The sequence below is a fragment of the Petromyzon marinus genome, chromosome 72 (genome assembly GCF_048934315.1).
Source record: "Petromyzon marinus isolate PM22_M1 ecotype Great Lakes invasive population chromosome 72, UKy_Petmar_22M1.pri1.0, whole genome shotgun sequence".
In the NCBI taxonomy this organism is placed as follows: Eukaryota; Metazoa; Chordata; class Hyperoartia; order Petromyzontiformes; family Petromyzontidae; genus Petromyzon; species Petromyzon marinus.
The window spans coordinates 7,455,475-7,527,563 of NC_133738.1; the positions used below are offsets into that span (position 1 = coordinate 7,455,475).

At 48.4% G+C, this 72,089-nt stretch overlaps 1 protein-coding gene across 1 annotated transcript; it reads left to right on the forward strand.

Annotated features, from left to right (window-relative positions):
• Positions 1–18,302: 18,302 nt before the first annotated feature.
• Positions 18,303–60,559, forward strand: LOC116957319 (uncharacterized). The gene is made up of 5 exons (XM_032979398.2): positions 18,303–19,593; positions 23,364–24,488; positions 40,411–40,491; positions 42,986–43,126; positions 47,181–60,559. The coding sequence occupies exons 2-5, from the start codon at positions 23,369–23,371 to the stop codon at positions 47,837–47,839; spliced, it is 2,001 nt and encodes a 666-aa protein (XP_032835289.2). The 5' UTR covers positions 18,303–19,593; positions 23,364–23,368; the 3' UTR covers positions 47,840–60,559.
• Positions 60,560–72,089: the final 11,530 nt, after the last annotated feature.

Genomic DNA, 72,089 nt, shown 5'->3' on the forward strand with positions numbered 1-72,089 from the left:
TATCATCTATTGTTGCATCAACAACTCCAGCTCCTCGGTTGCCTCAGCCATTGCCCTCCCGTTGTGCAGTAGCCATAACATGCACTCACCTGTACTCTCACCTGTACACTCACTCAGAGAGGTCCTATCTGTACTCTCACTCACTCACCTGTACTCTCACATATACACTCACTCAGATAGGCCCTACCCTGGCGGGTGTGTGTTTGTCTTTCTATGACTGGATTGTCTGGAGCCGGGTGGAGCAGACCGCTGCCATAACATTCACTCACCTACAGTGAGGGAAAAAAAGTATTTGATCCCCTGCTGATTTTGTACGTTTGTCCAATGACAAAGAAATGATCAGTCTATAATTTTAATGGTAGGTTTATTTGAACAGTGAGAGACAGAATAACAACAACAAAATCCAAAAAAACGCATGTCAAACATGTTATAAGTTGATTTGCATTTTGATGAGGGAAATAAGTATTTGACCCCTCTGCAAAACATGACTTAGTACTTGGTGCCAAAGCCCTTGTTGGCAATCACAGAGGTCAGACGTTTCTTGTAGTTGGCCACCAGGTTTGCACACATCTCAGGAGGGCCACTCCAGGACCTTAATGTGCTTCTTCTTGAGCCACTCCTTTGTTGCCTTGGCCGTGTGTTTTGGGTCATTGTCATGCTGGAATACCCATCCACGACTCATTTTAAATGCCCTGGCTGAGGGAAGGAGGTTCTCACCCAAGATTTGACGGTACATGGCCCCGTCCATCGTCCCTTTGATGCGGTGAAGTTGTCCTGTCCCCTTAGCAGAAAAACACCCCCAACGCATAATGTTTCCACCTCCATGTTTGACGGTAGGGATGGTGTTCTTGGGGTCATAGGCAGCATTCCTCCTCCTCCAAATACGGCGAGTTGAGTTGATGCCAAAGAGCTCAATTTTGGTCTCATCTGACCACAACACTTTTACCCAGTTGTCCTCTGAATCATTCAGATGTTCACTGGCAAACTTCAGACGGGCATGTATATGTGCTTTCTTGAGCAGGGGGACCTTGCGGGCGCTGCAGGATTTCAGTCCTTCACGGCGTAGTGTGTTACCAATTGTTTTCTTGGTGTCTATGATCCCAGCTGCCTGGAGATCATTGACAAGATCCTCCCGTGTAGTTCTGGGCTGATTCCTCACCGTTCTCATGATCATTGCAACTCCACGAGGTGAGATCTTGCATGGAGCCCCAGGCCGAGGGAGATTGACAGTTATTTTATGTTTCTTCCATTTGCGAATAATCGCACCAACTGTTGTCACCTTCTCACCAAGCTGCTTGGCAATGGTCTTGTAGCCCATTCCAGCCTTTTGTAGGTCTACACTCTTGTCCCTGACATCCTTCGAGAGCTCTTTGGTCTTGGCCATGGTGGAGAGTTTGGAATCTGATTGATTGCTTTTATGGACAGGTGTCTTTTATACAAGTAACAAGCTGAGGTTAGTAGCACTCCCTTTAAGAGTATGCTCCTAATCTCTTCTCATTACCTGTATAAAAGACACCTGGGAGCCAGAAATCTTTCTGATTGAGAGGGGGTCAAATAATTATTTCCCTCAATAAAATGCAAATCAATTTATAACATTTTTGACATGCTTTTTTCTGGATTTGTTGTTGTTATTCTGTCTCTCTCTGTTTAAATAAACCTACCATTAAAATTATAGACTGATCATTTCTTTGTCAGTGGGCAAACGTACAAAATCAGCAGGGGATCAAATACTTTTTTCCCTCACTGTATACTCTCATTCACTCAGATGTACACTCACCTGTACACTCACTCAGAGCTGTCCTCCCTGGCTGGTGTGTGTGTTTGCTACGACTGGGTTTTTTGGAGATGCCTGGATCGGACCTCTGCCATAACATTCACTCACCTGATTGTGTTCACGCTTACGGTGACTTTCAGACCGCTTTCCATTGTTATTCTATCTCCCCCCTCCTCCGTTCCGAACATTGATGGACTCGTCCGTCTATGCTGTCCGTGATGCTAACGTTAAGAAAAAAACGTCACTTTTTTCAAATTTTCTTGCTGTGGTTTTCACACCTGATGATTGCTTGTGTTGCAATCGAAACGTCGTGATAATTAATTGTTTGATTTATATTATTTTGTTATTTCCCTTCTACGTGACTTTACAGAAAGAGCCAACATTATTCACTCACCTGTACACTCATTCAAAGAGGTCCTCACCTGCCTGGTGTGTGTGCTTATACTACTGTGAATTGTATGGAGTGGACCACTGCCATAACAATCACTTACCTGTATCTCTTACTCACCTGTACTCTCACTCACCTGTACACTCACCTGTACACTCACTCAAAGAGGTGCTACTGTGGCTGGTGTGTATGTCTGTTTATGCTTCTACTACTAGATTGTTTGGAGCTTGGTCGAGCAGACCACTGCTATGCCATTCATTCACCTGCACTCTCATTCTCTCACCTGTACACTAACCTGTACACTCACTCACCTGTACACTCACTCACCTGTACTCTCATTCACTCACCTGTACACTAACCTGTACACTCACTCACCTGTACACTCATTCAGAGAGGACTGCCCTGGCTGGTGTGTGTGTGCTACTAATACTGGGTTGTCTGGAGCTGGGTGGAGTGGATCGCTGCTCGTCTCCCACCCAATAATTCTCAGTTTTCAACGGTTCTTAATTGTTTCTTTTTAAGATTTTCATTTTTTAACTTTTCAATTCTTAGTTTTTAACGGTTATTGTATGATTTAAGATTCCCAGCCTTTTAGCTTTTTATATTTTCAGTTTTTAACAGTTCATAGATATTCTTAAGATTCTCAGTTTTAACTTTTTTATTCTAAGTTTTTAACGGTTCTTGTATGTTTTTAAAATTCCCAGCCTTTTAGCTTTTTATATTCTCAGTTTTTAATGATTCATAGATATTCTTAAGATTCTCAGCCTTTTTGCTTTTTTTATTCTCAATTTTTAATGGTCCATAGATATTCTTAAGATTCTCAGTTTTCTACTTTGTATTATGTTATTAACGGTTCTTGTATTTTTTTGTAAGATTCTCAGTTTTTATTTATTTATTTTCAGTTGGAACGAAATATCTTTAAATGATCAGTTTTTAGCTAATATTGTATGTTTTTCAGATTGTAATGTTTTACTCCCCCCAGTTTTTAACGGTCTATATATATACACATTTTAAAATGATCAGTTTTTAATCATTCTTGTATGTTTTTTAAGATTCTTAAATTCTTTACCTTTTAATTAGATTTTTGTGGTTCTTTGTGTAATGGCCTCCCACCCACTAACTCTGTTGTATTGTTTTTAACAGACCCGCTGTCACCTAATCCATCACACACACAACACACACACCACCTATACTTTCTCAAACAATGGCACCTACCCATATTCCGTTCATTTTTTTTCCCTCCGATCAACAATATTCCACGATTTTGACGATGGTGTTCGTTTCATAAGTTCTCCAAAGCTCATCCGTAGCTAAACGCCTATGTCAGAAAACGCCGTTTGGGACAGCACTCCGTAACAAAATACATTTTAAAACTTTTAATAGTGTTCTTTAGGTCAGGAATTGAAACCAACCCTCGAGCCATTACTGCAACATCTTCTTTATCGCTCACCTTTAACTCAATATATGTCAGAAATTCACAGGGTCTTGGTATTGTTCATGTGTAGTGGGTTCACGGGACACGGAGACGGTGGAGTAGAGGCAGCACTGTTTATTCAACTTAGCAAAAGTTACATTGGAAGGGGTAACGGCTCCTTCACCCGTATACACGCTGGGACACCCCCTAGGCTATCAAGCCTAATTCCTGTGCTCCCAGTTTCTCCAACTACAGGCACTAGAGGAGGCTATCTGATCTGGCCCTGGTCAAGCACAGATCACGGCAACCCACCAACCAGACCGACCCTTAAAAGGGCTCCGGCTCTGAGGCTCTGGGGCCGCACCACTGGCTTACCCTGCCGGCCCTTAAAAGGACTGTGGTCAGGGAAGTCCCAGGATCTATCTAGCCGGCCTTCCTTCTTCACTGGTTCTTCATTCTTGGCCCCAACACACTGCCCCGAGCTCTCTGGCTCCCCGCCCTTTATACCCATACACCACTGAGGGCAGGGCTATAGTGGACGTGGTTGTAGCCATCAAGGTGTGGCTGTGTGTTACCTTCCCACACTGTGTGTCACCTTCCCACAACACCCCTACATCACCCCCTCCTGTACAGCCTGCAGCCGTCCCGGCTGCAACAATATTGAACAATAACAACGCAACAAAACTGCGAACCGTGTGTGCCTCATAACAACCAAACACCACAATAAATAACCCAACCCACCTCTACAAAGATACACTATATACAGCATATACATTCCCCCCCCCCCGCATTGCACCCGAGCCACCCATCAGCGCAGCAAAAGGAGACGTAACAGGTGAGTAGAACAGTGTCAACAGAACAAGTGCAACCAGAAGTCAACATTACAAAAACCGGCGCATTTTGGCGTGAGTCCGTTTTGCGGGGCCATCGTAGGGGGGGAACCGGTCGGGCCGGCGGTGGGCGCTGTCCGTTCGGGTGCACAACCCTCTGGCATCCCAGGAGGACAAACCCCGTCCCCGCCGGGTGGCGCAGGTGGCTGGGAGGCCGTCATTCTCAAGGCACCTGAAGATGGGACAGTTAGTGACATATCAGGGGAAGGTGGCGAAGTCGCCATCCGGGAGTCAGTGGACACATCACATGCTCGGCCTGTGTAATCTGGTGGAGGAATACGCGGTGCCACAAACGGCTTCAGGTGCGAGGGGTGTACATACCAGCGACGTTTCCCCCACTGAATACGAATACACTGTGGCCGCATGACCTGCACAATTTCCATAGGACCCCTCCATGGCCGCAACAATTTCACCGAGGTTGCCAACGGTACTTGAGGGCAGTGCAGCCAGGCTGTGTCACCCGGTCTCCATGCATGTGTGCGTGACTGGCGCGATCGCAACCTCTCGTTAGCCTTCTGTCGGGAATTAGAGTTTTGGGCGGCTGCCTCTCACGCCTCGGTCAACCTCGGGATATTAAATTTGACATGGTCGGCCAATTTCGATTTTTTTGTTTGGTTTGGAGACCCGCAGCTGAGTCTCAATAGGTGGATCAACATCACGACCGTACATTAGAAGAACGGCGAGAATCCGGTCGCCGCGTGAGGAGCCATTCTGTAGGCTGCCAAAACCCCGGGATATGAAGTTCCCAATCAGTCTGGGAGTCACACACTTGGTGACACAACATGGACGTGAGGGTCCTATGAAGGCGTTCCACCATTCCATCCGTTTGCGGGTGATAGGGGGAAGTACGGATTTTTTTTTGTACCAAGGAGTGCACACACCTCGTGCAGAAGGACGCCAGAGAAGTTTTTCCCTTGGTAAGTCAGCAACCGTTCGGGAGCACCTTTGTCGAGGACATAGCCCTGGACAAAGACCTCGGCGATGACTGCTGCTGACTGGTTGGCGAGGGGCCATGCCATAGGCCATCGAGTAAAGTATTCCACGCCAACCAGCAGGTACTTGTTACCCCTAGGGGTCGCAGGGAAGGGCTCCAAAATATCGAGTGCGACGAGTTCGTTAACTCGAGAGACCATAATAGAATGTATTGGCGGACAGGCGCCCCTCGCTGGTGGCTTCCGTTGGGTGCACTGAGTACATGCACCCAGGAGGTCATCCACATCCCTTTCCATGCCCGGTCAGAAGAAATCCAGCTTGAGCATGGCAAGGGTCTTGTGGGTCCCTAGGTGCAACAGTCGCTCGTGAGCAGCCCACACGGCCTTACCCCGCAGAGCAGAAGGCACCACTAGCCTGCGACGGCAGGCCTTCCCATCCCAATGCATAAGGAGCCGCTGGTGCAGCCCAAATGAATCAACCCCCGTCACCCCCCTCATGGAACCCCCTGCGCGACGATGCAACGCGAGAAGGGACGCGTCCTCCATCTTGAGGCGCCCCCATTCCGTAACAGACAATCCCAGCAAGGAGTCTCCTCCCCCCTGCTTGATAGGACCCGCAGACACAGGGTCCTCGGTGGCGGCAGCAAGAATCAGGGCTGTCATTCGGCGGCTTACAACGCCCCGATCCCATGAGACAAGCGCAATCTGAGGCGGGTGGCAGGCGAGACAGCGCGTCCGCATTAGTGTGTCGAACACCCTTCCGATATGTGGTTGTGAAATCATAGTCCTGAAGGACCTCGAGCCATCAAGACAATTGCCCCGAAGGCTGTTCCACCCGCAAGGCATATTGCAATGCCACATGGTCTGTACAGACGGTAAAGTGCCGGCCGTACAGATATGGCCGATATTGTTGTATAAAAAATACAATGGCTAACAGCTTTCGACGAGTGACTCAGTATCTCTGCTCTGCCGGAGACAAGACCCTACTGCCGTAAGCCACAATGCGCTCCACACCACCGACAATCTGCGAGAGCACACCCCGAATACCCGTATTGCTGGCATCTGTATCGAGCAGGAAGGGTTCGGAAAAAGCGGGGTAGCTCAATGGTGGGGCCCCCACGAGAGCGTCGCGAAGGGAATGGAAAGCGATCTCCCTGACCTGGCCCCAGTGAAATTTCACTCCCTTTGCCTTCAGGGCATGTAAAGGTTTAGCAATGGTTGCGAAGTCCGCAATGAACCGCCGGTAATAAGATGCAAACCCAATGAAACTCCTGACCTCAGCCACCGAGGTGGGGGTCGGCCAGGAGCTGACACACTGCGTTTTTGCGGGATCGGTGGATATGTCCGATCGGCTGACGATGTGCCCTAAATGGCGCACGGATTCTTGGAGCAAGTGGCACTTCTGTGGTTTGAATTTTAAATTTGCAGCGCGCATTTTGAGGAACACGGCGTGCAATCTCAAAAGGTGTTCGTCAAACGTTTTGCTAAATACAATTACATCGTCCAGATAGATCAGACAAACGTCCCATTGTAAGCCAGCCAAAACCAGTTCCATAAGATGCTGAAATGTCGCCGGAGCGGAGTGTAATCGCATAGGCAACCAGTTAAATTGAAAAAGGCCGTGTGGTGTACGGAATGCAGTCTTTGGTCTGGACTCGTCATCCAATGGAAGTTGCCAGAAACCCGACAAGTCAAATGTAGAGAAATATCGTGCCCCTGCTAGAGCATCTAGAGATTCGTCCATTCGGGGGAGTGGATATGCATCAGCCACCGAGATTTTATTTAGGCGACAAAAATCCACACAAAAATCTCAAAAGCACTATGGGTGCCCACCATGGACTGGTGGAAGGAGATATAATTTCCGCAGCCAACATGTTGTCCACTGCCATTTTAACATGATCCTTTTCGGCAGGACTCAACCGAAAAGGATTCTGACGTACCAGGGCATTTGCACCCGTGTCGATGTGGTGTCGCAGCAAATTCGTGCACCCAATATCATATTTGTGCTTGCTAAGGACGTCAGCGAATTCAATTAAAAGGTTCCATAATCCGGCATGCTGGGAGTCGGATAGATCGTTCGTCCCTGAACACAGTGCATCCATCCAACTATCGTCCTCAATGGAACGTGGCCGAGTTGGAGGGTCAGTCCCCACATGTCCCGTAACCGTTTCTTCTACAGGTACCGGCTTCGCGTGTGCAAGCACGGTCCCCTGGGGAACCATAGCCGTCTGCACCCCGACATTAAGGACCATAATGAACGGGTCATCACTCCCCTTCACAATCGTTTGAGCAGCCACCAAATCCAGCCGGTTTTCCCCAGCCTTGGAGGGCCCTAACAGAACGCCGTAGTCCGAAACACCCGTCGCGAAAGGTGGACGTAACCGAATAGGTACGAGCATTTGCGCACCCAGTGGCACACGCACAGTACGAGTGACGAATGCCTGTATCATCGCGCAGGCCGTCCTTGAGGTGATGGGGGAGGTAAGGAACGTTATACTTCGGCCCGAAGGGAGCTCAATGCATCCTTGGTCAATCAATATTTTATTCGGAATTTTAGCCAAAAAGTCTGTCCCCAACAAGCACAGAACTGCCAGCGAGGATGAGACTAATATTGGGACGCCTGTGGCATTTCGGGATCGTCGGCCAATTCTGCTGGTGCGGTCCCAGCAGCCCCAGCAGAGTCGTCTTCCTCCCCAGGTTCTTGCGAGCGGTTTGTCTGTCTTGTGTCCATTATAAAGACCACTTCTGACACCAGTTGTAGTGGGTTCACAGGACACGGAGACGGTGGAGTAGAAGCAGCACTCTTTATTCAACTTAACAAGGGTTACACTAGAAGGGGTAATGGCCCCTTCACCCGTATACATGCTGGGACACCCCCTAGGCTATCAAGCCTAATTGCTGTGCTCCCAGTTTCTCCAGCTACAGGCACTAGAGGAGGCTATCTGATCTGGCCCTGGTCAAGCACAGATCACGGCACCCCACCAACCAGACCGACCCTTAAAAGGGCTCCGGCTCTGAGGCTCTTGGGCCGCACCACTGGCTTACCCTGCCGGCCCTTAAAAGGACAGCGGTCAGGGAAGTCCTAGGGTCTATCTAGCCAGCCTTCTTCACTTGTTCTTCATTCTTGGCCCCAACACACTGCCCCGAGCTCTCTGGCTCCCCACCCTTTATACCCATACACCAATGAGGGCGGGGCTATAGTGGACGTGGTTGTAGCCACCAAGGTGTGGCTGTGTGTTACCTTCCCACACTGTGTGTTACCTTCCCACAACACCCCTACACATGTCAACGTGAGATGCCTCTTAGCTACATTTGAACAATAAAAAAAAAATATTTACATGATCTTTGAACGGGACATGTTCTGTCTGTCTCAAACACGGCTTACCTCATATATAACTCCTCGTCTAAATAGACATTGAAGTATATAATTTATTCCCATTAGACAGATAATCAAGAGGAGTGTCATATTCTTGGTTCTTACGGTAAAGTCACGTAGAAGGGAAATAATAAAATAATTAAAATAAAACATCATAAAATAACATTCTAACTACATTTCAGCTACAATGCAAGCAGCCGTCCTCAGGTGAAGAAACAGAGCTGTCGGAATGTTCATTAGGATGCTGTCTTTCAGACAGCTCTGTTTCTTCACCTGAGGACGGCTGCTTGCGTTGTGGCCGAAACGCCGTGAGAATTTTATGTTATTATTACCCTTCTACGTGACTTTACCTGAAGAACCAATAATATGAATCGCTGCAGTCACGAAAGCTTTAAATCGAAAAAGAGGAGTGTCAGTATACGTGAAAAATGACTATCCTTGCATTCAACTTAATACTCTATCTGACCCGAGCTCTTTTGAATGTATCACAGTCATAATTTCTTATCCAGGTAACCAAAATTTTACTATGGTGTGTTGCTATAGACCACCAAATAGTAAAATATCAAATGAATCCCTGGATCAAAATGATTCCACCCATTACAAAAAGGTGAACTATTGATCATAGCGGACCGACATTGGAATTTGGCAAACCTACCACATGATGCATTTGACTTTTACAAAGCAGTACAATCTAAATCAACTGATTACTTCAATCACTGGACCCAAATATATATAAAAATCAGACTGCTAGTCTATAATTGATTTCCTACTTAAGAAATTCATCGGGTACATTTTCAAAAGTGTGAGTCTTACGTAACTATCTCAGTGACCATGCCATTATCTTTGACATTCGTCAGACACACACACACAAAACTTAAACGCCTTATTAAAGCATTAGGAAACAGATCTTTAAAACATGTTTGACCTTCAAGAATTCATACATGACACTCTCCGTTAATAACAGGGATTACGGTGAGCAAAATATGCAGTTTTTGAAAGAGCTTGGACGTATTTTAAGACAAACGTGGCCCCCCCTCTTACGAACAAAACAGATCTGAGCATTTCTGAATTATTGAAAACTCGAGATATAGTTTCGAATAATAAAGAAAAAAACCCCCATCAAAGAACCTCTCTGATTGGATTAACCATAGAACAATAAGACATAGATGAGGTGTATTTAAATCTTCACTTAGTGACTGCAGGAATTCATATTCTTTGGGTCTTTCAGTAAAGTCACGTAGATAGGTTTAAATTAATAAAAATAAAGTAAAAAAACTACGACGTTTCGATCGCAATACAAGCGGTCGTCATCAGGCGGAGAGAAAAGTGGGGTAAGCCTCGAATGCAACTGTTTATAAAGGTTTTAAAATGGGCATAGCCCAAGTGTCAGAACATAGTGGGCAGGGCAGAGGAGTCTAGCTCAGCAGTGGATAGAGAATCCTATAGAGATGGTTGTCTAGAGGAAGTCTAGCCCAGCAGTGGATAGCACATGCAATAGGCATGGTGGACTAGTGGTAGTCTAGGTCAGCAGTAGATAGAGCAAGCTAAAGGCATGGTGTGCTAGTGGTAGTCTAGACCAGCAGCGAATAGAGCAAGCTATAGCCAGTAGTCTAGGCCAGCAGTGGATAGAGCAAGCTATAGTAGTAGTAGTCTAGGCCAGCAGTGGATAGAGCGGGGCTCCTCACCTCAGCTCTCTCCCCAGCGGTTGCAGGCGGAATGAGTGGAGAAGGTTGTGTGAGGGGTTGATAACGTACTTCCAGTGATTGCTGAGTTTGTAGCCGTCATCTCGGTTGAAATTGTGTCTATGTTTGTATATATGTATTTGTATATATGGATGGCTTCATACAAACATAGACACAATTTCAACCGAGATGACAGCTACAAACTCACCAATCACTGGAAGGACGTTATCAACCCCTCACACAACCTTCTCCACTCATTATGCCTGCAACCGCTGGAGAGAGAGCTGAGGTGAGGAGCCCAGCTCTATTCACTGCTGGCTTAGACTACCTCTAGTACACCATCTCTATAGGATGTTCTATCCACTGCCCTGCCCACTCCGTTCTGACACTTGGTCTACGCCCACTTTTTAACGTTTATAAATAGTTGCATTCGAGGCTTACCCCCCTTTTCTCTCCGCCTGATGACGACCACTTGTGTTGCGATCGAAACGTCGTAGTTTTTTTGTATATCTTATTTTTATTCATTTGAACCTATCTATGTGACTTTACTGTAAGACCCATAGAATATGAGGTGTTTTTGTTATTTATTGCAAATTTGGTGGTATTTAGATGGACTCACCAAGTAAGCAAATGCAAACGTGTTCTCTCTACCACCAAACTATTTTAAATTCGCAAAAAAAAGTATTTTCTGGCAAACGTTCAACTCGGTTGAAAACAATGGGAAGTGAAATCATCTTCCAACAAAAAAACCCCAACCAACTCATCTTGGAATGCAAAGAACTGCTCACAAAACAAGACATGGTCAAACGATTGAATTCTCATTAGGGATCAACCTTTGACAACAAAAACACGACCTTAGTAACAATTCTCACAATACATCACCGTTCACATCACCCACTTCTTCCTCATCATACGCTCGCCAACTCTAGACAGGTTAGTGAAGTAATAATAATAGATCACGACGTTTCGATCGCCACACAAGCAAGCGTCCTCAGGTGGGATAGAGGTCGATCGCTTGTGTGGCGATCGAAACGTCGTGATCTATTATTATTATTATTATTTTCCTACGGGACTTTACCGAAAGAACCAAAGAGTATGGATTCCTGCAGTCACGAAAGCTTCAAATCAAGATGTTATTGAAAGCCATCGTCCATACTTACCACTTAGTCCCATATCTGAACTGGATGTATAGTATAAGGGGCCGTCCATAAATAGCGTCAAGCGATTTTGGACGATTATTGACCCCCTCCCCCCCTTCGTCACACGACGTCACAAAAAGTCAGACCCCCCCTCAAATATGACGTCACAAAGCTCTGCCCCCCCCCCCAAAATAAATAAAACATGCTTCAAATCGCTTTAAACTATTGTCATTGTAGTGTGTATTTAATGTGGCACTGCACTGTGATGTTCTAGGAGAAAACATGTATTAAAAAGTCTATTTAATTAAGTAGAACATGTTGTCTATATTTATAAAAAAAATTGCGCATTTTGATGTGACGTCACATTTCTCACCCCCCCCCCCCCCTTGTCACACATCGTCACAAATGTCTGACCCCCCCCCCACCCCAGGTGCGTGACGTTATTTATGGACGGCCCCAAAGCTACTATCAATAAAGACATCATCATCACCATAATCTATGGGAGAGGACAAGTTGCCTGCATTTGCACCCATGGCTGTGGCAGATCTTTAATCTATAAACCTCTCACACACATTTTCAATCTCTCACTTACAAAAAGTACATTTCTGCTCGAGTGGAAATCCACTCTCAATTATCCAGTATATAAAGATGGCTCCAAAATAAGACACTATTATCCATAATATATATTTTTGGGTTAGATCACGTAAATACAAATGTGTAATTAAACTTGCCACCACCCTACACAGCCAATTAGTAAGGGTTGTCACGTAAACAAAACATGCCACTCTATTACATATTCAGCACACCAGTGTGTTGGAGAGTGAACCCCACAACATTTACATTTCGAGTACCGTGACGCTTCACCGGTAATTACAACAAACAGCCTCATTAGGCGACAGTCAGAGTTGTGGAGAAATTCTCCTGTTTCGGTATTAAATCGAGGGGTAAATGTGATGTGGTTACATATGATGTAGACACCACTTACTAAAATATTTGGAAACTTTTTTACGACGAATAAACAGCCCCCTAAAAAGTCATAATCTCCTTCACAGTAAACAGTCTGGTTTTCGAGAGGATTCTTGCACTACCACAGCAATGATGGCTGCATTCAATTGTATCTTCAGTAACCTGGACAAAGGCCATTACTCCTGTGCACTATTCCTTGACTTGTCTAAAGCTTTTCATATTGTTGAACCATGATATTATGCTTACAAGACTTGGTCAATTGAACATTGTCAGACTGCAATAAAATGGTTTAAGAGCTACCTCTCAGACCGTTCTCAAAAGGTACATGGTGATAACATCTTGTCCACAATTTTTAAAATAACAAAGGGTGTTCCCATAAGCTTCCGTGCTGGGGCTAATTCTGTTCTCATTACATTTAAACAATCTTTGACTGAACTTAAATAACTCAGAATCAAGTATCTTTCCTGATGACGCTGTCATGCTAGTGTCGTGGCATAGGACGGCTACTGGCAGGGAAGGGGGTCTGTGGCTTCCCGCAGTCCTGACGCCAGCAGGCCACGTGATACAGCAGAGGGGGATCTAGGGAAAGGTCACAGAAGCGGTGCACCAGGAACCCGCTAGTAGGTTCCAGAAAGGGGGCGTGGCCGAGGGCGGAGCCAGGCCACGCTGACAGTATAAGAGGGGCCTCTATAGGGGACCTTGGGGCTGTCGTGTGGAGTGGGATCCCGTCGTGCTGCTGAAGTCCATCGTTGCCATTCTTCTCGTCGTCTTCACCATTCTTCTCGTCATCATCTCCGTCTCTAACATCATGGGGTGCCGCTAGTCAGACAGCCTACCAACTTTGCTGGCTGAGTAGCGTCGCTGATAATAAATGGACTAAATTGTAAGTGTGTTAATCCCGATGGTGTTCGTTAATAAATAAGTGCCTCCAAATCTTATCGTCCCCGAGTTAGTCACTACACTAGTATCAGGTAAATCTCCAAATGAAGTCATACAGAATCTCCAACACGATTTCTATTTAATTCAACATAAATTGTCATCCCTAAAATTGCTCCTAATTCCTAAAAAAACAAAGATGGTCTTTAAAAAAACACACTTTAATTATCTTTATCTTTTACGAATTTTACCAACACCATCATTGAACAAACGGTGTGCTTCAAATACTTGGGTTTACTAATTGATTCACAACTCACATTCCAACCCCATATTGATCGCATCTAGAAGAAAAAAATAGTGTTTTAATATAAAAAAGAAAACATTGTTTTCTAATTCGATTACGCCTATACATTGTTGAAGCTTTAATTATTCTGCCACTGTTTGACTACGGTGATGCTGCTTACAGATCAGCTCCTAATGAATCACTAAACAGACTAAACCTGCATCATTATATTGCTCTTCGATTTGCACTGAATGTTCCATACAGAACCCACTGTTATGACCTCTACTTAAAATCCTAATCTCACATCACTTGATGCAAGAAACACATCTAATACTTTAGGCCCTGTCCATCCATAAAAATCATTATTGGCAATTCTGCGCTATACTTGGCTAATGCTGAAACCAGATTGTCAAATCTAAGGAACGCAAGACATCCATCCAACATGCCATTCACTATCCCAAGAACAAGAATTAGAATGTGACAAATCCTTTGCCGTTGCAGCACAAACATTTTGGAATAACCTTGTTTCCTACCTTAAAATTATGTATCTTCCTTCAATAAATGTATATTTTTTGAAGCAGAACATTAGCTCTGGATACAACCACATTTGTCCATGTGATTCGTAAGTATGCTTGTTAACAATGGGCAGTGACAACCGACACAGCAGTCTTATGAGTCTGTATTTCCTTAGGCACGAGACACGCGGGGTCTTCAAGGATTCCCTTCACTCTAAGCGTCCCAAACTCTCACTTCCCCCACCTCTTCTATATCCCCGCAAGCCCACTTTCCCAATCAGCTTCCCACTTTTCCAACGAATCTCCAACTCAGTGTCAATCATCCCTCCCTTTCACCCGCTCTTCCTATTTTGTATTTCTACCGCCCAACCCAGGGCCAAATTAAGGTTAGTCTAGGCCTTAAGCACTCCTGTTTCGTTTAGAATCTTCAGTGATAACTCACCACAGCTGTTAGTACTGCCCCATGTCACTGCTACCGCCACTGTCACTCCGCTTATTTCACGAGTTACTTTGCATTGTTAAGGGGAGCGTTGTTTTTTGGAGCTAAAGTGAAATAAAAAAAACTGTCTCGAATAAAGCATTGGACAACAACGTTTATCATCCCTTGCATTGCTCTCTATTAAGAATGAGATTGTGTGAAAAATACCATTTGAAGATGTTATTTGCTGATTTTTCAATGAAAAAATGACGGTAAGTTATTCTCTGGTGTTAATTTCTCTCACTTTATTAAATAAAACAAACTAATAATATTGACATGACTCTGCTTACTTTGTATAACCACTGTTGCCTATCATTGCTCTTTAAATATATGTATTCAAGAAGATATCCTGGTTACATTTTTTATCATACATACAAATAAAGAAAAACATGGTCAAACATTTTTTTGTGTAGGCCCTAGGCACATTGCCTACTGTTGCCAAATGGATAATACGACCCTGGTGGGTGGGTGAATGAGTGATATGGTGGCTGGGTGAGTGGGTGGGTGGCTGGGTGAGTGGGTGGCTGGGTGAGTGGGTGGGTGGCTGGGTGAGTGGGTGGGCGAGTGAGTGGGTGGGTGAGTGAGTGAGTGGGTGAGTGAGTGAGTGGGTGAGTGAGTGAGTGGGTGAGTGAGTGAGTGAGTGGGTGGGTGAGTGAGTGGGTGAGTGGGTGAGTGGGTGAGTGAGTTGGCGAGTGAGTGAGTTAGTTGTTGAGTGAGTGAATTGGTGAGTGAGTGAGTGGGTGAGTGAGTGAGTGGGTGGATGGGTGGGTGGGTGAGTGAGTGGGTGAGTGAGTGGGTGAGTGAATGAGTGGGTGGGTGAGTGAGTGGGTGGATGGGTGGGTGAGTGAGTGGGTGGGTGGGTGAGTGAGTTGGCGAGTGAGTGAGTTAGTTGTTGAGTGAGTGAATTGGTGAGTGAGTGAATTGGTGAGTGAGTGGATGGCTGGGTGGGTGAGTGAATAGACCATAGGCACAGTGCCTACTACTGTGGCCTAATGGATATACGGCCCTGCTCCAATCGGCCCTGCTCTAAATGTCCTGCCTCTAAGCAATCCCCCTGTTTGTGTCATCACGCACGCCGTGTCCAATCGCAATCGAGCATATTCGGTTGTGCGTGAATCGCTGCTAATGTATCGAAAGTAAAATTCCTAACGCACACTCATTTTGAGGGATTGTGTGCTGTCCCGGTGTTTTCTTGGATAGTTTTTTCTTTTGCTCTCTACTGCCTTTCCTAAGCTTGGGGAATTGATGTAACAATGCTATTTTAACTTCTACTACTTAATGTATTTCAAGAGTGGTTGTGATGTCCTTTCCCACGCCTGGATTGCAGGAGGTCGTTGGGTCGATCGCGACCCTGACGCCTGCTGTGTACAGGGACTCCTCTACTTACGAACGAGTTAGGTGCCAGACGTCTGTTCGTAAATCAATTTGTTCGTAAGTCCAAATTTACTAACGTCGATTTCGAAAGTGTTGTACGGCATGTACGCTAAACACTGGTTCTTAATGTTCGGAAGATATTGATGCCACTGGTTCTTCACGTTCTGCAGATGTAGATGCCATTGGTTCTTCATGGTCTGCTGATGTACAGTAGATGCCACCGGTTTTTCACGTTCTGCAGATGCCATTGGTTCTTCACATTCTGCAGATGTAGATACCACTGGTTCTTAATGTTCTGCAGATGTAGATGCTACTGGTTCTTCACGTTCGGCAGATGTCGATGCCACTAGTACTTCACGTTCTGCAGATGTACAGTAGATGCCACTGATTCTTCACGTTTGTCAGATGTAGATGCCACTGGTTCTTCACGTTCTGCAGATGTTGATGCCACTGGTTCTTCACGTTCTGCAGATGTAGATGACATTGGTTCTTAATGTGCGGCAGATGTAGATGCCACCGGTTCTTCATGTTCTGCAGATGTAAATGCAATTGGTTCTTCACATTTTGCAGATATAGATGCCACTGGTTCTTCACGTTTTCCAGATGTCGATGCCACTGGTTCTTCACGTTCTGCAGATGTAGATGCCACTGGTTCTTCACGTTCTGCAGATCTAGATGCCACTGGTTCTTCACGTTCTGCAGATGTTGATGCCACCGGTTCTTCATGTTCTGCAGATGCAAATGCCATTGGTTCTTCACATTCTGCAGATGTAGATGCCACTGGTTCTTCACGTTCTCCAGATGTTGATGCCACTGGTTCTTTACGTTCTGCAGATGTAAATGCCATTGGTTCTTCACATTCTGCAGATGTAGATGCCACTGGTTCTTCACGTTCTGCAGATGTTGATGCCACTGGTTCTTCACGTTCTGCAGATGTAGATGACATTGGTTCTTAATGTGGGGCAGATGACGATGCCACCGGTTCTTCGTGTTCTGCAGATGTAAATGCCATTGGTTCTTCACATTTTGCAGATATAGATGCCACTGGTTCTTCACGTTTTCCAGATGTCGATGCCACTGGTTCTTCACGTTCTGCAGATGTAGATGCCACTGGTTCTTCACGTTCTGCAAATGTAGATGCCACTGGTTCTTCACGTTCTGCAGATGTTGATGCCACCGGTTCTTCATGTTCTGCAGATGCAAATGCCATTGGTTCTTCACATTCTGCAGATGTAGATGCCACTGGTTCTTCACGTTCTGCAGATGTAGATGCCACTGGTTTTTCACGTTCTGCAGATGTACCGTAGATGCCACTGGTTCTTCACATTCTGCAGATGTAAATGCCACTGGTTCTTCAAGTTCTGTAGATGTAGATGCCACCACCGCCAACTGTTGTGGTGCGGTTGAACTTACGACTCTTGGTCAGAACAGGCAACGGGACATTACGGACAGGTTTCTTCATATCTCTGAAAGTGATCTGATAGTCGAATGTTCGTAAGTAAAGAACTACCTGTATTTTTGAAGTTTGCACGTCGTTCTCTCTTTCCCAGCGTGATGGTCCCATGGTACAATATTTTTCTTACGGGTCCTTTTTCTCTCCTCCACGTTTCGGATCGACATCGCCACACGTCCTGAATATTTCGATGATTCTGATTGTACGAATGTCCACGTGGTGATGACGACGACGATGACGACTATGACAACAAGCAACCACGTCGTTGAGTTGTCATTATTTTCGATAGCCAACGGGGGGGGGTCGCTTCTGAAAAAGGAAGAAACACCAGCAACTTAGTGGGGCTTTACACCAACTTTTATTTGCCTTTACTTTTTTAAAAGTGATTTCATGTTTTACTCAGCCCGGTACTTTGCACCGCCTATCGCGTTGTGGTCACGTTCTGATCCCAACCCCCCCGCCCCCCGCCCGTGCCCCGACTGGGACATCTATGGGAAGAAAAAACTAATTTGCTTCGTAGCTTTTCTGATTCCTCCTGCTGCAGTATAAATACAAGATTATCATTCGGATCAGTCTCGGAATTAATGAAGCCTTTCCTCCAGAGCCCCTCCCCCAGAGCCCCCCCCCCCCACATCCCCCAGAGCACCCCCTCCACACCACTGACAGCCCCTCCCCCGACAGCCCCTCCCCCGACAGGCCCTCCCCCGACAGCCCCTCCCCCGACAGCCCCTCCCCCGACAGCCCCTTCCCCGACAGCCCCTCTATCCGAAAGAGATTGCTTATCTCTCCACTCCCTCCCTCTCACCCTCTGTCCTATCGCTCTCTCTTTTTTTTACGATCAGAGGAAACAAGAAGATGCTCGGTGTAGTCGGCACTTTGCTTCGTTCATCATTTAGGGTTTTCTGTTTTTTTTCAATGCTTTGCTTTTTATTTCACTCTCACGCTCTATATCCCTCGATGTCTTTTTTTTTCCCCATCTCTCTCCCATCGCTCTCTCCCCCCTCTCTCTCCTGTCGTCTCACTCTCTCTCACTCTCCCTTTTACTCTCTCGCCTCCTCCTCCTCCTCTCCCTCTCTCTCTCTCCCCCCTCTCTCTCCTGTCGTCCCGCTCTCACTCCTCCTCTCGCCTCCTCCTCCTCTCTCTCCCGTCGTCTCACTCGCTGTCCCGTCTCAAGCCTGGAAACATTATAATCAGCAGCATCACTAACATCACCATCAGCAGCAGCAGTATCACTAACATCAGCATCAGCAGTAGTATCATCACCAACATTATCAGCAGCAGCATCATCACCAACATTATCAGTAACATCAAGATTATCAGCAAACATCATCAGCAGCAGTATCAATGCCATCATCACCAACATTATCATCATCACCAGTAGCAGCATCAGCAACATCATCATCAGCAGCAATAGCATAACCAGCAGCATCAACAACAACATCATAACCAACAGCATTAAATACATTAACTTAATCACACCACCATCAGCAACACTAACATCACCATCAGCAGCAGCATCATCATCAGCAACATTATCAGCAGAAGCATCATCACCAACATCAGCAACATCAAGATCATCAGCAAACATCGTCATCAGCAGCAGTATCAATACCATCATCCCTAACATAATCAGCAACATCATCAGCAGCAACATCACTAACATCATCAACATTACCATCAATAACATCATCATCAGCAGCAAATATCAACATCATCATCAGCAGCAGCAATATTTTCATCAGCACCACCACGACTGTGATGATTAATAGCATATTCATTAGCGGCATCATTGCTAACATCCCATTCACATCATCATCACCATCACCACCACCATCATCATCACCATCACCACCATCATCATCACCATCATCATCACCACCATCATCATCATCACCGTCATAGTCACGACCACCGTCACCACCACCACCGTCATAGCCACGACCACCGTCACCACCACCATCATCATCACCACCACCGTCATAGCCACGACCACCATCATCATCACCACGTTGATCTCTGGACTTCTCAAGCTGGACTCCACCATCAGAACGAAGTGAGGAGAACACCTGGCAATGATGATTTTGGTGGTGATGATGGCGGTGATGATGATGCTGATGGTGGTCGTAGTGGCGGTGATGGTGGTGGTGATGGTAGTGGTGATGGTAGTGGTGGTGATGGTGGTGATGATGGTAGTGGTGATGGTAGTGGTGGTGATGGTGATGGTAGTGGTGGTGATGGTAGTGGTGGTGATGGTGGTGGTGGTGACGGTGGTAATGATGTTGGTCATGGTGGTGATGAGGATCATGGTGGTGGTGATGATTATGATGGTGGTTATGGTGATGATGGTGGTGGTGATGATGATAGTGAAGAATATGATGATGGTTGTGGTGATGGTTTTGTTGGAGGTGATGATAACGATGAAGAACCATTGTGGTCGTCAGGGCGGCGAGATGTTGACCACCTCGCCTGGTATACAGGAGGTCGTGGGTTCCATCCCGAACCTGAAGCCTGCTGCACATTTGGTGTTTGCGTGTCTCTCTCCCCGTGGTTCCGTGCAATCTTTCACCGGCTCCGCCGGATTGTCTCCATCCACATTAGGGTCACGCATTTAGAGTTATTTGCCTGTTATTATGCATGTCCACGTGATGATGGTGATGGTGATGTCGACCAACGTGGAGATGGAAGCTGTGGAGACTTTAGCTCACCCTAACAATCAGAGGGAGCCAATTTTCAAGTGCCGACCAGGGCACCTTGCATTGTGTGGAGTTTGAGAGTGGGTGAGTGCGAGAGGGTGAGTGCGAGAGGGTGAGCGCGAGAGGGTGAACGAGAGTGTGAGTGGGTTAGTTTGAGAGGGTGAGTGAGAGTGGTTGAGTGTGAGTGGGTTAGTTTGAGAGGGTGAGTGAGAGTGGTTGAGTGAGAGTGGGTGGAGTCTAGGGAGAGTGATTTGGTTTAAAGCTTTCGTGACTGCAGGAATCCATACTCTTGGGTTGTTTCAGTAAAGTCACGTAGATTGAAATAAAATAAATAACGACGTTTCGAGCCCAACACAAGAGCCCGTCTTCAGGTGAAAATCGCGACAGCTGCGATGTTGAGTCTATGGGTAGTGTTGAGTCTTTGGACAGTGTTGAGTCTATGGGCAGTGTTGAGTCTATGAGCAGTGTTGAGTCTATGGGCAGTGTTGAGTCTATGGGCAGTGTTGACTCTATGGGCAGTGTTCAGTCTATGGGTAGCGTTGAGTCTATGGGCAGTGTTGAGTCTATGGGCAGTGTTGAGTCTATGGGCAGTGTTGAGTCTATGGGCAGTTTTGAGTCTATGGGTAGTGCTGAGGCCATTGGTAGTGTTGAGTCTATGGGCAGTGTTGAGTCTATGGGCAGTGATCAGTCTATGGGTAGATGGAGTCTATGGGTAGTGTTGAGTCTGTGGGTAGTGTTGAGTCTACGGGTAGTGCTAAGTATATGGGTAGTGTTGAGTCTATGGGTAGTGTTGAGTCTATGGGTAGTGTTGATTATATGGGTAGTGTTGAGTCTATGGGTAGTGCTGAGTCATGGGCAGTGTTGAGTCTATGGGTAGTATTGAGTCTATGGCCAGTGATCAGTCTATGGGTAGATTGAGCCTATGGGTAGTGTTGAGTCTATGGGTAGTGTTGAGTCTACGGGTAGTGCTAAGTATATGGGTAGTGTTGAGTCTATGGGTAGTGTTGAGTCTATGGACAATGTTGAGTCTATGGGTAGGGTTGATTATATGGGCATTGTTAAGTCTATGGGTAGTGTTGAGTCTATGGGTAGTGTTGAGTCTATGGTCAATGTTAAGTCTATGGGTAGTGTTGATTATATGGGCATTGTTGAGTCTATGGGCAGTGTTGAGTCTATGGATAGTGCTGAGTATATGGGTAGTGTTGAGTCTATGGGTAGTGTTAAGTCTATGGGTAGTGTTGAGTCTATGGGTAGTGTTGAGTCTATGGGCAATGTTGAGTCTATGGGTAGTGTTGATTATATGGGCATTGTTGAGTCTATGGGCAGTGTTGAGTCTATGGATAGTGCTGAGTATATGGGTAGTGTTGAGTCTATGGGTAGTGTTGAGTCTATTGGTAGTGTTGAGTCTATGGGCAGTGTTGAGTCTATGGATAGTGCTGAGTATATGGGTAGTGTTGAGTCTATGGGTAGTGCTGAGTCATGGGCAGTGTTGAGTCTATGGGTAGTATTGAGTCTATGGGCAGTGATCAGTCTATGGGTAGATTGAGTCTATGGGTAGTGTTAAGTCTATGTGTAGTGTTGAGTCTATGGGCAATGTTGAGTCTATGGGTAGCGTTGATTATATGGGACATTGTTAAGTCTATGGGTAGTGTTGAGTCTATGGGTAGTGGTGAGTCTATTGGCAATGTTGAGTCTATGGGCAATGTTGAGTCTATGGGTAGTGTTGATTATATGGGCATTGTTGAGTCTACGGGCAGTGTTGAGTCTATGGGTAGTGCTGAGTATATGGGTAGTGTTGAGTCTATGGGTGGTATTGAGTCTATGGGCAGTAGTAATAGGTTTTACCCTTTTAACTGGCACAAAAACTGACACCTTTATTCAAGGCATCATGTTTGCAATAACCACAACACAAGCAGTCAAAATGCAAACAAAAGAGACAACTCTGATAATAATATGCACTGTCCTTGAATTTGATTGGTCCACACCCGAGACGGCTTTTCTTAGAGCCTAGTCTCCACTGGTGTTGGACCAGAAGACGCCAAAAGGCGTACCAGTTAAAACGGTAAAACCCATTACTATATCTTGTTACTGGCAAAGGAGGACTCATAATGTAAATGCTCACCCCGAGCCCTCAATACTCTGATAGTGCACTGTTTTTGAGTTGTACACCTTTTGGCGTATTCTGGTCCAACACCAGTGGAGACTATGCTCTAAGAAAAGCCGTCTCGGGTTTGGACCAATCAAATTCAAGGACAGTGCATATTATTATCAGAGTTGTCTCTTTTGTTTACATTTTGACTGCTTGCGTTGTGGTTATTGCAAACATGATGCCTTGAATAAAGGTGTCAGTTTTTGTGCCAGTTAAAAGGGTAAAACCTATTACTATATCTTGTTACTGGCAAAGGAGGTCTATGGGCAGTGTTGAGTCTATGGGTAGTGTTGAGTCTATGGGCAGTGTTGAGTCTATTGGGTAGTGTTGAGTCTCTGGGTCGTATTGAGTCTATGGGTAGTGTTGAGTCTCTGGGTACTGTTGATTATATGGGCAGTGTTGAGTCTATATGCAGTGTTAAGTCTATCGGTTGTCCTGAGTCGAAGGCCAGCGTTGAGTCGATGGGCAGTTTCAAGATGATATGGTTACTATAAATTCGCACTTATCATATGGATATAATAATAATGATGCTCATGTTGCCTTGATGCTGTTGATAATCATAAGGTGGATTCTATACTCTCTATTGTAATGTCACCAATTATGACGACATTGGTTTGAAGTGAGGATGCTCATTCTTAATTTGATCTTAATGCTACTGCTGATTCTTCTGATGATGCTGATTCTTAATGTGATGTTAATGCTATTGCTTATTCTTCTTAGGATGTTGATGATCATGATTCTGATTCTAATAATACTCACTCATACCCGTGCTATTCGTGACTCCGAACACTCCCAGTGCTCATTAAGTCCCCAACGCCTCTTACACACCTCCCTCCCTCCCTCCCTCCCTCCCTCCCTCCCTCCCTCCCTCCCTCCCTCCCTCCCTCCCTCCCTCCCTCCCTCCCTCCCTCCCTCCCTCCCCCCTCCCTCCCTCCCTCCCCCCCTCCTTTCTCTTGGGTCCCCATCTGCACCAACCCGCAGGCCCAATGACCTCCGCTTCCCGCGGGGTCCTCGTCATTAGAGGAGAAGGTGGTGGAGGTGGTGGAAGTGGTGGAGGAGGAGGAGGGGGAGGCGGAGGTGGAGGAGGTGGCGGTAGAGGGGTTGCCTGGGGCAGAATCGACGAGCGGAGTGGCCGAGGGAGCGTGGGAAGCAACGAATTTGGTGGTGGCGGTAGTGGCAGTGGTGGCGGTGGTGGCAGTTACCACCACCACGACCACCACGCCGTCACGGGAGTGGTGGCAGCGAGCGGTGGCCCATGGCGAAGCAGTCTCGCCTGCTCTGCATCGCTCGTCGCCTTCGCCCTCATGCTGCTGGCCATCAACACGGACCACTGGGTCTACAAACGGGGCGTGTGCGGGCCACGGGACTCCTCTGCCTCCTCCACCTCATCATCATCCTCCTCCTCCGCCACATCATCCTCGAGTCCAGCTCCCAACCTCCTCAACGCCACCTCCAGCACCACCGCCACCATCGCCGTCACCACCGCCGCCACCAACGACCTCAATAATCCGAGGAGGGGCCGCCCAAAGCCAGAGTCGAACTCGAATCTCAGCGGAAGCGCAGGCCCAACGCCGCTGGAGGCGATAGCCCCCAGGGGTGACCGGGGCACCACTGCAGATCGTCAGCGAGGCAGCCTGAAGGGCTTCGGACCGAGCATCGAACCGGAACCCAGCGTGGAGCCGATAGGAGGTGGTGGAGGTGGTGGAGGTGGTCGTGAATTGACCGACATCGTCACTTCGTCTGGCCGAGGAGGAGGAGGCGTCGTGACCGGAGTGATCACAGGAGGAAGAGGAGGTGGTGGTGGTGGTGGTGGAGGAGGTGGTGGTGGTGAAGTGACGAAGAAAGTAGGAGGAGCGGTCACAGGGAGAGGTGGTGGTGGGGGTGGTGGTGGTGGTGGGGGTGGTGGAGAGGTGATGAAAAAGGGTGAGAGGAACGAGGTCACGGGAGGAGGAGGTGGAGCAGGAGGAGGAGGCAGAGGAGGAGGAGGTGGAGGAAGAAAAGAGGCGGTCATGGTGAAGGTCCCATCGGGGGTCGTAGCAAATAGCCAGGGCAAGAGGGAGGAGGTGCTCATGAATTCGGGGTTGTGGAGGAGCTGCTGCCTTGAGGGTGAGTTGGTTGAGTGGAATCCTCATCACCAAAACTCACCACCGAACTCACCACCAAACCCACCATCAAACTCACCACCAAACTCGCCAACGCCCACTCACCGAGGAGTCCCGTGTCAGGCTTTCGCTGATCACCATTCGTTATCCTCACCAACTCCTCACCATGAATGCGAGCTGGTGAATCTGAGTGTGGGTGAGTGTGGCTGAGTGTGAGTGGGTGCGTATTAGTTGGTGAGTGTGCGTGGGTGAGTGGGTGAATGTGAGTGAGAGTTTGGGTGAGTGTGCGTGGGTTAGTGTGAGTGGGTGAGTGTGAGTGTGAGTGTTTTGCGCGAGTGTGTGAGAGGGTGATTAAGAGCGTGAGTGTATGTGATAGTGTGTATGAGAGTGGGAGAGTGTGTGTCAGAGTGTGAGTGGGTGATTGTGAGTGAGTGTGCGTGAGAGTGTCTGTTTGTATGCGAGTGAGAGATGAGATGACTGGCCGATGTACCAACTGTGCCCCCTACTGTGACGACTTGCTGTGTTTTAGCCATCCGGCTTTCCTCTCATTGTTGTGAGCACCGCTCATCTGCCCTCCGTTGTTGCTACAGGGCGACTGACTCCTGCCCAGTAGCGTCCTACGCGAACCTGCTCCACAGAGGCCGTTCTTGACACCGCTGGTACCAGTCATCAGAAAATCCACTCAGCTCCACGTCATCTTGTATCACATCACTCCATCTCTTCTCTAGCCCGTGCTGCCCCGGTTTAGCCCCTTCTATCCGGCCGAACAAAAGCTGTTGAGGTATCCGGTGGCTGGGCATGCAGACTATATGGCCCAGCTAACGCAGCCTTGACGGCCGGAGGAGCTCACCGATGGGACTTTGTCCAGATCTTTCAAGGATGTGTGAGCTCCTCACAGAATCCAGACTAGTTAAACTCATGATGGATCGTAGGCAGGTCCACGTTTCTCAAGCATAGAGAAGGGAGAGCATGACTGTGGCAAAGAAGACTCGAAGCTTCGTGTGGATTGACAGACCAGGTAGCTTCCACACAGCTTCATGCAGCTGATGAAAATATAATCCTGCCCGACTGATCCGCAGTGAGACCTTTGCTGTCAAACCGGAGCCGGTCATGAGCACCCTTCCCAGCTATGGTAAACTCTCCACAACTGTCTCGTCACCAATTGTGAGTTGTGGGAGTGGAGTGTCTGATGGTACAACATACCTAGGCAAGTGCTTAGTTTTGGTGGGGCTGATGGTAAGGCCCCATCTCTTAGTGGCACGCTACAGGTTCAGCAGCAGCGCATCCAACTCCTCAGATAATCCGTATACGCAACAATGTTGACCAATAGGGAGCCATTCCTTGACTGCACCCGGACATCAATTCACCTCCCATTGTATCTGTGCCAGATTGAAATTATTTCGGTACAGCCATCGCAAGCTTCACCAACTACCTGGTCAAAATCGATATTAAATCATGTTGGAGTCAAAAGACATCCCTGTCGCATCCCAAGGTGAATGAAGAATTGCTCTGACTCCTGGCCACGTACTTTTACCCGGGCCTGCTCACCATCATGAAGGTCCTTAATGATTGTGAACAGTGAGGGACTCTGAAAGCACGAAGAACAACCCAGAGCCCAGACCTTCTGATGGTATCATAGGCCTTCACAAGGTCAATAAAGCAGAGACGTAGGTCCTGTGGGAATTTCCTACACGTCTGCTGTAGCAGACGGACAAAAAACATGACATCTGTGCAGGTCCGCCCTTTCCTGAAACCACATTGAGGCGCCGCAAGCCTCTCATCAGCGTGCCTGGCAAGGCGATGTTGAATAATCCTTGCCAGGATCTGTCCCGGCACAATGAGAAGGGAAATGCCCCTGGAGTTGTTACAGTCTGTGCGGTCCCCCTTTTAAAAAAAGAGGCACCAACAAGGCATCCTTCCAATTATGCAGAACCTGTCCAGTGGTCCAGACTGTTATTATGATGTCATGTAGGGCATTCTGTGAAACAAACGCCACCATCCCTCAGCATTTCGCCTGGGAGATCATCTCTGCCCGGTGCCTTCTGTACTTCCTCAACAGATGGCACTTCAGCCAGCCACTCACAGGGGATGACTACTTCTTCCAATATTTGAGGCATCGGTCAGTCATCTCAGTCATTCGACCCATGGCACCTGGGTCTGTCCCTTGACCTCCTGCCAGCGGGCGTTCGACAGTTCACGTGGCCTCAACGTGCAAATAGCCTGGCACAAGCGCCGTGGTGACGTCACCGCCACTTAGTGGCTAAGGGCAGTTGTTGCTGTGAGTGAGAGGGAGGGTTAGTGAGTTGTGTGTCGATGTGCGTTGGTTATCCCCACTAACCTCACCAAACTCACCACCACCGCATCGCTGCACGTTCACCTCTAGCAATTGCCTCACTTGTACACCTCTGTTTTCTTACCTCCAGCGATTAGCTCACTCACCACTACATCTCTGTACGTTCACCTCCAGCAAATAACTCACCACAGCCTTTCCGTCTTCCTGCTTTCAAAGTGGATTATTTGTGTCGTCCAGTAAATAAATAATAATTATAATATTTATCTGACAGACTAATCTCTAATGCTACTTTCGGCGTTTCCCCCCCTCCTGCATTCCATGCCACGGATGGAGAGAATCTAGGCCAGAAATCTTCCACGTCGCCATTAAAATGAAATGACAAAAAAATATTTCACGAAAAAAACGTCAGCTCTCCCTTCCCCATTCCGATGACGTACCTACGTACGTCATCCTTTTTCTGCCAATCCTGTTCAGATGACTACACGTTCCGATGACGTACACCTACATACCCACATGTCGGTACACATACATCATCCGTTTTTTTGTTCCCATTCCGTTTCGATGACGTACATATACCATGTGTAACCGTGTGCGTTGTGGGGTTCAATTCTCCATCACGCAACAGCCGGTTTAGTGTGCTAAACCTAGTTGAGCGAACTGGTGCATGTTGTGTTTAGAGTGATGCCTGTCGGGTGGTGGTGGTGGCAGCGGTGTTTGACAACACATGACGTTTATACCTACGAGCGATCAAACCCTTTCAGATGGCCTAAGCGTGCACGCACACCATCGGAAATGGAACCGGAAGAGAGCGAGAGAGAAAAAAAAACCTGCAAAATAAAATAAAGCGTATAACTTTAGCGCGTTCACCGAGGCTGTCACAAATGTGCACGTGCGTGCTTCTGTGTGTCTGTGTGTGTCTGTGTGTGTAGCAGTTGGCGCGCTGCGCTATGAACCTGGTGACCCGGGTTCGATTCCCGCTCACGGCCAACACCAGTGACGATTATCTGAACAGGTCCTGGGCCTCCCTTAGGTCGACTCAGCCTCAAATGATTACCTGGTGCGGTGTGTAAACATTACCACTGGGGATACTAAGGCGGTCGGGCGTGATGCTGGCCACCCACCCCCTCGTGTACCGTTGCTGCCTTCATAGGTGCTCGCTAACAGCACTTGCCCCTACAGTCTGTTCAGGCTATATGGGGGATCTTTGTCTGTGTATGTGGGTCTGCGTGTGTGTCTGTGTGTGTGCCTATGGCCTGGCACAAGCGTCGTGGTGACGTCACCGCCACTTAGTGACGAATGGCGGTTGTTGTGTCTATGTGTGTGTATGTGTGCGAGTGTGTGTGTTTCCATGTTTGTGTGTCTGCGTATGTTTGTGTCTTTGAGTCTGTGTGTGTGCGTCTGTGTGTGTGTCTGTGTCCGGCAAAAACAACCCGCTGCCTCCTCGTTGGTGCCGGATGGCAACGCTGTGGTGGGCAGTGCCGTGGGGGAAGGGCCAATGTAGATTGGCCCTTCCCTTCATGGCGTTTGTAACCACCACAGCGGCCAAATGAGGGCTCTGGACAGGTACAAGGGGCTGGTAACCCCTCCACCTTCAATTAACTACCACTAGTCTACGAGTTAAAAAATGCATTAAGCTTGTGCCGGAGGCCCCGGGGGGACAGGCGTCTATGACGTCTCCTGGCCAAAACCCATTTGTCGGAGCCAGGAGACTGAATCTTTACCCTCGGGGCTCCCCCAAAAATAACAAAAAACCACTACGTGTGGCTACGTGGAATGGTCGAACGCTCACTGCGGAGAAGAGGCTGGCAATCCTCTGTCGGGAGCTGGACCGGTACCACCTTCATCTCTGTGATATTCAGGAGGTCCGGTGGACCGGCTTTAGCTCGTGCTGCCATGACGGGTGGACAGTTCTCTGCTCGGGGCAGGAGACTGCCAAACAACAGGGAGTGGCTCTTCTGAATAAAATAATTAAGGGGGTGTGGGAGCGTGGCGGTGAGGCGTTGGAAGCTGTAAGCCCCAGGCTACTTTGGGCTCACCTTCCCATCAACCAGAGGCAAGGAGTGGTGGTTGTGGTTACTTATGCCTCCACCAAAGACGAACATCCGTGGAGGGATGCAGGCAAGGCTGATGAGTCAGATGCCTTCTATGACCTCCTGTCACAGGTGCTAGCTAAAGTGGACCCTCGGGATAGAGTCATCCTGTTGGGTGACTTCAATGCGTGTGTGGTCATGCTGCAATGCGTGTGTGGTTATGCGCTGGCCCCTGGTATGGAGTGATTCGAAGGCATGGGCCAGATCAGCTCAATAACAACGGCAGGAGACTGATAGATTTGTGTGCAGCCCATGGGCTTGTAATTACCAACATGCTATTCCGGCATCGGCGCATCCGCACAACATCATAGATGCATGCCGGGTCCAAGCAAGAACATCTGATGGACTACATAGTGACGGAACAGCGGATGCGGGCCCATGTCCCAGACATAAGGACCTACCGTGAAGCTGATCTGCCCCCTGACCATCGACTTGTCATCTGTATGATGCGCCTGCCATTCTTCCACTCCGGGGGTGGGTGTAAACCCACGACCCCATTCAAACCCTTAGTGGCATGGTCTTCGGTAGCTGATGAAAGTTGCAAGCAAGAATTTCATCATCGCTTGCGGCTGGGGTTGGCATCGCCCCCGACTCCTCCTGATGTCGTGGGAAAATGGGCGAGGTTAAAGACTGTGGCAGCTGCAATAGCTTCTTTGGGTACACGGTCCAGACCTCCCTAGAGACCCTGGCTGACAGAGGAGTTGTTCAGGCTGGCTGAGAAAAAGCAACAGGCCCACTCTCAGCAGCTACAGCATCCCACGTCGGAGAATGAGGAGGCTTACTGCAGCCTTCGCTCGGAGGCTCGGAGGTTCGGAGAGCCGTGAGGCGCTGCAAGGATGGGTGGTGGTCGCAGGTTGCTGAGGAGATGGAGTCTGCCTCAATGGCCCGCGATCACAAATCGCTCTTTAATTCTATAAAAAAGTAACCTGCAGTGCCACACCTATCACCATAATTTGGGGAAAGAACTCTGATTCAAACTCCGACCCCCAGGAACAGGTTTGCAGAATTGCTGAGTATTTCTTTGAGGTCCTGGGGGAGGGGAAATCCCTCAGCCTGGAAAACCTCGTGACACAAAATGGCGATGACCCTGACGAGGCTGCAGTGCCTCAAATATTTGAAGAAGTCACCCCTGTGAGTGGCTGGCTGATGTGCCATCTCTTGAGGAAGTACTGAAGGCGATCCTGAGTCTGAGACTAGGAAAAGCACCGGGCAGAGATGACCTTCTAAGCAAAATGCTGAGGGACAGTGGCGTTTGTGCACAGACTGTCCTACATGACATCAATAACAGTCTGGACCACTGGATGGGTTCCACAGGATTGGAAGGATGCCCTGGTGGTCCCCCTCTTTAAGAAGGGGGACCGCACAGACTGTAACAACTACAGGGGCATCTCACTCCTCAGTGTGCCGGGAAAGGTCCTGGCAAGGATTATTCAAGATTGCGTTGCTAGGCACACTAAGGAGAGGCTTGCGGAGCCCCAATGCGGTTTCAGGAAAGGGCGGTCCTGCACAGATGCCATATTTTTTGTTTGTCTGCTACAGCAGAGAATCTATCACCCCTATCGTTGGAAAATAACCATCTGAGGACCCAATCAAAACCATCACCTTTCCATACATAGCAAGGGTAACCAAAATTATTTCCAAAATCATGAGCAAACGCAACATCCAGGTACGATTCAACACAGTTCATAAAATTCGTGATTTGATCCCATCTGTGAAGAATGTGATCCCTAACATGCAATACCCCGGCGTCTACAAACTAAGCTGTGTCTTCGGCAGCAGTTACATTGGGGAAACTAAGCGACATGTCTCGGACCGGGTTGGTGAAAATAAGGCAGATCTGAAACAAGGTAGGACCAATACCTCAGCCGTGGCTGATCATTGTTTTGATGCTGTGGGCACACACGAAATTGATTTTCCAAGACAAGGGTACTCTGCAAGCCCACTGGCTATCATCCAGCCATCCAGACATATAAACACAGACATATTTTCAACCGAGAAGATGGATACAAACTGAGAAATCATTGGAAGGACGTTATTAACCAGTTTAGGTCATAAATGGCTGTGTTGTTCCCTCTCTACCTATGTTAACAGTTATTTTCGACTCTCTGAGTTACATTCACTAAAACAGCCACCGTTAGCTGTATTAGTAAATGGCGGCTTGACATCCTTTTCCACTACCATGTGGCGATGGCTCTTTCCGAGCTCTCTCTGAGCTCACATTTACAATAAAATTTCTTACATTGACATAGTAATCTCTCACAATACAATAGCTACCCCCACAGCTTTGTTTGTCAAGATTTCTCTGATCTTACATTTACATGCAAATTTAATCTCTAGCCCCGCCCACTGACTCTTGGGCTGCAACGATCTCAAACCTTTATAACTCCCAGCCTTCGCAGCTCTCCCACCATTTATTCCCAGCAGCTCTCCCACTATATTTTTCACCTGATGACGATTGCTTGTTTTGCGATCGAAACGTCGTGATGTTGTTATTATGTGCATTACTTTTATTATTTTAATTATTTGTTCAATCTACGTGGCTTTACCGAAATACCCAAAGAATAAGAATTCCTGCAGTCACGAAAGCTTTAAGTCAGGATTTACAGCAGACGTGTAGGGAATTGCAACAAGACCTATATCTCTGCTTTATTGACCTGGTCAAGACCTATGATACCATCAGCAGGCCTGTGCTCTGGGTTGTTCTTCGTGCTTTCGGAGTCTCTGACCCTCTGCTCACAATCATTAAGGACCTTCATGATGGTGAGCCGGCGTGGGTAAAACTACGTGGCCAGGAGTCAGAGCCATTCCCTGTACACCTTGGGGTGTGACAAGGATGTCCTCTGGCTCCCACTTTATTTCCCATATTATTTAACATCTATTTTGACCACGTAGTTCGTGAAGCCTTCAATAGCTGTACCGGGGGAATCTCCATATGGTACAGATATAATGGGAGGCTGATCGATGCCCGGGTGCGGTCAAGGGATGGCTCCCTATTGCTCAACCACGTCATGTATGCTGATGATTTGGTAATAGCTGCTCATTCAGAGGAGGAGTTAGAGACGCTGCTGCTGAGACTGGAGCGTGCCACTAAGAGGTGGGGCCTTACCATCAGCCCCACCAACACTAAGCACCTGCCTGGGTATTTTGTACCATTGGACACTCCACCCCCACAACTCCCAATCGGTGATGGGGCAGTTGTGGAGCGAGTGGAGAGTTTCCCATACCTGGGCAGTGTGCTTATGACCGGCTCCAGTTTAACAGCAGAGGTCTCACTCCGAATCAGTCGAGCGGCAATACCTTTTCATCGGTTGCGTAATGCTGTGTGGAAGCTACCTGGTCTGTCGCTCCGCACTAAGCTTCAGGTCTTCTCGGCCACGGTCATTCCCTCCCTTCTCTACGCTTGCGAAACGTGGACCCCCCCAATGGAACATCTTCGCCGGTTAGAAACATTTAGGCTGGCCTGCCTACGATCCATCCTGGGTTTAACCAGACTGGATTTTGTGAGGAGCTCACAAATCCTTGAAAAATCTTGGCAAGGTCCCATCAGTGAGCTCCTCCGGCGGGCAAGGCTGCGATGGCTGGGTCATGTAGCCCGCATGCCCAGCCACTGCATGCCGAAACAGCTTTTGTTCGGCCGGATTGAGGGGGCTAAACGGGCGCGGCACAGGCTAGAGAAGAGATGGAGTGATGTGGTACAGGAGGACGTGGAGCTGAGTGGACTTGCCGATGACTGGTACCAGCGGTGTCAAGATCGGCCTCTGTGGAGGAGGCTCGTGAAGGACGCTACTGGGCAGTTGGAGGTAGTCGCCCTCCAACAACAACGGAGGGTGGAGGAGCGACGCTCACCACAACGAGCGGAGCGCCGGGTGGCTAAAGCACAGCAGGTTGTCACAGTAGGGGGCACAGGTGGTGCATTAGCCGGTCATCTCAGTCAGTCGACCCGTGGCACCTGGGTCTGCCCCGTGACCTCCTGCCAGCGGGCGTTCGACACTTCACGTGGCCTCAGGGTGCACATAGCCTGGCACAAGCGTCGTGGTGACGTCACCGCCACTTAGTGGTGAATGCCGGTTGTTGTTGGAGCGGTAGTTTAGTGGTTATGAACCCGGCGACCCTAGTTCGATTCCCGGTTTGCGTCAGTCTATGTGTCTTTGTGTGAGTTGTTTAGGTCTTTGTGTGAGTCTCTGGGTCTTTGAGTGAGTCTATGGGTCTCTGTGAGTAAGTCTATGAATCTCTGTCGGAGTGTTTGGGTCTCTTTGTGAGTCTTTGGGTCTTTGTGTGAGTCTATGGGTCTCTGTGTGAGTCTTTGGGTCTCTGTGTGAGTCTATGAGTATATGTGTGTAAGTCTATTGGTCTCTGTGTGAGTCTATGGGTCTCTGTGTGAGTCTATGAGTATATGTGTGTAAGTCTATGGGTCTTTGTGTGAGTCTATGCGTTTCTGTGTGATCTATGAGTCGATCTGTGTGAGTCTATGGATCTTTGTGTGAGTCTATGGATCTCTCTCCACACCCTCTCTGCTTACATCACCCCTTCATCTCTCTTCCCTCCCACCGCTCTCCCATCTTTGCCCTCTCCCTCTGTATCTCCAGGGCCTCACGTCTCACTGAATATTTTCTGCGTGGCTGTGCAGGCCCAGCGTAAGTGGCACGTGACCCGTGGCTCGGCGATGTTAACAACCTCGCATGGTACACATGAGGTCGTGGGTTCGATCCCGGACTCAAAGGATGCCTGCTGTATATTTAGAGTTTGCGTGTCTCTCTCTCCCCGTGGAGATGTTAACTACCTCGCCTGGTACACAGAAGGTTGTGGGCTCGATCCCAGACTCTGATGTATATTTTGAGTTTGCGTGTCTCGCTCTCCCCCTCTCTCCTTTTCGTCTGTCCCGTTCTCTTACCCCCTCTCCACCACCTTCCTTCCCTCTCCTTCCCCCTCCCTCTCTTATTGTTTTACGATCAGAGGAACAGGAAGATGCTCGGTGTCGTCGGCACCTTACTTCGTTCATCATTTCGTTTTTTTTAATGCTTTGCTTTATGTAAACCCCCATCCTTTTTAAATGAAAGATTTGACAATAGATTTCACGCTCTGCTCTCCTTACCCCTTCCCTCTCTCTCTACCCCCCCCCTCTCTCTCTACCCCCTCTCTCCCTACTCCATGTCTCTCTCCCCATCTCTTCGTCCCTCTCCCGCTGACTCCCCATTTCTCTCTCCTCTGCGCTCTCTTCCCCATCTCTCCTTCCCCTATCCCTCTCTCTATCTCCCAATCTCTCCTTTTTTTTACGATCAGAGGAAGCAAGAAGATGCTCGGTGTAGTCGGCACTTTGCTTCGTTCATCATTTCGTTTTTTTTCCTCTCTCTTTTCCTCCTGTCTCTACCCCCCCCCCCTCCCATCTCTACCCCCTCTCTCCCTACTCCATGTCTATGTTCCCCCTATGTTTTCTATGTAATATTTGTAATATTATTTTTCTTTACGACAAGTGCTGCATCTGCACCCAGCCCTTCTTGCGCGCGCTCTCTCCCCCCATCTCTCTCTCTCCATCCATCCCCCTGCTTGCTCTCTCCATCTCTCCTCTCTCTCCGCTCTCTCTCTCACCGCCCCCACCCCTCTCTCTCTCTCTCTGTACGACGATGCGAGTTGACGCCGTCGCTTCAATTACGCGCAGCGGGAGCACGAAGCGGAAAGGGGGCGGGGCTGGGGAGGAGGGGGGAGGGGTTGGGAGGGGTTGGGGGAGGGGCTGGGGAGGAGGGGTGAGGGGCTGGGGAGGAGAGGGAGGGGCTGGCGAGGTAGGGGGATGGGGAGAAGGGAGGATGGGCTTGGGGGAGGAGGCGGGGTTGGGGAGGTGGGGGGAGGGGCTGGGGAGGAAGTGGAGGGGCCGGGGAGGAGGGGCTGGGGAGGAGGAGGGAGGGGCTGGGGAGGAGGGGGGAGGGGCTGGGTTAACGGGAGAGTGGGCGGGTGGATTGTGTGGGTGGTTGTGGGTGGGTGTGGGTGGGTGTGGGTGGGTATAGTAGCGGTTAGCGCCGTGCGCAACAAACCCGGCCACCCGAGTTCGATTCCCGCTCACGGCCACCAGCACCACTGACGAATATCTGAACCGGTCTTGGGCCTGGCGCGATGTGTAAACATCGCCACTGGGGATACAAAGGCGGCCGGGCGTGGTGTTGGCCACCTACCCCCTCGTGTGCCGTGCCGGCCTTTGTAGGTACTCGCTAACGGCACTTCCCCCTACAGTCTGTTAAGGGGCCGTTCATAAATGACCTCACGAACCTAGGGGGGGGGAGGACATTTGTGACGATGTATGACGAGGGGGGGTTTGAGAAATGTGACGTCACGTCAAAATGCGCAACTTTAAATGAATATTTGTATATGTGGATAGCCTCATGAACGAATCTCTCATGGTAGCCAGATGGCTTGCAAAGAACCTCTGTCTTGGAGAAGTCAATGTCATGTGAGCCTACTGATGAGCGTTTTTAAATTTAATGAATTAAAAAAGAGGGATGACATTAGTAATCATCTCAGACGACAAGAGCAATGCTACTGTCATCATGGATAAAATAGAATATAACAACAAAATTAAAGAATTACTCGACGATGGCAGCTATACAAAAATAAAAAGAGATCCCACCTACAGCCTCGTCACACAAACCAACAAAATAATTTCTGATTCAACCGCATTAATTGATCAAACTAAACAGTTTTCATTTAAACCTTCTGCTGCCAGGCCACCAAGATTATACGGCTTACCAAAAATACATAAAGTAGATACACCCCTTCGTCCCATCGTCTCTACTATCAACTCCCCCACCTACAAACTGGCTCGTTTTCTGTCTGTAATCCTGCGGCCTTTCACTGGAAAAACCACCTCTGCGGTACAAAATTCTACTCACCTGGTATCGACAATCAAAGGTATTTCCCTGTCCCCAGACGACCTGCTTGTCAGTTTTGATGTAGTTTCCTTATTCACCAAAGTTCCTGTACCTGACACCATTGCAATCATTGAAGACTTGGTTCATCAAGGACAAAACACTGAGGTACCCTCCCTGGTGAGACACTGCTTAGCCAATGCATACTTCACTTGGAATGGAACTTCATACAAACAAACTGAGGGCACCCCAATGGACTCCCCCCTATCTCCGGTTATAGCCAACATTTTCATGGATAAATTTGAGACTGACACCATCCAGACTACCACTCTGCGCCCAACCTTATGGAAGAGGTATGTGGATGACACTTTTGTCATCTGGCCACATGGCCGGCCTGCTCTAGACCAATTCTTCGACCACATCAATTCCATACACCCAGCCATCAGATTTACCATGGAAGTCGAAAAAGATGGCAAGCTACCTTTTTTGGATGTCCTAATAAAAAAGAGACCTGATGGTTCAATGAGCCACTCTGTCTACAGGAAAGCTACCCATATAAATGCTTATCTGAAACCGGATTCCCACCACCATCCATCACAGAAGAATTCTCTCATCAAGACTCTGCACCATAGAGCCCAATGCATATCCGATCAGGAACACATAGGCAGTGAACTCAAGCACGTATACCAAGCTCTTAAGGCTAATGGTTACTCCGACTATACAATCCGCAAAGCTATCACTCAAACCATGAAGAAGGACCCTCTTGAGGAGCCTTTCAAAACCATCACTTTACCCTACATTGCGGGGATCACAAAAAAGATCTCCAAAATCTTGAATAAACACAAGATCCAGGTCCGTTTCAACACATTACATAAAATCCGTGATCTGGTTCCGTCTGTAAAAGATGTGATTCCGGACATACCGTACGCTGGTGTCTACAAACTAAGTTGCCTCTGTGGTAGTAGGTACATTGGAGAAACCAAACGGCATGTCTCGGACCGCATTCGTGAACACAAAGCAGACCTTAAACACGGTAGGACCAACACCTCGGCCGTGGCAGATCACTATTATAATTCAGTAGGCTCACATGACATTGACTTCTCCAACACAAACGTTCTTTGCAAGCCATCTGGCTACCATGAGAGATTCGTTCATGAGGCTATCCACACATACAAACACAGAGACAATTTCAACCGAGAAGATGGATTCTGGCTTAGCAATCATTGGATGGATTTGATAAACCATTTCGGGTCTTAATTGATTGTTCACGCTTACGGTGGCTTTCAGACAGCATACATTAATTTTTCGTCTCCCCCCTCCTCTTTTCCGAGCATAGATGGACTCGTCCATCTAACAAACTGTCAAATCCGTATCCATGGCGCTAACGTTTAAAAATAAATAAATAAATGCGAACCGCCACTTCTTTCAAATGTTCTTGCCATTGGTTTTCACACCTGATGATGACTGCTTGTGTTGCAGTCGAAACGTCGTGATAATTTTATTTTGCTATATATTATTATTTTATTATTTCCCTTCAACGTGACTTTACTGAAAGAACTAAGAATATATATGTTTTTATAGTTATTACCTTTAATACTTTATAACTATGAGAGAATTTCAAAATAATATTCGGAACATCTGCAGTTTCAGTTAGACGTTGAATATTTTCAAGTAAATTTTATGCTAAATTTAAGCTTTCCAACGCCTCCTTTTAATAAATGTATTCTACTACAACAAATTCATTGTGCAGCGCCACATTAAATACGCACTACAATGACAATAGTTTAAAGTGCTTTGAAGCATCAGTTGAACACGTAGGCTTTCGCGACCAATATTATTCATAATAAAGGTTTTTGGGTTATATCGCGTTATTTATAAATGTGTTGTAACCGTCCACCACCCGACACGGCCAATCAGCAAAAAAGTGTCACGTTGACAAATAACAAATAGTTCACTACTTTAGCCCACCGGTGTGTTGAAGAGTGAATCCACAACAGTTACAGTTTGAGTACGACGTTTTGCTGGTAATTACATCCAGCATCATCGGGCATTTCGCCAGAATGGTAAAGCCCTCACTTGCTCCCGATCTTAAATAAAGCAGCAGAGTGACGTCATCATTTGACTCATTCAGGTGAAATGATTTGAGACAGAGGGGGGGGGGGGGTATTGTAATTATATAATCGATTGGTAATCAGTCAATGGTTATGATTAGTAATGAGTTGTAGATTAGTAATCAGTTGTAATGTGTGTTATTGTGATTATATGCTACGTTAGTAATCCGTTAATTAGTATGTGTTCCCCCTTTAAGGAATTGTAATATGTATTATTTAATAATACGCTTCCAAGCCGCACTAAGCCTGTAGCTGTCAGAGCGATTAAAGTTATTTCTATTTCTCTCACTGCCGACAGTTGTGTTTGAGATATTAAATGATCTCCAATAGTCTTATGCTGATGTTACATCCCGTCTGTCCACTATAGCTATAGCTAAGACTAAAATAACACCAAATAAATATTAAATTATATTAAATTATCTCAAACACAACTGTCGGCAGTGGCAGTACATGCTTGTCACCAAGGACACTCGAATGATTTTCATAACGTTGAAGTGTTGTGTAAAACTATATATTACTGGCAAAGACTATTTAGAGAATCCATTGAAATTGAGAGAAATAGAAACAACTTTAATCGCTCTGACAGCTACACGCTTAGTGCGGCTTGGAAGCGTATTATAAAAAAAATACATATTACAATTCCTTATAGAGGAAACACATACTAATTAACGGATTACTAACGTAGCATATAATCACAATAACACACATTACAACTCATTACTAATCATAACCATTGACTGATCACCAATCCATTATATAATTACAATTTTCCCCCCCTCCGCCTCAAATCACTGCACCTGAATGAGTTAAATTATGACGTCACCCTGCTGCTCTATTTAAGACCGGGAGCAAGTGAGGGCTTTATCATTCTGGCGAATTGCCCGATGATGCTGGATGTAATTACCAGCAAAACGTCGTACTCAAACTCTAACTGTTGTGGATTCACTCTTCAACACACCGGTGGGCTATAGTAGTGAACTATTTTGTCTTTTGTCAACGTGACACTTTTTTGCTGCTTGGCCGTGTCGGGTGGTGGAGGGTTACGACACATTTATAAATAACGCGATCTAACCCAAAAACCTTTATTATGAATGATTTGAAGTATGTTTTATTTTCAAAATAAAAATATGGTTGGGGGGGGGCGAGCTTTGTGACGTCATATTTGAGGGGGTCTGACTTTTTATGACACCGTGTGACGAAGGGGGGGGGGGGTAAAAAATCGGCCAAAATCGCGTGACGTCATTTATGGACGGCCCCTAAGGCTACAATGGGAATCTTTGTCTTTGTATTGTGGTGGTGTGCAGTGGTCTGCGTTAATTGTGTAGCGTGTGTGGGTAGTGTAGTGAGTGTGTAGTGTGTGTAGTGTGTGTGTAGTGTATTTGGAGAGTGTGTGGAGAGGGTGTAGTGTGGGTAGTGTAGTGAGCGTGTGTGTGTGTAGTGTGTGGAGAGGGTGTAGTGTGTGGAGAGGGTGTAGTGTAGTGTGTGTGTAGTATGTTTGGAGAGTGTGTGGAGAGGGTGTAGTGTGGGTAGTGTAGTGTGGGTAGTGTAGTGAGTGTGTAGAGTGTGTGTAGTGTGTGTGGGTGTGTAGTGTGGGTAGTGTAGTGTGTGAATCTGAAGGTCAGTGAAGATCTGCGCAGGTGGGTGGGTGAATGAATTAGTACGTGAGTCTGATGATGCTGCTGCTGATGACTGACGACGCTGCTGATGACAACGCTGCTGCTTATGATACTGCTGGTACTGCTGATGATGCTGCTGCTCGTGATAATGATGCTGCTGATGACGATGCTGATGCTGCTCATGATGATGCTGCTGCTGATTACGCTGCTACTCATGCTGCTACTGCTAATGCTTATCCTGCTGATGACGATGATGATGCTGATGACGATGATGATGCTGATGCTACTGCTGCTGATGATTATGATAACGTTTCTGCTGATGCTGCTGCTGATAATGTTGCTGCTAATTATGCTCATGATGGTGTTGCTGCTGATGATGCTGCTTATGATGCTGATGATGCTGTTTATGATGCTGATGATGATGCTACTGATAATGTTGATATTGCTACTGATGTTGATATTGCTGCTGATGATGCTGCTACTGATGATGATACTGCTGATGATGCTGATGTAGCTGATGCATCTGATTAACATGATGATGATGATAAAGCTGCTGATGCTGCTGAAAAGGCTGCTGACAATGATGCTACTGCTGATGCTACTGCTGATGACGCTGCTGGTGTTGCTGCTGCTGATAATGATGCTGCTACTGATTATACAGCTGATGCTGCTGCTCATGTTGCTGCTGATGATGATGCTACTGATGCTGCTGGAGCTGCTGATGCTGTTGCTGCTGATTATGATGCTGATACTGCTCATGATGATGCTGATACTGCTCATGATGATGCTGATGCTGCCGCTACTGCTGATAATGACGCTACTACTGCTGATACTGCTGATGCTGCTGGTGCTGCTGATGCTGTTGCTGCTGCTGCTGATGATGCAGCTCATGATGCTGCTCATGATGATGATGCTGCTGCTGATGATGATGATGCTGCTGCTGTTGTTGCTGCGTGTGCCAGGCGCGTCCCAGGGCGCGTGTCGCCCCATCGACGACGACGAGGAGGAGGAGCACGAGGCAGGGCCTGGGGAGCGCGTCCTGAGTGAGTCCAGCAGCATCATCATCAGTAGCATCGTCAGCAGCATCGTCATCATGAGTATAATTATCATCATCATCATCACCATCATTAGTACTATTATCATCAGTAGCAGCATCACCATCATCAGCAGCATCAAGATCAGCATCAGCAGAAGCAACAGCAGCAGCATTATCATCAGCAGCAGTGTCATCACCACCGCCACCATCAGCATCAACAAGATCAGCATCATCAGTAGCAGCAGAAGCAGCAGCATCATCATCAGCAGCAGCTTCATCATCAGCAGCATCATCAGTAGCATCATCAGTAGCATCACCACAACCACCATCAGCAGCAGCAAGATCAGCATCAGCATCATCATCAGCAGCAGCAGTTTCATCATCATCATCATCAGCAGCAGCAGAAACATTATCAGCAGCAACATCAGCAGCATCATCAGCAGTGATACAATAATCATCAACTTAATTTGCCAGGCCATAACTATTACCTTCTGTCAAGGGAATGAATGGTGACCCGATCTCCGACCCCCAGGAACCAGTCCTCCGCGTTTTGGCTGCGCAATGTCTGTGAGGTCCCGATCGGGATGGGAAACCCCTCGGCTCAAATTAATGACGTCGTGGGGCAAGGTGAGGATGGTGACCCTGCTTAAGCTGCCTTGCCTCTAGTATCGGAAGAAGTAGACACTGCCCCCTGTGAGTGAGTGGCAAGGTGGAGGTGATGGCCCTGCTGCGACTGCGGTGCCTCCAGTATTGGAGGAAGTTCCAGCCCCTGTGAGTGAATGAGTGAGTGGAAAGGTGGGGATGACGATCCTGCTGGGGCTGCGGTGCCTTTAGTATTTGAGGAAGAAGCCAACCCCTGTGAGTGAGTGGCAAGGTGGGGCTGATGGCCCTGCTGGGGCTGCTGTGCCTTTAGTATTTGAGGAAGAAGCCAACCCCTGTGAGTGGCAAGGTGGTAGCTGATGGCCCTGCTGGGGCTGCTGTGCCTTTAGTATTGGAGGAAGAAGCCAACCCCTGTGAGTGAGTGGCAAAGTGGGGGATGATAATTGCAATGGGGCTGCCGTGCATCTAGCATTGGCGAAAGTAGCCAATCCCCATTGCGAGAGGTTGGCTGAGGTTGCCCATCTGTTGCGAAGGTGAAAAAGGGGCAATCTAGAGTCTGAGAGCAGGAAACAGCGCCACGGCAGAGATTATCACCCAAAGCGAACTGCTGATGCAGAGCAGTGATTGAGTGCAGGCTGCACTATGTGTATCGACATCATCACTATACGGGGTTCTGCAGGATTGGAAGAATGTGTGTACGTTGAACTTCTGTCGCATCGTACTTAACCAACCGTGCTCATCTGAGGTGCAGTGCTGAGTATATGGGCAGTGTTGAGTCTGTGGACAGTGTTGAGTCTGTGGACAGTGTTATGTCTATGGGTAATGTTGTAGTATATGGGTAGTAGTTAGTATATGCACAGTGTTTAGTCTATGGTTAGGAGTGAGTATTTAGACAGTGTTGAGTCTGTGGACAGTGTTGTGTCTATGGGTAGTGTTGAGTCTATGCGTAGCATTGAGTATATGGGCAATGTTGAGTCCATGGTTAGTGTTCAATCTGGGTGGTGTTGAGTCTATCGGTAGTGTTGAGTATACCCAAAGAGTCGGAGGAATTTTCTGTTCACATTGAAACTCAACTAAAACTATAAACTCCGTGTTTTTTTTTTACCAAGGCCACCACTGAGGTGCTATGTAGCTATTTTGTCAGAAGCGACCCTGGCCACCACAAATGATAGCTGCTCCACAAAGTGACTTACTATCTGGGAATGTGCAACAGCAGCAAAATGACTGTTAAATCACGTGATTTTGATTCTAAATGTGGAGGGGAAACACCAGAGGACCCGGAGAATAAACCATGGGACCACGGGGAGAAAGAGAGACACCGCAAACTCCAAATCTACAACAGGCGTCGTCAGGGTCGAGATCGAACCCTCAACCTAAATGATGATACCTCAACTACTGTTGCTAATGCTGCTGATGATGATACTAACGCCGATGGTGTTGCTGATGCTACTACTACTGCACCTGCTGATGCTACTGCTGCTACTATTACTACTGCGCCTGCTGATAATACTGCTGTTGCTGCTACATCTGCTAATGCTACTGCTGAAGCTGACGATGATATTTCTAAAGGCATACCAGTGACTGCTGATGCTACGACTACACTTGCTGATGCTGCTACGCTACCTGCTGATGCTATTACTACTTCTGCTGATGCCACTGTTGACGACGATAATGCTACTGCTGCTGATGCACATGATGATGCTACTACTACATCTGCTGATGCTACTACTACACCTACTGATGCTACTGCTGCTACACCTGCTGCTGATGCTACTACTACACCTGCTGCTGATGCTACTACTACACCTGCTGCTGAAGCTACTACTACACCTGCTACTACTACTACACCTGCTGCTGATGCCACTGTTGTTCACGATGACGATGTTGCGCTGCTCTTGCAGAGGCGGTGCGTTCGTCGGCCGCGTTTCCGTCGCTGAGCGCTGCTCTGCTGCTCTCCGGCTGCCTCTGCTGCTGCCTTGGCGAGACTCGGGATCAATGGAGGCTCCTGCTCCTCGTGGCGGCCACAATGCTTGTGTCGGCAGGTAACCTCCCGCACGCCTCCTTAATCCCTCCTCCTCCTCCTCCTCCATCCCTCCTCTCTCTCCATGGAGGACCAGGTTGTCAACAAGCCCATCTGCTCTCCCAGAATTCCCTAAAGAGCTCGGCCAACGTGCTATCCTCCAACAAGGAGTTGTTGAAGTGCTAGATGGCCACAACAGCTTGGTTGTGGTCTGTTAGTGGTGCAGCCCTGATGTCAGCAGTCGGGCCACTCGAGACAAGACTTCTGGAAAAAATATGTGTTCGATCCTGCACTGGGTAGCTGGTTTACTGACCCATGTCTGCATGAAGGTAAAGCTTCGCCGCCCATGGTGGTGAAGCCGCCACACATACACCAGATCGGATGCGTCCAGAAGGTCGTGGAGCTCCCTTTTGGAGCTTGGCGTTGCATTGCGCCTTACCTGTGTGGTCCAGGGCATTCAGCGTGCAGTTGCAGTCACCTTCCATGACCACACACTCGTCGCCTGGCACGTCACTGAAGTGGTTCCACAAAAGTTGCAAGAACGCGCGTCTCTCGCTGTCAGTGGTGGGAGCGTTACACGATGACGAGGTGGATGGTGGTCTCGCTGATCTGCACTGTGACGTCAAGGACCTTCCTTTTTACCACTTCCACCTGGCTCACGGTGTCGGGCGTCAAGTTCGGTGAGAACACTGTTGCTGTTCCCGAGGCGGTGCCGCTGAAGTGGTTGAAAAAGGAGTCCCCTCTCCACTCCCTCCTCCAGGCACCGTCCATAGTGAGATGGTTCTCCTGCACAAACAGAACGGTGACCTTGTGTTGCCTAGCTAGGGGCGCCACATAATAACTCATCACCCCTTAGCATCCATTAATATTCAGGGAGGCAATCCACGTTATTGTGAGTGAGTGGCCTGCCTATTCCAGTAAGTTAATTTACTGCTAAAATGTATCACTCTGGACCTCTCTATGTCTTGCGACTTCCTCCCATCCTATTGGAGCTCCACGAGGCCATGTCTGAGGGAGGCCTCTATGGTGTCCATGTCTCCCCATCTCGACAGAGCCTCCATGACATTGGTCGGTTTTCTGTGGGATTCTTCAAATAACCTCCACAGGTCTTCCTGACAGAAGATGGGTCCTCGCAAAGATGACCTCAATGAGACCCGGATGGTCTCATTGCCCACACTGAAGTCGTCACACGAGTCCCCCTTCTGGCTTCCAGGCCCTGCATGTGAGGACCCAGGAGTTGGGTCCATGGCTGGCTCCATGTGCTCACCCGCTGGGTAAGTGGCAGGTGGAATGCCACCACTCACCTCCTCAGCAACAGCAGCAGGCCTCCCTGCGAGGCTTGTGGGGCATCCTGGCAGAAGGCTGGGCAGTGACCCTCCCTCCTCTGCCGCCTCGACGGCCCCCGCAGCGCCGTTGCCCCCACAACTTGAGAGGAGGAAGTAGCCTCTGCAGCCGCGGTGTCGGCGTTCTCTACCCTTCCTTCCACTCGGGGCGATGGGTGCTCAGGAGACTTTGGTGGGGGGGAGGGGGTAGCAACACCCACGGGGCTCCACCCATATCCCAAAAGTTATCCTTGCGCGTTGTCTCCCGCCACTTCCACCTCAGAGTGCTACTGGTGGAAGTGTCTGAAGCAGTGGGCAGGTCCTGCGCACCACTGGGCCGTCCAGCTCTGCCTCTCCTGGTGCTGGTGGCTTTAGGTCCAGGAGATCCCGAGGATAATCCCCCTCAGTTCCCTCTTCAGATTCGGAGGCCAGAGAGACGGAGGTATCCCTGTACTAACTCTTTGGGCATCTGGGTGTTGCAGAATGTTAAATGGGGACGTCCGTTGTCACAGCAGGAGTCTTGCTGGGACCTGTCACCTCATCTGGTGTAGTCGGAGCTGCAGGTGTCTGCTCCACCTGCTCAGTGCCACTCCTCTCTCCTGCCAGACAATCCTTGTTGGAGTTCATGGGGAGTAATTCATTGGGGCACACCCTCCTGAAGAACTCCTCACCCTTGCAGAGGTGGCATCTGATGGTGGCTTTGGCATAAAATATTTTGTGGGGCATCCCTTCGTGCATCACCATGAACGCGCCCTTCTCGGGTTGTCCAGGTCTCGCTAGCACGTTGAGAATTGTCGTCTTAAGGATAGCAAAGTCGTGCTTCCCCCGGGCCGGTCTCCCACAGCCCAGCGGCACCGGGCAAATGGGCGACGTGACGGTGCCCAGCTTCGCCACGTTGGAAAGCACCACCCTCGCCGCAGATGGAAGGCAGTGGCTCCAGGACGACATCCCGCTTGCCCACCGTCAAACCCTGGGGCACGGCCACAAAGGACCACTCTTTCTCCGCCTCCAAAACGAACAAGGCCTCGCCAATCGTTTTTGGAAGCGAACTTGATTGCAGTCGCCGGGACCACGGACGCGAGGCGCTCGACGTAGGCCTCGATGGCGACCTCAGCCGAGGGCCCTGACAGCGGACGCCAGAGTGGCGAGATTGCCGCTGCCGGCGCAGCAGCTCCTGACTGCTCTGGTCCCGCTGCTGCTGGCGGTGCTGTACACGGGGGGGGGGGGGGGGGGGGGGTGGACGGTCTCGAGGCAGCCCCCTCGAGCCAGACTGGCACAGGCGACCTCTGCATGAGACGCACATCGTGTACACCGTTGCTGTGAAGGGAGGGAGGGGGAGAAGGAAAACAATGGGAGACGAAAAACGCGTTGAAAATTATAGCGAAATCACACCACAGAAACACACGCGGGGCTAGTGGGACCGGTCCGGCCAGGCCACTACGCTCCGCTCTTAACAAAGGAAAAAAGAACGTGCACAAATATTGCGAAATAAACACAAAACCCAGCACCGCAAATGACCAAAAAGTACAGCGAGGGAAGCCCCGCCACTGAATAAAAATGTGAGACGCAAAAAAAAAAGAGCGAGACAATAACATGAGGCAATTAAAAGTTTTCACGGTCTGGCAAGAGCTCTGAAAAAACGTGACAACCCTCCTCCTCCTTCCTCCTCCTCCCTCCTTCCTCCTCCTCCCTCCTCCCTCTTCCTCCTCCCTGTTCTCTCTTCCTCTTCCGTTTTCCTCCTCCCTCTCCCTCTTCCCTCCTCCCTCTTCCTCTTATCTCCTCCCTCTTCCTCCTCCTCCTCCCTCCTCCTCCCTCTTCCTCCTCCCTCCTCCCTCTTCCTCCTCCCTCTTTCCTCTTCCTCTTCCCTCTTTCTCCTCCCTCCTCGATCCTCTTCCTCCTCGCTCTTCTTCCTCCTCCACTGAGATGCAATGTACGGTGTAGACAGGTAACCCGTGCATTGTCCCTTTCTCGCTGTGGCTGGATTTATCTCTGTGTCTCTCACGTTATATCCCCCTGTATCTCTCTCCCTCTCTCTGTGTCTTTGTATCTCTATCTCTCTCTCTGTCTCTATCTCTCTCCTTTTTTCTTTATCAGTATAACTTTGGATCGCGAGTAACTTGGTCTGCGAGTGTTTTGCAAGACGGGCAAAAATTTTAATTAAATATTAATTTGATAAATGAGCGTGGTTCTTGCAATACGAGGTGTGTGTATAGACGATTTGTACTGCCGAGCGTCACGTGATCACAACTGATATACGAGTTGCTTTGATATACGAGTGCTTTGGATTACCAACACGTTTCCGGAACGGATTATATTCGCAATCCAATGTTTTACTGTAGTCTCTATCTCTCTCTCCATATCGCTCTGTGTCAGTATCTCTCTCTATATATTCCCCTCTCTCTATGTGTGTATCTCTGTCCCTTTCTCTCTGCAGCTCTCTCCCATTATCTCTGTATATATATCTCCATCGTCTGTGCCTGTATCTCTCTCTGCATCTCCACATCTCCGTTCCCCGTCTCTTTCAATCTCTCTGTCTCTCTAATCCGCCAACGGCAATAAACATCGACTCAAACGATGGTCCAAATCACTTCCAGCTCGCACCGCCAAACCTCTGAGCCCCCTCGCTCTCACCATCACCTCTCACTCACTCACTCACCACCATCACCTGTGTCTCTCTTATCCCTCACCCGACCCCTACAAAAATCCACCACCCACTCCCTCCCGAAACACCCTCCATCTAAAACCCCATCAAAGGTCTCTCCAACATCATCGGCATGATCGTCTTCATCTCGGCCAGCGGAGGCGACCCGCAGAAAGGTGATCCCAAGAAGGGTCTGCACCCCTACGGGTGGTCCTTCTACTCCGGGGCTCTGTCCTTCCTCCTAGCCGAGGCGTCCGGGGTGCTCGCAGCTCACGCCTACATCGCTCAGCACCGCTCCCAATCTCAATATCAGCAAGAGCAGCAGCATCAGCATCAGCAGCAGGAGCAGGAGCAGAACCACATGCATCAGCACCTGCATCAGCAGCAGCTACAGCGTCAGCATCACCAGCATCAGCAGCAGAATCAGCAGAATAATAATCATCATCATTATCACCATCTGCAGCAGCAGAATCAGAACCACAATCAAGCGCATCAGTTGCAGAATCAAATCGTGCTGCCGTACCACCACCACTTGCATCAGCAGCAGTATCAGCATCAGCAGCAGCGTCAACAACAACCGCCACCACCGCCGGCACTGCCACCACAACCGCTTCATCAGCAGCCGCAGCTGTATCCAGATTCCCTGCTTCAACTGCAGCAGCAGCAGTTGCTTCAGACGCGGCTGCGTCAGGAGCAGCAGCAGCAGGTAGTGGAGGGCAACACGGAGGAAGTGAGCGCGGTGATGACCAACAGACGGACAACGCCTGTGTAATGCACGCGCACACACGTGTATACACACACACCTGAACACTCACACCTGTATACACACACCTGTATACATACACCTGAACACTCTCACACCTGAACACACTCACACACGTTTATACATACACATCTGTATGCACACACATCTGAACACTTACACCTGAACACTTACGCCTGAACACACTCACACACGTTTATACACACACACCTGAACACACTCACATACGTTTATACACACACACCTGAACACACTCACACACGTTTATACACACACCTGTATAAACACACACCTGAACACACACACGTGTATACACACACTTGTATACACTCACACACGTTTATACACACACCTGAACACACTCACACACGTTTATACACACACGTGTATACACACACCTGTATACACTCACACACGTTTATACACACACACGTGTATACAAAATCCGCCATTCGCCACTAAGTGACAGGGCGCCTGTGCCAGGCGAGGTGCACTTTGAGACCAAGTGAAGTGTTGAAGGCTCGCTGACACGAGGTTACGGGACAGACCCAGCAGGTGCCATGGGTTGAATGACTGAGATGATTGGTAGAAGCACCAGCTGCATCCGCTACTGTGCCAACTTGCTGCATTTTAGCCGCCCGGCGCTCCACCCATTGTTTTAAGTGTTGGTCACTGATGGAATTATGCCCAGATCTTTCAAGGATTTGTGAACTCCTCACACAATCCAGCCTGATTAAACCAAGAATGGATCGTAGGCAAGCCAACCTGAATGTTTCTAATCGGCGCAGATGTTCCATCAGAGGGGTCCACGTTTCACACTCAAAGAGAAGGGAGATCATGAATGTGGCCGAGAAGACCCGGAGCTTCGTTTGGAGCGACAGACCAGGTAGCTTCCACACATCATTACTCAGGTGATGAAAAGATAATGATCCCCGACTGATTAAGAGTGAGACATCTGCTGTCAAACCGAAGCTGGTCATCAGCACATTCCCCAGGTATGGGGAACTCTCCACTCTCCACAACTGCTCCATCACCAATGGGGAGCTGAGAGGGGGGGTGGGGGGTGGTGTTTGGAGGCACACAATACCTAGACAGGTGCTTAGTGTTCGTGGGGCTGATGGTAAGACCTCACCTCTTAGTGGCACACTCAGCAGCAGCGCCTCCAACTCCTCCTCTGAGAGAGCGGCAATCACTAGATCATCAGCATATGTAACATGGTTGACCAATAGGGAGCCATCCCTCAACCGCACTCGGGCATTAATCAGCATTCCATTGTATCTGTACCACATGGAAATTCCTCCAGTACAACAATGGGAAGATTCTCGAACTATGTGGTCAAAGATGATGTTGAGTAACGTCGGGACCAAAGGACATCCCTGTCGCACCCCAAGGTGAACATGGAGTAGCTTCACCAAGACCTGTCCACCATAATAAAGGCCCTTAATGAGTGTGAACAGAAAATCAGGGACTCCAAAAGCACGAAGAACAGCCCAGAGTCCTGGCATGTTCATTGTATCATGGGCCTTGACCAGATCAATCAAGCACAGCTGTAGGTCTTGTAGGAATTCCCTACACAGAGAATATGGCATCTGTGCAGTTCTGCCCTGGTCGAAACCCACAGTGGGGCTCCACAAGCCCCTCCTCAGCGTGCCTGGCAAGGCGATGTTGAATAATCCTTGCCAGTACCTTTCCCGGCACACTGAGAAGAGAGATGCCTGTAGTTGTTACAATCTGTACGGTCCCCCCTCTCCTGGTAGTCCCCTGTCTTAAAGAGGAGAGACCACCATGGCATCCTTCCAATCCTACAGAATCCGTCCTGTGGTCCAGACAATTGTGATGATGTAACGTAGGGCAGTCTGCACACATATGCCACCTTCCCTCAGCATTTCGCTTGGGAAGTCGTCTCTGTGTATTTGGATCGCCCCCTCGCAATTCCTCCACAGATGGCACCTCAGCTAACCACTCAGGAGAGGTGTCTACTTCTGCCAATATTTGAGGCACGGCAGCCTCTCTCCCACAACGACAGTCCGAACATTCCACGTGGCCAATCGCAGTGTTCTCCTGTTCCTGGAGCCACCCTGAAAAGGGCGAATGGGGGGGGGGGGTCAGTCTGGCTCTGCCAGATGGAGTTTAGCCTGAAGGTGTCATAAACGCCTACGCCCCTGGTGTCTAGCACGAGCTTATTTCGGTGTTTCCACCGTGGAGCTTTGTAGAAAAGGTGCCAGACGCTCGTACACACTCGTCTAGCTACGTACACACTGCCCACTCACACCATCACGGCCCACATACACACACAGCCTGCACGACACTGTCCACACTGTAGTTCACTACACGCTATGCTATACAAGCCCACATGCACCACAGAATACAGTACACAAACGCTTCAGTACAGCACGATATTGAAAACTGTCCAGTAATCTACACGAGGCCGTATCGCACACGACTCGTGTGGAGTACTTTACAACGTAAGAATGCACACAACAACAACCGCCATTCGTCACTAAGTGGCGGTGACGTCACCACGACTCTTGTGCCAGGCCATGTGCACCTTGAGGCCACGTGAAATATCGAACGCCCACTGGCAGGAGGTCACGGGGCAGACCCAGGTGTCACGGGTCGACTGACATACACAAACACACGCACATCGACACACAGACAGGACACAAATAATACACAGATACTGTACACAGACGAACGTGTTGAGTCACATGGCACTCGTACGAAAAAAAATGGGCGCCAAAATCAAAACGTTCAACAAAGAGAAACGTTCAACAATCATTGCCGCTCTAATAATGGACACGAATAAACATTTAGATACATACAGCTACAGATAAAGATCCCCCTGTATAGCCCACAACAGACTGCGAGCACCTACCTTCACACATACCACCACCACCACAGAGAGCACCACCACACAACACCACCACCAAATGCACATATCACCATACACGGCTCCACCACACACACACCTGAACATACACACGTGTATTCACACACACACACGTGTAACACACGTGTATCCACCTCACACACGCACACACACACACACCTGTACACATACCACACACTCGTGTAACGCACCTGTACACAAACACGTGTGTACACACGCACCTGTGGAACACACGTGTACACACCCGTACCAACAAAGACGAAAAACACCTGTGTTATGAACACGTACTCACCTATACAAAGACAAGATCCCCCGTATAGCCTTAACAGACTGTTGGGGCAAGTGCTGTTAGCGAGCACCTATGAAGGCCGGAACGGCACACGAGGAGGTCGGGGACCAGCACCACGCCCGGCCTCCTTTGTCTCCCCAGGAGCGATGTTTACTACACACCACACCAGGTACTCATTTGAGGCTGCGTCGACCTAGGGGGAGGCCCAGGACCGGTTCAGATAATCGTCACTGGTGTTGGCCGTGGGTGGGAATCGAACTTGGGTCACTGGATTCGTAACCACTATGTACACATACCTGAACACACATGAACACACCTGAACACACCTGAACACACATACACCCGTGTATATACACACACACATATCTGTATAACGCACTTGTACACACACACCCACACATACACGTGTGTAACGCACGTGTAAACACACACACACCTACATACAAAGACAAAGATCCCCCGTATAGCCTTAACAGACTGTAGGGGCAAGTGCTGTTAGCGAGCACCTATGAAGGCCGGAATGGTACACGAGGGGGTGAGTGGCCAGCACCACGCCCGACCGCCTTAGTCTCCCCAGTGGTAATGTTTTTATCCACCGCACCAGGTACTCATTTGAGGCTGAGCCGACCTAGGGGAGGCCCAGGACCGGTTCAGATAATCGTCACTGGTGTTGGCCGTGAGCGGGAATCGAACCCGGGTCGCCAGGTTCATAACGCAGTGTAGCGCTAACCGCTACACTACCGCTCCCCACACATGTACACACACACTCGTACCTGTGTAACGCACGTGTACACACACACACCTAGATACACACGTGCACACACCCTGATTAACAACTCTCTAGGATAATTTTAGCATGCCAACCGTCATCATGAGGGGCGAGCTGAGACCAAGGCTATTGTGGCTTTCAATGGGGGCGGTGCGGGGGTGGGAGGGGTCTTTGTATGGACGCAGCGATTAGTGGAATGGCAGCCACCAACACCTTATTATAGATGACAAGCCGATGGTCGTAGGCAGGCCGATGGTGGACTGTTTTCGGATCGTTCGAGAATCTGTGACAACCCCTTGCGCAATCCAAGCCTGATTTTAAAACTCCCCAAGGGTGGGTCGTGGATGCAGGGCCAGCCCCTGAATGTCTCAAAATGGCGCAGGTTTCCATTTTGAAAAGGTAGGGCGGGTGGCTACTCCCTACTCTTCACAAGCGTAGTGGATGACCATGACCCGAGAAGCACCAGCAGTAGCAGCGTTACGCAGCTGACGGAAAAGATAATAATTCCGCTCGGACTGATTTCGGAGCGTGATCTCCACTGCTAAGATGGAGCTGCTCTATAAAGCACACCTGGCCTTGGGGGGGGGAGGGGGAGGTGTTACGGAAAACGTATCCCACTCTCTCCACAACTTGGCTCCATCGCGAATGGGGCAGTGGAATTGGTGTGGGTGGTGGGGGTATTTGGATGACGGCAGACAATTACCCAAAGGCAGGTACTTGGCATTGGTTATGTTTTTTGTGTGTTGGACTGATGGTAAGGCCCCAGCTGTTAGTGGCATGATCCAAGCAAGGTCTCTCATTCCCACCAGCATGGTCAGAAATCGCCACATCATCAGGACACACCGTGTGTATATTTATATATACAGGGACTACTCGACTTATGAACATTCGACTTACAAACTTACAGAGATACAAACACCTGTCCGTATGTCCGGTTGGTTGTTCGGACCGAGAGTTCGTAAGCTCAACCGCCACACAAGCGATGGTGGCGGTGGCATCTCCATCTGCAGAACGTGAAGAAACAGTCGCATCTGCATCAGCAGACCATGAATCACAAGTGCCATTTAAATCTCCAGGATATTGTAGAACTGTTAAAGGCATTTCCCGTGTTTAGTGTACATGCCGTATAAATTGTTTGGAATCGACATGAGTAAAGTTGAGACTTACAAACGAATCGACTTACGAACAGGCCTCTGGAACTTAACACGTTCGTAAGTAGAAGAGTCCCTGTATCTATATTTTGTTTGCTGTAGCCTACACACTTGTATGCACACCTGCATACTGATACTGTACACACGTCCACATGTACATGTTTGCGTAGACCTCACACACGCAACTATTTACACGTAAACTATTTTACACACGCGCGTAGGCCCTATGCAAACCTACGCACAGCCACTTATACGTTGCACACATCATATATACGTACAAACACGCCTGTGTATGCATCTACGCACACGTAGACACACACCTGTGCACACGTATACACACGTATGCACACACGTATACACACACCTATGCACACACCTGTGTACACACCTATCCACACACGTGCGCACACACCTGTGTTCAACATTAGACATGTGTAAACTAGCGCACCCTATACACACCGCTATGTACACGTGTACACACCCATGCACATGTACACAAAAACATATCTACACATCTTTGCATACGTAGATACACCTGTGAATACATAGATACACCTGTGTACACCTCTATGCACACATATATATCCTGTGCACACCTTTACACACCTATATACTCGCGTGTACACATCTATGCACACGTATATATAAATACCCCGTGTACACCTATACACACGTATATATTAATACCCCGTATACACCTATGCACACCTGTGTACACCTGTGTACACACACCCCACACACCCCTGTGAACATATAGCCGTGTATAGGTTTTTGTAACTCCTGTGCATACTCACTATCCTTACCCCACCACAATACCACTTATCCCTGCCCCACCAGACCAACCCTCCAATCACTTATTTAACAACACCTGTGGAAGGGTCGTGTAACTCGTTCCCTCATTCACTCCCTCACTCATTCGCTTGCTCATTCGCTCCCCCATTCATTCACTCACGCAACTCACCACTCGATGCAATAATTCACTCATTCGCTCCCTCATTCATTCACCCACTCACTTAACTCATCACTCGATGCAATCATTAATTCATTCACTCATCCATCCACTCACCTATGAATTAACTCACTCATTTAACTCGCCACTTTATGCAATAATTCACTCACTTATTTACTCACTCGATAATTTAACTCACCACTCGATGCAATAATTAATTCCCTCACTCATTCCTTCACTCACCCATGCATTAACTCACTCATTTAACTCACCACTTGATGCAATAATTAATTCACTCACTCACTCATTCCTTCACTTATTCACCTTTCCATTACATTCGCTCATCCCATTAAACTCGTTCCTTGGCTCCTTCATACGATTCGCGCATTCATTCATTCATCCATTCGCCCACTCGGGCCAATAGTCGACTCCCTATATTCATGCTGATTTCTCAGCAATCGGTTGGTTTTCGAGAAAAAACAAAGCAATTGCCGGGCTGTGCAACTAGTCGCGAGCAGTTGCGCGTGTTTGTGTGGTTGCCGTTGCAAGGCGTCCGAAGCGACCTTTCTTCAAATCTCACATGCGCCATAATCCCAACCCCCCTCACTCCCATCTCTGCACGAAGAGGATGGTCACCCGACATCAGTGGAGACTTAACCTAGTGTATGTTAATAAACAAATACATATGTGAATGAAAAGAAAAGTCCTTAACGTTTAAACTCACCCACCCATTCACCCAACTACTCATTCACCCACCCACTTATCCACCCACTCATCCGCCCACCCACCCACTCATCCGCCCACCCACCCACTCATCTGCCCACCCACCCACTCATCCGCCCACCCACCCACCCACTCATCTGCCCACCCACCCACCCACTCAACCCAATTCCCACTTATCCACCCACCCATTCACCCACCCAGTCGTCCATCCACCCACTCATCTAAACACTCACTCATCCACCCACCCACTCATCCACCCACTCACCCACCCACTCATTCACCCACCCACCCACTCATTCACCCACCCACTCATCCACCCACCCACTCATCCAACCACCCACTCATCAACCCACCCACTCATCCACCCACCCACTCATCCACCCACCCACTCATCAACCCACCCACTCATTCACCCACCTACCCACTCATAAACCCACCCACTCATCCAAACACCCAATCATCCATCAACTCGTGCACTCTTTCACCCACCGAGAATTAGTAGGGCCATTGTGCCGTAAATAATATCGCCTGTTAATAAAAATAAAGGGGAAAATTGTATTTATTTCACAGCCGCACACGCACGCGCGAGTGTTCTTATCATCGACGAACAGTCGCTAGCGCTATCTTTCTTTTAGTGTTTGTTGTTTGTAGTGTTGTTGTGTTGTGCTGTGCGCCGCTTCCGACGCTTGTAAAGACCCCTGGTTTGCTCGAAGATTGCGGTGGCCCAAAAGCATTGCGATGACGGCGATTTCAGGAGTTGTGAGATGATGATGACGATGATGTCCATGATGTTGAGATCAGAGCGAAAACAAAACGTATGTGCTGCGGACGATTGCTCGGTCAGTTTAACACGTCAGTAGTAGTATCAGTCATAGTAGTAGTCTTAGGCAGTAGTAGTTCGGAGCTTTCGCGATTAATATTATCTGTAATAGATGTGTTTGTTGTTTGGAGTTAGAGATCGCGTCAAATATAATGAAATAGTCGTTAAACCCGCCACCACCTCCTATACAGGAGAGCGTGGGTTCGATCCCGACCCTGACGATGTCTGCTGCTGTATACAGGAGGTCGTGGGTTCCATCGTGACCCTGACAACGCCTGCTGCTGTATATTGAGAGTCTGCACGTTAACTACCTTGCCTGATATACAGGAGGTCGTGGGTTCCATCGTGACCCTGACGACGCCTGCTGTTGTATATTGAGAGTCCGCATCTCTCTCTCTCTCTCTCCGTGGTCGTGTGGTCCTCCTGGGTTTCCCCCTCCACGTTTAGAATCGACGTCACCACGCTTTTTTAGAGAGTTAGTTGGCTGCTGCTATATATTTTCCACACGGTGATGATGATGATGAGCCACTTTGTTGAGCTGCTATCATTGATGATGGCCAAGTCGCGTCTGAAAAATAGCTACATTGCAGCTAAGTGGGGCCTTACACCTGGAAAAATGAAAATAGTTTAGTTTAAGTATGGGTATCCATGGGGGTATCTGGACCTCTGTGGGTCTCGATGAGTCTTTGTGGGTCTTTATGGGTCTGTAAAAACATGCGTTCAGAGTATCTGACAAGCCACTTCGTTTGTGATAGCCAGGATAGCTTGCCTGAAAGAGAGCTACACATGCAGTAGATCAGTTGGGGCACTTAAACGTGGTAAAATAAATGCCCGTTGTAAGGTTAACTCTCCAACACACTGAACTAAGTAACCTAATTGTGCCTGTGGTGAACATGCAAACTCTGATCATTACATATGCATTGTCTTTGTAACTGATTGGCCTAGTCACGTCGGTGGAAAAAATAATAGATTACGACGTTTTCGATCGCAACACAAGCAATCGTCATCAGGTGGGACAACCACAGCAAGAAACAACTGCTGAAGGTAGGCGAGAGATCTGCCGTGGCACGAGGTTATAGAGTAGGCCTCGGCAGTAGGGGGGGAGAGGGGGCGGGGCAGGAAGTGGACCCCGCAGCAGGTGTTATCGCAATAAAACAGGAGTGTTAAGATGTGCAAAGCAAGGCCGTAAATATATTACTATTATTAATTTAATATATTGGGGGGAGGGGGGACACATCCCCCCCCCCCCACAATATTCAAATATGCTCAAAATGTCCACCCCCCAAAAAAAATATTACTATAAAATAGATTTCTGTTTATATGATTGTGGTTATGGTTGTAGTTTATTAATCCCTAATCTCCGCCATTACATACAATGAAACAAGAAATGGTAAAAAAGTAAAAACAGAGCAATGTAATACAATACACTATTAGACATCATTGCAAAAAAATCTATGTTATGTGTTAGTGAATTTTTTTTTGTATTATAGGCAGGAAATTCGTTTTCAAATTTAGACATTTTTTTTTAGGGGGGGAGAACCCCCAGACCCCCCGGAAGATTTGGTCCCCCCCCAATGTTGACTCCATGGCTACGGCCTTGGTGCAAAGACTCAAATAGATACCCAAAATTGCAAGGCATTATCAAACACATCATACTTATGGCTGAATCGTGCAAACAAACAATTGCTCTGATAACAATATATAATAATATATGCTGCATTGTTTTTTTTGGAACTGATTGGCCTATACCAGAGACAGCATCAGCCTTCTTTATAGCCTTGTCTCACTACCAGTGTCACACCCAGTGAACGGCAAATGTTAACAGTACAAAGACAATGCACGGATCGGGGCATTTAAATCTCAGAGTGATCAGCTATATCATGGGATACTGGATGTTTTTGCCAGTATTTAAAGTATTAAAAATAAGAATAGGTTTTATACCCCTTTCTGGAAATGAAACAGGGGATGTGTTAAGATGTTCAAACAGCAAATATATACAGTACCCAGTATTGCGAGAAATCAAGTACTTCATTAGCCACACAGATTAGTTGTGGTGAACGTGAAAACAACCTCTGATAGCGTGAGTTTCTCACGCAGTAGGGCTTTCACCACCCACGTTATCCATAATAGAGGTTTTTGGGTTAGGGGCCGTCCATAAATGACGTCACACACCTAGGAGGGGGGGTCAGACATTTGTGACGATGTGTGACGATGGAGAGGGGGGGGGTTGAGAAATGTGACGTCACATCAAAATGCGCAACTTTAAATAAATATGGGCAACACGTTCTACTTAATTAAATAGACTTTTTAATAAATGTTTTCTCCTACAACATCAGAGTACAGCGCGACATTAAATACGCACTACAATGACAATTGTTTAAAGCGATTTGAAGCATGTTTTATATTTTTGGGGGGGGGGCAGAGCTTTGTGACGTAATATTTGAGGGGGGGGTCTGACTTTTTGTGACGCCGTGTGGCGAGGGGGGGGGGTCAACAATCGTCCAAAATAGCGTGACGTCATTTATGGACGGCGACCTTATATCGCGTAATATTTCAATGTGTCTCGTTAAACCCACCACCACTCGACACGGCCAATTCGTGAAGGGTTTGTCACGTCAACAAAACCTGGCCAATTCGTGACTCCAACTCTGGCTGGCTGTCCGATGATGGTTGTTGTGAAACCTCACGATACTCGAATTGTAAATGTTGTCGTGGGTTTAGTCTCCAACACACAACCGGTTTAGTGCTGAACGAGTATACTACACTATACACTACACTATATGCTACACTGTAATTTAAAATGTTGTAGTGGGTTTACTCTCCAACACAAAACTGGTTTGGTCCTGACCGCATACACTACAATATGCACTGCACTTTACAATACACTATACACTACAATATACACGGCAGTGTACACTACTATACACTACACTATAATTGTTAATGTTCTAGTGGGTTTAGTCTCAAACACACAACCAGATTATTGCTGAAATAGTACACTGCACTATACACTACACTATACACTACGCTATACACGACACAATACACTGCACTATACACTACACTATAGACAAAACTGTACACTACACTGAACACTAAACTATACAGAACACTATACACTACAGTGTACACTACACTATAATTGTAAATGTTCTAGTGGGTTTACTCTCCAACACACAACTGGTTAGTGCTGCACTGGTAACGAATTGTCCACGTTTTGTTTACATTACGAACCCTTCACTAATTGGCCGTGTCGAGTGGTGGCAGGTTTCAAGACACCTTTACATTGACGCAATCGAACCCAACAAAGAGCCTCTTTTTTCTGAAAATATGACTGACTGTGTGTTGGTGGTGGTGATGGCGGTGTTTAACGACACAACGTTGTCTAGCTACTTGCGATCAAACCCCAAACAAACCAACCAGCCTCTATTCGGATAGCTCGGTTGTCTTTTCCTTCCTCCATCGTGGACTCATTCGCGCTTTTGACTCATTCGCTCTCGGTCAGTCAGTCGCTCGCTCGGTCGCTCGATGTACATACACGTCCATATATTGTGTATAAATCACTCGCTCATTCGTTCACTCATTCCTCCATTCATTCATTGACTCATTTCCACCAATCCTAGCCGTGGGTGTTTGATATGCCCTTCCCCACGTGTCTCCCCACGTGTCTCTCACCATGTCTCCCCCGGTGATTCCCCCCCCCCCCCGCCGTGTCTCCCCCCCGTGTCCCACCCTCACGTGCCTCCCCCCATGTCTCCCCCCATGTCTCCCCCTGTGTGCCCCCCGCAGAATCACAAATACACTCATAAACTCGCACACGCACATAGAGTCACCAAGAGTCCCATACACTCACATAGAGGCCAGTAGAATCACATAGAGACCCATCGACTGACAAAGAGCCCATCTGACTCTCACATAGAACTATCGAATCAAACAGAGAAACGCATATATTTCCATACAGATCCGTATATTCACATAAGAGACCCATGGACTCACTCAGACACCCGTAGAAAAAAATAGACCCATAGATTCATACAGACACGTAAAAATTCACTCAGTCGCATAGACTCATACAAATACCCATAGATTAAAACAGAGACCTGAATACTCCCACAGAGATGTGCAGACTCACACAGCGACGTGCAGACTCACAAGGCGACTCATAAATTCACACAGAGATTTGTAGACTCACACAGAGACTTTTAGCCACACACAGATACCCTAAACTCACACAGACTCATAGCCTCATACAGAGACATGTAGCCTCACACAAAAGAGACCCGTAGACTCATACAGAAAGCCGTAGACTCACACAGAGATCAATAGACTCACATGAGAGACCAATAGACTCACACAGAGATCCATAGACTCACACAGAGATCCATAGACTAAAAAAGAGACTTATTGAATCACACAGAGACCCATAGCCTCATACAGTCACGCAGAAACTCACACAGAGATCCATAGACTCACATAGAGCCCCGTAGACTCACGCAGAGACCCATAGACTCACACAGAGATCCATATACTCAATCAGAGACCCAGAGACTCACACAGAGACCCGTAGACTCACCAGAGACCCGAAGACTCACGCAGAGACCAATAGACTCACATATAGACCCATAGACTCACACAGAGCTCAGAAACTCACACGGAGAACCATGTCTTGAAATATCTCCCCATGTCTCCCTGTCTCTCCCTGTGTCTGACTCCGTATGTCTTGGAATATCTTCCCATGTCTCCATGTGTCTCCCCATATGTTGAGATATCTCCCTATGTCTATCCGTGTCTGTCTCCCGATGTCTAAGAATATATTCGCATGCATTTTGCCGTGTCTCCCAATAACTTGGAATATCTCAACCCATGGATCCCCGTATCTGTCTCCCCATATCTCAGAATATCTCCCCGTGTCTCCCCATGTCTACCCGTGTCTCCCTCCATCTCCCCATATCTCGGAATATCTCCCACTGTCTCCCCGTGTCTGACTCCACGCTTTTCCCCCATACCTAAAATGTCCCAAGTTTCCCCCACCTCACGAGCCATCTGCCCGCGTCTCCCGGCGTCTCCCCGTGTCCCCGCATGGGCTGCTGGTCTCTGCCGACGAGTCCAATGTGGCAATAAAAAGCTGGTGAACCAAACACGTGGTGGCTTGCGGTCGTTGTATATCGCCGCTAATGGAAACACTCATTCACTCACTCACTCGCTCGTCCACTCACTCACTCGCTCAATCACTCACTCACACACTCACTGACTCACAAACAAACTCGCCTATTCACTGACTCAATCAATCACCCACTTGCTCACCCACTCACTCACCCACTCAAACACTCAATCATTCACTCAACCACTCACTGACTCACCAACTCAATCGCCAACTCATTGATTCACTGACCAACTCACTCACTCAATCAATCACCCACTCAGTTTAACACGTAGGCTTTCGCGACCAATAATATTCATAATAAAGGTTTTTGGGTTAGACCGTGTTATTTATAAATGTGTCGTAACCCTCCACCACCCGACACGGCCAAACAGTAAAAAATGTGTCACGTTTACAAAGGACAAATAGTTCACTACTTTAGCCCACCGGTGTGTTGAAGAGTGAATCAACATCATTTAAAATTTGAGTACGACGTTTCGCTGGTAATTACATCCAGCTTCATCGGGCAATTCGCCAGAATGGTAAAGCCCTCTCTTACTCCCGGTCTTAAATAGAGCAGCAGGGTGACGTCATCATTTAACGTATTCAGGTGCAGCGATTTTAGACGGAGGGGGGGTATTGTAATTATGTAATCGATTGGTAATGAGTCAATGGTTATGATTAGTAATGAGTTGTAGATTACTAATCAGTTGTAATGTGTGTTATTGTGATTATATGCTACGTTAGTAATCCGTTAATTAGTATGCGTTTCCCCTATAAGGAATTGTAGTATGTATTATTTAATAATACGCTTCCAAGCCGCAATAAGCCTGTACTTACTCACCATGACGCTTGTGCCAGGCTATGTGCACCTTGAGGCCACGTGAAGTGTCGAACACCCGCTGGCAGGAGGTCACGGGGCAGACCCAAGTGCCACGGGTCGACTGACTGAGATGACTGGCTGATGCACCACCTGTGCCCCCAACTGTGCCAACTTGCTGTGCTTTAGCCACCCCGCGCTTCGATCGCTGTTGTGAGCGTCGCTCCTCCGCCCTCTGTTGTTGTTGTTGGAGGGCGACTACCTCCAACTGCCCAGTAGCGTCCTTCACAAGCCTCCTCCACAGAGGCCGATCTTGACACCGCTGGTACCAGTCATCGGCAAGTCCACTCAGCTCCACATCCTCTTGTACCACGTCACTCCAGCTCTTCTCTAGCCCGTACCGCGCCCGTTTAGCCCCCTCGATCCAGCCGAACAAAAGCAGTTTAGGCATGCGGTTACTGGGCATGCGGGCTGCATGGCCCTGCCAACGTAGCCTTGCCTGCCGGAGGAGCTCACCGATGGGATTTTGTCCAGATCGTTCAAGGATTTGTGAGCTCCTCACACAATCCAGCTTGGTTAAAACCAGCATGGATCGTAGGCAGGCCAGCCTAAATGTTTCTAACCGGCAAAGAAGTTCCATTAGGGGGGTCCACATTTCGCAAGCGTAGAAAAGAGACGGAATGATTGTGGCCGAGAAGACCTGAAACTGCGTGCAGAGTGACAGACCAGGTAGCTTCCACACAGCGTTACGCAACCGATGAAAATATAATGTCACTTGACTGATTCGGAGTGAGACCTCTGCTATTAAACCAGAGCTGGACATAAGCACACTGCCCAGATATAGGAAATTCTCCACTCTCGCCACAACTGCCCCATCATCAATTGGGAGTTGTGGGGAGGAGTGTCCCATGGTACAAAATACCCTGGAAGGTGCGTAATTTTGGTGGGGCTGATGGTAAGGCCCGACCTCTTAGTGGCAAGCTGCAGGTTAAGCAGCGATTACCATATCATTGGTATACATAACATGGTTGAGCAATAGGGATCCATCCCTTGACCGCACCCGGGCATTGATCAGCCTCCCATTGTGTCTGTACCAGATGGAAATTCCTCTGGTACAGCTATTGAAGGCCTCACGAACTACGTGGTCACAATAGATGTTAAATAATATGGGAACCAGAGAACATCCCTGTCGCACCCCAAGCTGTGCAACGAATGGCTCCGACTCCCGGCCACGTAGTTTTACCTGGGCCCACTCACCATCATTAAGGTCCTTCATGATCATGAGCAGAGGGTCAGGGACTACGAAAGCACGAAGAACAACCCAGAGCCCAGGCCTACTGATGGTATCATAGGCCTTGACCAGGTCAATAAAGCAGAGATGTTGGTTTTGTTGGAATTCCCTACACCTCTCCTGTAGCAGACGGACAGAAAATATGGCATCCGTTCAGGACCACCCTTTGCTGAAACCACATTGGGGCTCCGCAAGCCTCTCCTCAGCGTGCCTAGCAAGGCGATGTTGAATAATCCTTGCCAAAACCTTTCCCGGCACACTGAGGAGTGAGATGCCCCTGTAGTTGTTACAGTCTGTGTGGTCCCCCTTCTTAAAGAGGGGGACCACCAGGGCATCCTTCACATCCTGTGGAACCCGTCCAGTGGTCCAGACTGTTGTTATTATGTCATGTAGGGCAGTCTGTGCACAAACGCCACCCTCCCTCACCATTTCGCTTGGGAGATCATCTCTGCAAGGTGCCTTTCCTGGTCTCAGACTCTGGATCGCCTTCAGTACTCCCTCAATAGATGGCACCTCAGCCAGTCACTCACAGGGGGTGACTTCTTCTTCCAATATTTGAGGCACCGCAGCCTCAGCAGGGTCATCCCCACGTTGTGCCACGATGTTTTCCTGGCTGAGGGATTTTCCTCCCCCAGGACCTCACATAAATGCGCAGCAAATCTGCAAACCGGTTCCTGGTGGTCAGAGATTGAATCACCGTTCTTTCTCCTAATGATGGTTACTTTTTTGATGGAATTAAGGAGCGATTTGTGATCGCGGGCCACTGAGGCAGACTCCATCTCCTCAGCAACCCGGCGACCACCACCCATCCTTGCAGCACCTCACGGCTCTCCGAACATCCGAGCGAAGGTTGTGGTAAGCCTCTTCATTCTCTGATGTGGGATGTTGTAGCCGATGAGAGTGGGACTGTTGCTTTTTCTCAGCCAGCTTGAACACCTCCTCTGTCAGCCAGGGTCTCTGGGGAGGTCTAGACTGTGTACCCAAAGCAGCCATTGCAGCTGCATGAGCCACAGTCCTAAACCTCGCCCATTTCCCTTCGACATCAGGAGGAGACGATGCCAACCCCAGCCGCAAGCGATGATGAAATTCTCGATTGCAACTTTCATCAGCTAGCCTGAGACCATGCCACTATGGGTTTGGATGGGGTCCTGGATGTACACCCACCACCAGAGTGGAAGAATAGCAAGCGCATCTTACAGATGACAAGCTGATGGTCAGTGGGCAGATCAGCTCCATGGTAGGTCCTGGTGTCAAGGACATGGGCCCGCATCCACTGTTCTGTCACTATGTAGTCCAGCAGATGTTCTTGCTTGGACCCGGCATGCATCCATGATGTTTTGTGGACGCGCTGATGCTAGAACAGCGTGTTGGTAATTACAACCCATGGGCTGCACAAAAATATAGCAGCCTCCTAACATTGTTATTGAGCTGATCTGGCCCATGTCTTCCAATCACTCCAGACCAGGTGCCAGCAGCATGATAAACTTGGGCATTGAAGTCACCCAACAGGATGACTCTATCCCGAGGGTCCACTTTAGCTAGCACCTGTGACAGGAGGTCATAGAAGGCATCTGACTCATCAGCCTTGCCTGCATCCCTCCACGGATGTTCGTCCTTGGTGGGGGCATAAGTAACCACGACCACCACTCCTCGACTCTGGTTGATGGGAAGGTGAGCCCAAAGTAGCCTGGGGCTTACAGCTTCCCACAACTCACCTCCACGCTCCCATGCCCCCTTCATTTTTTTGTTCATAAGAAGAGCCACTCACTGTTATTTGGCAGTCTCCTGCCCCGAAAAGAGGACTGTCCACCCCTCATGGTGGCAGGTGCCAGAGCCAGTCCACCGGACCTCCTGAATGCCATAGAAATCCAGGTGGTACCGGTCCAGCTCCCGAAAGAGGAGTGGTAGCCTCTCCTCCGCAGTCAGCGTTCGAACATTCCACGTGGCCACACATTTGGCTTCGCCAAATGGGGTTTTGCCAGAAGACGTCATAGACGCCTGTCCTCCTTGGGCCTCCTTTACATGCATAATAAACAAAAATAACTCGTATTTTAGTGGTAATTAATTGAAGGTGGAGGGGTTACCAGGCCCTCGCACCCATCCAGAGCCCCCATTTGGCCGCTGTGGTGGTTACAGACGCCATAAGGGGAATAGCCAATTTAAGGTGGCTCTCCGCCCACGGCACTGCCCACCACAGCGTTGCCATCCGGCACCACGAGGAGTTAGTTGGTTGTTTTTGCCGGACCACTCACTCACCCACTCGCTCACCCACTCACTGACCTATTCGCTCACCTATTCAGTCACCTACCCACTCTCTCACTTTGTCACTCACTCACCCACTCTCTCTTTCACCCAGTCACACACCCACCCACTCACTTACACACTCTCTCACTTACACACCCACTCACTCGCCTACTCACTCACTCACCCACTCACTGACTCACTCACTCACCCACTCATCCACTCACCCACTCACAAACTCACTTACCCATCCACCTCACCCACGCACTCACCCACTCAATCTCTTACTTACATGCTTACTCAATCACTAACCCATTCACCCACACACTCACCCACCCACACACTTACCCATTCACACACTCACCCACCCACTCACACACACATTCACCCATTATTATTCACACTTACAGACTCTCGCACCCACTCACTCACAATAACCTACCCACCCGCTTATTCAATTACCCACTCACCTGGTCACACTCACCAACTCACCCCCTCTCCCACTAAACACACGCTCATACTGACTCAGCCACTCACTCACCCACTCATCTTGTCACTCACTCACCAACTCACTAACCGCCTCACTGACTCACACACTCAACCACTCACCCACCCACTCACCCACCCACTCACCCACTCACTCACCCACTCACCCGCTCTCACCATATCACGCTCACACACTGACACTTCCGAGCTAATTATAGTCACAACAACACCCTCCCCACAACCCCACCCCCTCGTCCCTGCCCCTCCTCCCACCTCACCCCTCCCCCACCCACCGTCACCCTGTGTGTATTTTGGGCAGGGCACGTGCCACGAGGGGGTGGGGGATGGAGGGGGTCGCAAACCGAGCCGCTCCGAGCTACCAAGGGGTCACGGAGAGACACGGGGAGAGAGTGGGTCTATGAGTGTGTGAGGGAGTGAGTGGGTGGGTAAGTAAGTGAGTGAGATAGTGGTTGAGATTGTGGGTGAGTGAGTGGGTGAGTGGTTCAATGGGTGAGTGGGCGAGTGCGCGAGTGTGAGATTGGGTTAGTGGGTGAATGCGTTAATTAGTGGCTGAGTAAGTGGGTGGGTGAGTGGGTGGGTGAGTGAGTCGGTAAGTGGGTGAGTGAGTGGGTGAATCAGTGGGTGAGTGAGTTTGCGAGTGATTGAGTGGGTGGGCGACTGATTGAGTGGGTGAATGAGTGGGTGAGTGAGTGGGTGAGAGGATGATTGATTGGTTGGGTGAGTGGGTAGGTGAGTGGGTCAGTGGGTAGGTGAGTGGGTGCGTTGGTGGTTGAGTGGGTAGCTTTTTGGGTGATTGAGTGCGTGGATGAGTGAGTAGGTGAGCAGGTCGGTGGTTGAGTGAGTGTGCGGGTGGGTTGGTGAGCTCGTGGGTAGATGAGTGAGTGGGTTAGTAGGTGAGTGAATAGGCGAGTTGGTGAGTGAGTGATTGACTGGGTGAGTGAGTGGGTGAGGGAGTATGTGAGTTAGTTAGTGGGTGAATGAATGGTTTAGTGGGTATTTGAGTGAATAGGTGGGTGAGTAAGGGGATTGGTGAGTGGGTGTGTAAGTTCGTGTGTGAGTGGGTAGGTATGTGAGTGATGTGTTCGTGAGTGGCTGAATTAGTTTGTGAATGATTGAGTGGGTGATTGAGTGGGTAAGTGCGTGAGTGAGTGCGTGAGTGGGTGGGTGACTGATTGAGTGGGTGAGTGAGTGGGTGTGTGAGTATACCGCAGATAGAATCATGTTAACATCATACTGGTAGGAACCTCCTGGTTACACCAGCCCACAGGGGATTATTGTGTCCGTCCGTCCGTCGTGCATCCAAAAATGGGAGGGGTGGGGCTGGGTGGAGAGCGGAGGGTGGGGAGGGGCTGGGTGGGAGGGTGTGGAGGGGCTGGGTGGGGAGGGTGGGGAGGGGCTGGGTGGGGAGGATAGGGAGGGGCTGGGTGGGGAGGGTGGGACTGGGCAGGGGTGGGAGGGGTGGGGCTGGGTGGGGAGGGGCTGGTCACCCCGTGGTGCCCTTATAAAACTCAACGTTTAACCTACTCATGCCGGCTTTTGCCCGCCCTCACAGTCGGGCATATTTGCGGAATACACCACGTGCCGCCGTTGACCCTGGCCATTGACCGAGCAACCCAATGTTCCTACCAGCTCCCTCCGCAGGAGAATGTGTTCACCATCATCACAATCCATGGGGCAGAAATCGTGTAGTAGGTGTATCCACCACTGCAAATGTCGTCATTTGTTGTTTTCACTTTTCTCTGTCTATCTTGTAGTGCCAACATAAGTAGTGGTACATCATAGCAGTGTATAGTGTAGCGTAGTGTAATATATCATAATGTAGTGTATAGTAGCGTAGTATAGAGTAGTGTACATTGGCGTTTTTGGTGTAGCGTATAAGAGTGTAGTGTGTAGTATGAGAGGTCCAGTTGGGGGGAGCTCTTTGGCCATGGTAGGCAAATACCCCAATCACTTTAATCAATCGATTACGCGAATATCTGTTGCGTATATACAGTGTCAATATCTTTCCACCATCCAATTAACAAAAGTTCTGTCGTGAGGAATAAGTAGCGAAGCAGCAGGCCTCATGAGCTTGGAGCCATAGCAATAAATCCACACACAGGCGACTTGGCGATATGGGTAGTGCAGTTTCCGCAGGAGCGATTGATCTCGTGGGCAGCACCTCAATGTCACTGGGCAGCCCTATTTTGCGACGCTCTGCTGCCCACCCAAATCCGGGAATGGAGCCTCGACAAGGTAGCTTAAAAAAAAGTTCACTCCCCAAACCATACCTGATCAGCTAGCCACAGCTGGTGGGTATCCAATGCAGCAGTTAAAAAAAAAGAAATCAAAAGTTGAAACTCCAACTGAAATGTGTAAATTGGAAACTGGAACGTTCACCCCCCAGACCAAAACGAAAGACTGCACCGTATTGCCCTGGAGCTCAATCGCCACTTCCATAGACATATCGCCGCTCTCTCTGAGACACGTTCATCTGGACAAGGACAACTCACTGAAGACCTCCTTCTGGTCAGGAAGGCCCGAAGGAAGGAGACGTGTTGCAGGGGTATTGATTTTGCCGTGAACAATTCCCCTGCCAGAAAGTTCCCATCACTTCTCACGGGGGATTTCAGATAGACTTCTTGGTACTTCGCCTTCTTATTAAGGCCAATAGACAACATCACATTTGTCTTGGCTTATGCTCCGATCTTAAATAACCCAGAAACGATTAAGGAGAAGTTATATTATGAACTTCGTCAAATACTATCCTTCATTCACACGAAAGACAAGATCCTCTTGCAAGTCGAATTCAATGCCAGGGTAGGAACCGACCACGACACCTGGCCTGGTATCATTGGAAGGCATAGTGTGGGCAAGTCTAATAGCAATGGTCAACTCCTCCTGGGACTGTGCTCAATGCATGACCCCTTGATATCTAATACTTGCTATCAGCTTCCTCACCATCTCAAAACAACCTGGATACACTCAAGGTCAAAATATTGGCACCTGATATATTATATATCATTATTCGACAGAGTAATTTAAAAGACATCTACATCATGCGAATAATGAGAGGTGCGATTTGTGACACTGACCATTATCCATGTAAAAAAATGTGACAATTCGTTCCTAGTACAGCACACGGGTTGTGTGTTGGAGAGTAAACCCATGACACTTAAAAATCAAGTACAACATTTCACCAGAAATTACAACCAGCATTCATCAGGCGACAGCCACAAAACTGGCTGTCGCCTGATGATACTGAACATGTAACGAATTGGCACGTTTTGTTTACATGACAAACCTTACGAATTGGCCATGTCGGTGGTGGCGGGTCTAAGGACACATTTGTATTTATGCGATCTAACCCAAAAAACTTTTGTTATGGATAACAATGATCGCAAAAATCCTACGTGTTGAACTGCCTGACCATTGTCTTGCGAGGTAAAAGATACACCTTCATGTAGACACTCCAAAGTGTAAGACTGTGCCCACTTTTTCCAAAGGAAGCAACATAGACAAACTCAAGTCTGAAGAGGTCCAACTCTCTTTCCAACAAAATATTGGGCCATCTCTCAGAAACCCAAGACCACCAAAGACATTGAGCTCCAAAAAATAAGAATAGTTTTCACCCTTGCTGGCAATAACACAGGTGTTAAGATGTTCAAACACCAAATAGAAATCTTGACTTCAAGCTTTCGTGACTGCAGGAATTCATATTCTTTGGGTCCTTCGGTAAAGTTACGTAGATAGGTAAAAAAAATAACAAAAAAATAACAACAAAAAACTACGACGTTTCGATCACATTTTCTTTTCACCTATCTACGTGACTTTACTGAAATACTCAAAGAATACCAAATGAAAACCTTTTTCAAGGAATCAAGTCTGCATTAACCACAAGTACTTGTGGTGAACATGCAAGAAAACATGCTCTGGTAATATAGGCATTGTCTTTGAAACTGATTGGCCTACACCACAGACAGCCTTATTTATGGCCGAGTCTCAGCACAAATGTTAGTAGACCAGAGAACGCTAACGGGTAAACAAACCTATTCTTATTTTCACACTTTGATGCTGGAAAAAAGTTTCCATGGTACATTGAGCTACGTAGGACTGGTTTCAAGGACACCATCTATAATGGCTCATCAAACGTCCTTGTAATTTCAGGTAAGGAGACACGAGGACCGGTTCGATAAGAATGACCAACACAGATCCCGGAGCATCTGGGTATAAGATCCTCAGCTCGTAACACCCCCACTTCAAGGCCATCAAACCCATATGGAGGAAACTGGCATATCAAACAATATGCTCCGCCCTTCAGAAGAAACTAAGAGACATTGAAAATACAAGGTGGTACAATAAAGTGGGCGAAATGCAAAATGACGCAGATGCATAGCAGCATAAACGATTGTATCTCTCTTAAAGAAGTCTATGTCCCAGTGACTCGTACACAAACCCCACCGGGAGGCAGTCATTGCACCTCGTTTCACACACCCATACTGCTGACGGTGGAGGTTGAAAAGAAAACACAAATCAAGTCATGACCCAAAGTGGTTGATGACATCTTTCAAACGATTGCTGAGTTTATTATCATCCTCTCGGTTGAAATTGTGTCTGTGTCTGTATACATGGATGGATTCATGAACTAATCTTTGTTGATAGCCAGTAGGCTGGCAAAGTACCATCGTCTTAGAGAAATCTATTTCATGTGAGCCAGCCGCATTAAAATAATGATCAGCCACGGCAGAAGTATTGGTCCTACCTTGTTTCAAATCTGCCTTATGCTCACAAACACGGTCCGAGACATGTCGCTTAGTTTCCCCAATGTAACTGCTAACGCAGATACAACTTAGTTTGTAAACGCTATGATGACTGCTTGTGTTGCAATCGAAACGTCGTAGTTTTTGTTTTTATTTTTTATTCACTTTATTTATTATTATTTTTGTATCTACTTGACTTTGCCTAAAGAACCAAAGAATGGGATAGAATAACTCATACCGGTGTCCTTGCCAAAGCTGGAATGACTGTTATGTCAACTACTATGGTCAACATTGCCCAACCTCGCTTGGCAGGACATGCACTCAAAATGGGTAGAAAAAAAGACTCCCAGAACAATTGACCTGCCGTAAATTGCACGAGTGGGCTCCAGTGAATAGACGATGTCAAAACTTTGAGAAAATGTGGAATTCCTGTAGATTAATGGGCAAAATATCACCAAAAACAGACAGCACTGGCGTACGGCATTGGCTGAAGCTACTTGTTTGCATGAGAGACAGCATCTTGAAGACACAGAGGAACAACGAGCCAGGAGACGCTGGTTAGAAGTGATTACAGTGTCAACCGATGCATCTCAGGAGGTAGCCCTCAGCCCACTGTGCACGTGATCTATGCAAATAGGCATATCACTCAAACGCTGGTCCTGCTCGTCACAAGCGAACTCAAAGGAATCAAACACTACAACCACGTAAAGTGATGAAGGATTACTGACTCCCGATGCAAGAGAGGTAATTGTCGTTGGGGACGGACTGCATGATGATTACGATGAGTGTATAGTAGGATATAGTAGTGTAGTAGTGTACAGAAGCATATAGTAGTGTAGTGTATAGTAACATAGTGTATAATAGTATAGTGTATAGTAGTATATAGTAGTGTAGTGTGTAGTAGTGTAGTGTGTAGTAGTGTAATATATAGTATATTATATAGCAGTGTAGTGTGCAGTAGTGTAGTGTATAGTAGTGATGTGTAGAGTGATGTGGTGTATACTTGTGTAGTGACATTGATGAGTCACTGTCGCGCGTGCTGCTGGGAGGTTGGTAGACAATGGAATTAGGGGTATCAGCCCGTTCTACCAGTTGGAGCTATGGGCAAGGCACGGAGCCCTCTGGGGAATCCAGAGGGGTGCGGGGCCGATGGCGGAGCCTGGCCATGCTGGGCAGGATAAAAGGCGAGCTCCGACTCACAGTCGAGGCTGCTGCGATCTGACCCAGTATATGGTTATCCCAAGGCCGAAATAAAAGAGAGAGTACCTCCTACTAGCGTCTGTGACTTAGCAAAGAGGGCGACGGTCAGGAGGCTTCCTGGGCACCCCTGGCAGCTGGGACCCCGATGGGGGGTCCCGGAGAGGCGGTCACGCCGGGGCAAGCAGGGGAAGGACGACAATCCCACGCCACTGCCGGCTGTGTGAAAGGCTCCGGGCACTCAGCGCGCGCATCGTGGAGCTGGTCTCCGCGGTTACGGTGGTGGTGGGGCAGCTGGGTAAGGAAGAGCTGGAGGAGGGGGCTGAAACTCGGGGGCAGTGAGCGGGCGACCCCGCCGTCACTGCCGACCAAGGGCAGGAATCGAGTACCGCCGAACTTGACCTGCCGCCAACAGATCATCCAGGTGTGCCTTCCCTCATGCAGTGGCTGCCGGTTCTCATAATTTTCGGCTGCGGGGGGTGATTGGGCGGCCTTCTGGCGGCGGTTTTCCGCCACTTGCGAGCTTGCGGAGTGCTCCGATGCGTAGGTGCTACGTATTTTTCCCACCGCGCTGGACGACGCAGCCTTGGCGGCGTTTTTTTTTCCATTCCCGAGGTGGACGGAACAAAGCTGCGTCAAGCGTACTCACAGTTGGCGGAAATTTTTGACCCGCCGTCCAACGCGTGGCAGAAATTCGTGATGCGGAGTAGGGGGGAGACAGAGACATCCCTCG

Bases quoted from the DNA above. Each gene is read 5' to 3' on its own strand.
- LOC116957319 (XM_032979398.2), top strand. From the start codon at position 23,369: ATGACCTCCGCTTCCCGCGGGGTCCTCGTCATTAGAGGAGAAGGTGGT. The intron at 24,489-40,410 runs GTGAGTTGGTTG...TGCGTGTGCCAG, and splicing joins GAGGAGCTGCTGCCTTGAGG to GCGCGTCCCAGGGCGCGTGT. The intron at 40,492-42,985 runs GTGAGTCCAGCA...CTGCTCTTGCAG, and splicing joins GCCTGGGGAGCGCGTCCTGA to AGGCGGTGCGTTCGTCGGCC.